Raw genomic sequence first — 72,089 nt, 5'->3', positions numbered from 1 at the left:
CCGGGTTATGGCATTATCCAATTTATTCCCAAAAAGAGAAGAACCCTCGAAGGGGATACGGCACCACACCTGTTTAGATGCTGGATCAGCCAGCCAGGGACGGAGCCAAAGGGCCCGTTTGGCGGTTACAGCTGAAAGCATGACCCGGGACACTAGGCGGATGATGTCAATCGAAGCCTCCCCCAGAAAAGCCGAAGCAAGCCGCAACTCCTGGATAGGAGAGTTTTTAGCGACTTCATCCGAAATGTTTCTGAGAGTATCATCCACACCGTCCGTCCAGACTTCCATGGCTTTGGACATTGCCGCTAAAGCCAGTGCTGGCTTGCATGCCATACCAGCAGTGAGGTAGACTCTCTTTAAATCGGAATCAATCCGCCTATCTAAGGCATCCTTGAATGAAGCTGTATCCTCCAATGGAAGGGTCACATGTTTTACTAATCTCATCACCGCTGCATCCACGAGTGGAGCGGATTCCAGATACTTGACCTCATCCTCCTTACAGGGATATAACCTTAGGACTTTTGAGAGCATACTATTCTTTTTCTCAACTTTACTCCATTCATCCGTGATGACCTCACCAAGTTCAGACAGGAATGGAAAGTTAAGACGCTCCCTTTTAAGTTGCTTGAAATACTTCCTTTGTTTGGAAGGATTAGCCACCTCATCTTCCCAGTTCAAAGCCTCTCTGATGGCCTTCACCAAGGGAGAAAGTAAGGCAAAGTCAAACCCCACACAGGGGCTATCTTCCTCAGATTCACTGTCTGAAGCAGCAGCTGAATGGTGGCTTGTTAAAGAGGACTCCCAGAGCTCTTGAGCATGCGAATCCCTGACTGGTGACTGAGGTGATTCAGACTGAGGCACAGGGGTCTGATTGGCCCCGATCCCCTTGAGGGATTCTTTCACCACTTTTTCCACAAGGGATCTTAGTTGCTGGTCCGTACCCCCTCTCTCACTAGAGGCCTTGGAAAAGCAGAGGTCACACAGGGATTTCCCAATAGGAACTTGCGATCTGCATCCCCAGCAAGTATTAATAACAGAGTGGCTGGAATGAGCCCTGGAGGAGCGAGATCGATCCTCGCTACGGCGCCCAGATCTTGAGGGTGAGCCGTGATGTTTAGACTTAGAATATGAGTGCCGGTGGTAAGACTTAGAAGAATCGCTTCCTCTGTGCGTTGAGCTGCGTTGCTGTGCTGATCTAGATGGGCTAAGACAGAGATAGAAGAGACATACAGATAAGGAAAGATAACACACTGACTAATACTGGACCACTCCCCCCCCCCTTACTTCCTCCCCAGACAGTACCTATTATGATAGGGCTGGCCACATACCGGCGGAGGTGAGTCCATATCTCTAGGGGTTTCCATAAATGCTGCAAAGACATATAAGTAAGGCGGAGGGCATCAAACACACACACGCCCACCCCCTTCTTCCCAGAAGGCCACCTACCTCCACAGCAGAAAACCTGGACAAGGGGAAGTCACGAAATAACCTGCAAGCATTCCCAAAGCTTGCAGGCTATTTTCTAAGTTTAAATAAGGCGCCTTAATGACGTCATCACCGCGTCCTGTGTACCGCTACTGCGCATGCGCGAATAGCGTCATCCCGCCGCCACCGCGCCCGCGCGAACCAAGCCTCGATCCTGTGCCGTACGCGCGCATGCGCAGAACGAACGTACCGACGAAGACCCGGAAGTGAGCGCCGGTCTGGAACGCAGGCTAATCCGACCGTCACGCCTATACCCACATACACAGACACAGAAAACGAACGGAAAATGAAGGAGAAACGGCAAGAAACAAACACAAACTGCTGCCATGGAAAAGAGGAACAATCTTACCGCTCCCACACGATCGTCTCCAGGCCGAAGGTAAACACAATACATACCGGACTTCTCAGGGCAAAATAGGTCACCTGCTATTTAGCTGGGCTATCCGACCAAATGCGCAGCCTGCCTGCCAGTGGCTAGGTTTCCGGCTTCCTCCAGCGCTTATATCCAATGCCCACTCCATACCCCGCTAGTAGCTAGGGCTTAGCGGAGTCATGCGACAATTCCATCCAGTCGCAATTCGGCCAAACCAACAATGGAACCGTGTGGGAGCAATCTTCAGGTAGAAAGACCATACGTCTGGTCCTACGGAGGAGGACAAAAAAAGAACACGGCCATGGGCAGGGAGCAAAGATTTATGGGAGTGGTGTCCTATAGGGTAGTGGAGGCGGGACTTAACCCACACGTTGCTGCCATGGAGTCTGTCAGGAAAAAAGTCTTTTAAAATCACTTGCGGCTAAATTGTCGGGTCTCCGTAATACAGAGAACACTCAATGAGTGTTCTCTGTATTAGTCGACAATTCATTCATTCATTGATAAAAAAAAAAAAAAAAAAAAAAAAAAGCGTGGGGGTTCCCCTAAATTCAATTACCAGGCCCTTCAGGTCTGACATGGATATTAAGGGGAACCCCATGTTAAATTAAAAAAAAAATTGACGCGGGGGTCCCCCTAAATATCCATACCAGACCCTTCAGGTCCGATATGAATATTAAGGGGAACCCCGCATCAAATAAAAAAAAAAATTGACGTGGGGGTCCCCTTAAAAATCCATACCAGACCCTTTATCCGAGCACACAACCTGGCAGGCCGCAGGAAAAGAGGGGGGATGAGAGAGCGGCCCCTCCTCCCTCCTGAACCGTACCAGGCCACATACCCTCAACATTGGGAGGATGCTTTGGGGGTCTGTGACCCCTCAAAGCACCTTGTCCCCATGTTGATGAGGACAAGGGCCTCATCCCCACAACCCTGGCCGGTGGTTGTGGGGGTCTGCGGGCAGGGGGCTTATCAGAATCTGGAAGCCCCCTTTAACAAGGGGACCCCCAGATCCCGGCCCCCCCCTGTGTGAAATGGTAAATGGGTACAAAAGTACCCCTACCATTTCACAAAGAAAGTATAAAAATGGTTAAATAAGACAAACACACTTTTGAAAAATTCCTTTATTAAAAAAAAAAAAAAATAAATAAAAAAAAAAGATTCCAGCGGTGCTAATCCAATCTTGCTATCCAGTGACGAATCTCCGGGGTCCAGCGATGGATGATCATATTCAGCGACGGGGGATCTCTCAGTCCAGCGCTGTCCATACATCCTTCTTCTGTCTCCAGAGCGGAGACACTGCGGAGATCCCAGCGCTGACGTTTCTTATATCAGGAGGGCGGGGCCACCCATCACCTGACCCCGCCCCTCTGACGCTGGAGAGGGAAGCCAGGGGTTCCCCAGTGACGTGTGGGTGACCCCGCCCCCTCTGATGTAACGCAGGTTTCCGTTACATCAGAGGGGGCGGGGTCACCCATACGTCACTGGGGAACCCCTGGCTCCCTTCACCAGCGTCAGAGGGGGCGGGGTCAGGTGGCGGGTGGCCCCGCCCTCCTAATATAAGAAACGTCAGCGCTGGGATCCCCGCAGTGTCTCCGCTCTGGAGACAGAAGATGGATGTATGGACAGCGCTGGACTGAGAGATCCCCCGTCGCTGGATATGATCATCCATCGCTGGACCCCGGAGATTCGTCGCTGGATAGCAAGAGTGGATTAGCACCGCTGGAATCTTTTTTTAATTTTTTTTATTTTTAATAAAGGAATTTTTCAAAAGTGTGCTTGTCTTATTTAGCCATTTTTACACTTTCTTTGTGAAATGGTAGGCCCTTACCATTTCAAACGGGGGGGATCGGGATATCGGGGGGTCCCCTTGTTAAAGGGGGCTTCCAGATTCTGATAAGCCCCCCGCCCGCAGACCCTCACAACCACCGGCCAGGGTTGTGAGGATGAGGCCCTTGTCCTCATCAACATGGGGACAAGGTGCTTTGAGGGGTCACAGACCCCCAAAGCATCCTCCCAATGTTGAGGGTATGTGGCATGGTACGGTTCAGGAGGGAGGGGGGCCGCTCTCTTGTCCCCCCCTCTTTTCCTGCGGCCTGCCAAGTTGCGTGCTCGGATAAAGGGTCTGGTATGGATTTTTAGGGGGAACCCCACGTCAATTTTTTTTTTAATTTGATGTGGGGTTCCCCTTAATATCCATATCAGACCTGAAGGGCCTGGTAATTAAATTTAGGGGAACCCCCACGCTTTTTTTTTTTTTTATCAATGAATGAATGAATTGTCGGCTAATACAGAGAACACTCATTGAGTGTTCTCTGTATTACGGGAGCCGACAATTCATAATAGCCGCAAGTGATTTTAAAAGACTTTTTTTCCTGCACAAATGACACTTTGTGCAGGGACAATTCTAAGCACCAGAAACATGCGCCCCTTCACAGGCATACTATAGATACCCCCCAGCTACGAAATTTAAAGGAATATTACACTTTTATTGTTTCACTTTAATCATTATTAAAATCACTGCTCCTGAAAAAACGGCCGTTTTTAAAACTTTTTTTGCATTGATCCATGTCACCTGGGGCAGGACCCGGGTCCCCAAACACTTTTTAGGACAGTAACCTGCATATTACCCTTTAAAATGAGCACTTTAGATTTCTCCCATAGACTTGTACAGGGCGTTCCCGCTTTTTGAATTTGCTGCGAACAGCCCAAATTGTTCACTGTTCGCTGAACAGGCAAGCAGGCAATGTTCGAGTCAAACATGAGTTCGACTCGAACTCGAAGCTCATCCCTAGCCACAACCTGTATTGTCCCTGGAAAATGTAGGATGTGTTCAGGCTGAGATAACATAAAAGAATAAAGAACTTAAAAAAATTTAAATTGGAATATAGAGGCCAGATAAGGAGATTACACTAAATATAAAAGATCATACTTTTTTTTGCATGACATATTTAAAACAGGCATACAAAATGAATGTCTACTTTAACCACTTGAGACCCGCGCTATAGCCGAATGACGGCTACAGCGCGGATCTCCTTTTCCGGGACTACGTCTATTGACATAGTCCCATGCACGAGTGGCCTGCGCGCCCCCTGAGGGGCGCGCGCGGCACGCTCTGTGATCGGCGAGTCTATGAGACTCACCTGATCACCGATCAGTGCAAGGGGTCGATCCCGACCCCTTATCACGTGATCAGCTATCAGCCAATGACAGCTGATCATGTGATATAACGGAGCCGGTAATCGGCTATTATTCCTCCTCGCGCTGACAGCGCGAGGAGAAAAAAAAAAAGCCGATCACCGGCGGCCGTGATCGGGACATCAGTCCCAATCACGGCCAGCCCTGCCAGTGCCCACCTGCCCCCTGCCAGTGTCCACCTGCCCCCTCATAACTATACATAATAAAAAATTAGTGCCCCCCGTCAGTGCCACCCAGCAGTGCCCATAGTGCCACCCAGCAGTGCCCACACTGCCACCCAGCAGTGCCCACAGTGCCACCCAGCAGTGCCCACAGTGCCACCCAGCAGTGCCCACAATCTGCCTCAACAAAGGTGCTGCACCCCAGTGCCACATATCCGTGCCCATCTATGTCATCTACCAGTGCCCATCAGTGCCCAGCAGTGCCGCCCATCAGTGCCCAGCAGTGCCACCTATCAGAGCCACCTATCAGTGCCACCTATCAGTGCCCATCAGTCCCATCTATCAGTGGTACCTATCAGTGCCCATCCGTGCCACCCATCTGTGCCACCCATCCGTGCCACCCATCCATGCCACCCATCCGTGCCCATCTTTGCCCATCAGTGCCGCCTTATCTGTGCCCATCGGTGCCGCCTTATGTGCGCCTATTAGTGCCGCCTTAACTATGCCTATCAGTGCCCACCAGTGCAGCCTATCAGTGCCCACCAATGCAGCCTATCAGTGCCCACCAATGCAGCCCATCAGTGCCCACCAGTGCAGTCTATCAGTGCCGCCTCATCAGCGCACTTCAATGAAGGAGAAAAATGACCTGTTTGCAAAAGTTTATAACAAACTATTAAACATGATTTTTTTTTTTTTCATCTTTTTTTGTTTGTTTAGCAAAAAATAAAACTCCCAGCTGTGATTAAATACCACCAAAAGAAAGCTCTATTTGTGGGAAAAAAATGATAACAATTTAATTTGGGTACAGTGTTGTATGCCCGCGCAATTGTCATTCAAAGTGCATCAGTGCCCAGTAAGCAAGTGATTAAATAAAAACCAGCAGTGCTTCAGGTAGAATAAATCAGATACATCCATACAACATTGATTATTGATATATTCCATAAATACTGATGGTAATTTCAAATCCTCATGTGTCAATGCGTTTCGTCAGGATCGCTTCATCAGGACACATGAAAACATTGCATGAATATATCAACGAAACAGTAACATTAACCAGTTCCTGACCAGCGTACCCCGATGTACGTTGGCAGAATGGCATGGGCAGGCATATTGGCGTACAGGTACATCCATTTCTATATGCCTCCCTGCCATTGCGCTCTCGCCGCCAGTGGCGCGCTCGCGTGGCGGTCGGGACCCCTGTGAATCCAGTGGCGGGTCCCACGGACTCGATCGCCACTGGGATACCCGCGATCGTCTCACGGGGAGGCTGAACGGGGAGATGCCGATGTAAACAGCATCTCCTCGTTCTGCCTAGTAACAAGTGATGGTGATCTCTGTTGCATGTGATTGGAGCAGAGATCAGTGTTCACTAACACAAAGCCCAGCCCCCCCACAGTTAGTAACATGCCCCTAGCAGCACTTAACCCCTACACTGCCACCCCCTGGTTAACCCCTTCACTGGCAGTGTTATTTACACAGGAACCGGTGCATTTGTATAGCACTGATTGCTGTATTAATGACAATGGTCCCAAAAATGTGTCAAAAATGTCCGATGTGTCCTCCATAATGTCGCAGTCACAAAAAAAAAATTGCTGATCGCCGCCATTACTAGTAAAAAAAAAAATTATTAATAAAAATGCCATAAAACTATCCCCTATTTTGTAAACGCTATAACTTTTGCGCGAACCAATCAATATACGCTTATTGCGATTCTTTTTTACCAAAAATATGTAGAAGAATACGTATCGGCCTAAACTGAGGGGAATAAAAAATTTTTTATATATTTTTCGGGGATATTTATTATAACAAAAAGTAAAAAATAATGTTTTTTTTTCAAAATTGTCGCTCTATTTTTGTTTATAGCGCAAAAAATAAAAACCGCAGATGTGATCAAATACCACCAAAAGAAAGCTTCGTTTGTGGGAAAAAAAGGATGTCAATTTTGTTTGGGAGCCACGTCACACGACCGCGCAATTGTCAGTGCCGAATCGCAAAAAGTTCTCTGGTCTTAAGCCAGCAAAATGGTCCGGTCTGTAAGTGGTTAAGTCACAGTGCTTTTTTTTTTTTTCAAGGCGGGAAAAGAACAAATTGCTTTCACTTTCAGATAGAAATTTTCAAATTTCCAACGGGCCAGCTGCTGGAGACAGAGCTAAGTTTGGCATCTTTTGAGGCACCACATTGGCAGAGATGGCACGGACTGTGCGAGATGAATTGCTCACTGCCTTGGATGATCTGGATGAGGACGGCTTCAAGAGGTTCTGTGCCAAAATAAGAGACTGGAAAATCGAGACGGGCTACAGAAAGATTCCCAAGAGCAAGCTAGAGAAGACAAAAACTGTTGATGTAGTGGATCTGATATTGAGTCGCTACACAAATTCTTATGGACCCGAATTGACGGTGGATGTTCTAGACGCCATCGAGGAGAAGGATGTGGTCTTGAACCTTAAGAAGGCACTGGAGAAAGGTAAAGCTGGCTACGGGCTAAATATTTATTTTATCTGACTGTCACTTATTTGAATTATAAAGCTGATCATAAACTATATAGCCTCATGCACACTGGACGTTTTTGGACGTTTTTATAGACGTTTTTATAAACGTTCAGACGTTTTTTTCATTTTCACAGTCAATAAACTCTCCAGCATTTTATCCTATGTACCCATGCAAAAATGCCCCAGCCAAAAACCGGCTTTTTTTTTGGGCTTCAGACATTTTATTTATTTTCTACAATCAATAAACTCTCCAGCATGTTATTCTAATGCCGCGTACACACGGTCCGGACTTTCCGACGTCAAATGTGCGATCGGAGCTTGTTGTCGGAAATTTCCTGCCGCGTGTAGGCTCCATCGGACATTTTCCATCTGATTTTCCGTCACACAAAATTTGAGATCTGGTTCTCAAATTTTACGACAACAAAATCCGTTCGCGTAAGTCTGATCGCGCGTAGACAATTTCCGACGCACACGCTCCGAATCAAGCAGAAGAGCCGCACTGGCTATTGAACTTCATTTTTCTTGTGTTGTACGTCACTGCGTTCTTGACATTCTTGAAGCTCGCAATTTCCGATCAACTTTGTGTGACCGTGTGTATGCAAGACAAGTTTGAGCCAACATCCGTTGGGGAAAAAAACATGGATTTTGCTGTCGGAATGTGCGATCGTGTGTACGCGGCATATGTGTTCATGCACACACATAGACTGTTATCAACTGTTTTTAGCTGGAGTATTTTTTTTTTTTTTTTTGGCTGTAAAAAAAAAAACTAGTGGATTCTGAGGCATTTTCCAGCTATAAAAACCCTCCAAACACTGATAAACGTTCAAAAATGTGGCTCACCAGCATTTTTTTTTAAGTTTTTGATCCATTGAAAAAAAATTGTTTTTTCTAATTCGAATAGTTTTCAAATTCGAAACTTTTTGATTTTGAATAGCTTTCCAATTTCCAAAGATAATAAAATAGAATAGAAAATAAAGGTATGGAATAGAAAAAAAGATATATATATTTTTCTATCCTTTTTTTATTCTATTTTAATTCTTTTTGGAAATTGGAAAACAATTTGAGTTAGAAACGTTTCGAATTTGAAAACTATTCGATTTCGAAAAGTATTCGAAAAAACGTTTTGCATTCGAAAATTCGTTCCGGATTCGATTCAAATTCAAAATTGATTTGAAATCTTTTTGAATCGATTTGAAAACGAATAAACAAAATGAATCCCGAAAAACGAATTAAACAAATTTAACCCCTTCCTGCCGAGCGTACGCAGATGTGTGTACTCGGCTTCTGGGGGGTATACCGGGGTGACGCCCGCACCTGCAGGCATCATTCCGGTACCGTTTTTTCCAGCGGGCGATTGGCTATCCAGCCATAACAACCAAAGTGGCTAAAAGCCACTCAGCTGTTATGCCGGAGGAGCGGGAGGGGACGTCCTCCCGCCGCTGTTACCGGTGCTCCCGCTCAATCGGGAGCATCGATTTACGATCCGACGCCTCCGGCTGCTGGGGTGGAACTGAACAAAGCCGTAATCGGCTTCATTCCAGTCTTCTAATAGTAAACACGGAAGCGACGTCATGACGTCACTTCCCATTTACTCAGCTGCCAATGGCGCCGGTTTTAAAAAAAATATACAGTATTCAGAATCGCCGTTTTCAGCGATCTGAATACTTTGAAGTGTAAAGGAGGGATGGGGGGTCGTTTAGACCCCCGATACCTCCATAAAGAGTACCTGTCACCACCTATTTCTGTCACAAGGGATGTTTACATTCCTTGTGAAAGCAATAAAAGTGATCAATTTTTATTATTTTTTTAAAACAATTTATTAATTTTAAAATAAATAAAAAAAATTTTTTAAAGCGCCGGCTGTCCCCGCGAGATCGCGAAGCAAAGAAAACGCATACGGAAGTCGAGCTCGCATATGTAAACGGTGTTCAAATCACACGTGGGAGGTATCGCCGCGATCGTCAGAGCGAGAGCAATAATTCTAGCACTAGACCTCCTCTGTAACGCTAACCTGGTAGCCGTAAAAAAAATTGAAAGCGTCGCCTATTGAGATTTTTAGGTACCGTACTTTGTCGTCATTCCACGAGTGCGTGCAATTATAAAGTGTGACATGTTTGGGTATCTATTTACTCGGCGTAACATTATCTTCCACATTATGCAAAACAATTGGGCAAATTTTACTGTTTCATGAAAGTGTCCCTTTTCCCAAAAAGTCGCGTTTAAAACACCGCTGCGCAAATACCGTGTGACATAAAATATTGCAACAATAGCCATTTCTATTCTCTGCTAAAAAAAATATATATAATGTTTGGGGGTTCCAAGTAATTTTCTAGCAAAAAATATGGATTTTAACTTGTAAACACCAAATGCCAAAAATAGGCTTAGTCATGAAAGGGTTAACTAAATTAATTTATGTAAATAACTAAACACATTTTTTTCGTTCTGCGCATGTCTAGCCAGTAGCCACCACTGGCAGCTGTCGGACTACAATAAGCCAGTAGAGAGGGATTCATTGTATGGTGGCATTGTTGGAGGAATCTGTAGGGTTGTTTTTTATTTAGCTGGCAAGCTGAATGAAAAATATCTAATAGTGTATGGCCAGATTTAGGATATTTATCCTGTGTCTGCTGGTTTTGTGAACCTATTATGAACAATTTACATTTAGTGGAATGAACGCGGAGATTTCCTCTTCATCTTATAAGAAAATCATAAAAAAATAAATAATAAAACAAACTGTCTGTGATGGGAAACAGATGCACTATTGTCGCAGATGTCTTTCCTCAGTGGAGGACGAGAGTAACCTGAGCATGGAACAGAGTCTAAGCTTTTTATACCAGACGCGCTTTTAGCACGGTTGCATATAATTAGCGTATAAAAACATTATTATACAGTCGTTTATTTTTTTTATTGCATTTCTCTAAGTGGAACACGTTGAAAATGGAATGACACGGAAGGAGAGAGGATCGGAGGAAATGTCAGGAATGATCAGCAATGGCGGGATATATATTTCCCTAGTGGCAGATTTGTGAAACCAACAAATGATTCTTAATCAGGGAAATGAAATGGACAAAATGCCACAAAATCTGGTTTTGTTTCTGGAAAGCTCTGGGTGGAGCTGATGCAAGAGAACGCAACAGGAAGGTTCAGGTTTAAAGTGGTTATAAAGTATGTATATATATATATATATATATATATATATATATATATATATATATACACACATATATATATATATATATATATATATATATACATACATATACATATATATATATATATATATATATATATATATATATATATATATATATACATATATATATATATACATACATATATATATATATATATATATATATATATCTATATATATATATATATCTATATCTATATATATATATATATATATATATATATATATATATATATATATATATATATGTGTGTATATATATATATATATATATATATATATATATATGTAACAAAAAGCAAGGTAAGAAGAAAAAAAAGATAAGATAATAAGAAAAAAAGCAGGCAAGATACCAATGTACCAAGATACCAAAATATTATTATTATTATTATTATATATTTTATATTAATATAATTAATTATTATTAATATTATTATAAAATAAATATTTTTAATTACTTGCAAGTTGCGTATAAGCCATTGGGAGTATCTTGCCACCAAACACCAAAGTCCCTCAAAGGACCAAAAATCCCTTTACAGGCATACCCCGTTTTTAAGTACACAATGGGGGTTTATTTACTAAAGCTGGAAAGTGCAAAATCAGGCTCACTTCTGCATAGAAACCAATGAGCTTCCAGGTTATATTACCAAAGCTTAAAGTGGTTGTAAACCCTTACAACACACTTTGACCTACAGGTAAGCCTAGATTAAGGATTACCTGTAGGTCCAAGAAATATCTCCTAAACCTACACGGTTTAGGAGATATTTGCCCGAAGACAGCCACTGCTGTCTACGGCACACTGAGCACGGCATCTTCAACGACGGAGGTGCCGCGCGTATAGGCTCCCGTGCGCATGCGCGGGAGTGACGTCATCGCGGCTTCGCCGAATGACAGCGGCAGAGCCGCGAGACCCCACCGAGAAGATGGACGCGCCGGACTACAGGGGACAGCGGTGACTTCGCTGGCTCCTGTGTCAGGTAAGTGACACATAATGGGATGCGATGCGATGCATAGTAGTCCATTATGCTTTGTCTTTGCAGGGAATGAAAGAGGAAGTAAACTCATCAGGGTTTACTTCCTCTTTAATTGAACAAGCTGGGGTTAGAAGCTCATTGGTTTCTATGCAGAAGTGAGCCTGATTTTGCACTTTGCAGCTTTAGTAAATAAACCCCATTGTGTATTTAAAGGTGGGGTATGCCTGTATATGCAGAAATGCAATAGGCCCCCCTGAGCAGGACCGATTTTAGCAGGGGCACAAGGAGGCCACAAAACAGGTGCAGGGCACCATCTTGGGACCCAGAGTGGGTACGGAGGTGCTGCTAAAGGGTTTTTCAGATGAAAGTGTGAAAAATAAATGAGGCTCCGTTACATAAAAATAACTTTTTTCTGGTTAGAGACACACCCCAAAGACATGCAGGTAGGTTAATTGGCTTCTGTCCAAAATTGGCCTTAGTATATGAACCTTGGATTGTGGGCTCCTTGAGGGTAGGGACCAATGTGAGTGTGCAATGTACAGGGATAGGGGTAGACACTCACTCAGGTTGAACTGGATGGACTGGTGTCTTTATTCAACCTTACTAACTATGAAACTGTACATGAGTTCCGACTTTCAGAGACGGGAAAGAGGGACACCTTTTGGCACAAATTATGTAGGTAAAGGACACACAAAAAATATTATTAAATCATTCAAATTACAAATGAAATCATTAAAAACTTTTTTTAGCTAGTAAATATATATATTTTAATAAAGGTCAATATATCAGACACAAAAGAGAAACAAATGAGGAGTAAAGAGGGATAGAGGGATTTGGTTTTAAAGAAAGGCAGTTGGGGGCTATTGACATAATGTCCAGGCAGCACCCACAGAGCCCAGACTGTTTACAGGGGACCAAATGTCTCCACCAATGTGTGTCTTATACAGCATGGCGGTGCACAGGACATACGGTAGGTGACAGGACATGCCCTAAGCAGCCAATCAGGTGTGAGCTTACTGTAGGCAGCCACCTGAGCAGCAATCAGCAATCTTTGCACTGTTATGCTGTATTGATTAAATAATTAAGCATATACTGTACATTTGTGTATTGAAATGAGGACAATTCTGCTGTAGGGGTAAAATAAGATAACATGTCGAGATAGAGAGATTAATGTCTGTGCTTCTTTTATTTTCAGTGAAAGGTTTTTCATGGAGAAAGAAGCCCGAGGAGAAACCACCATCTACTTCAGAAGGTGAGTGATATATAAGAGCAGGTCCTGTCACCAATAATTCTGTAAAGGAGACTTCTTTCCATAAGACTAGGCTACCGGATAGGTCCCTCAGTCATGTCCATTTATAATGATTCCATTGGCTCATTGTAGGTTCAGTGCCAGATTTTTCAGGTCATTAGCTGAAAGTTTTCCCTGGCCGTCTCCCTGATTATAAGAATCAGCCCCTGTCTAATTAGAGTCCCCAACTGCTTCAGTGGTGACAGCCCTGGTCAGATAATTATGTGTCAACGAGTTGGATGGTGGTATTCTGCTAGACTATATTCCACATTGACCCAACATACAATGAACTAGTAATGAAGTTTGTTGGACCGGTCACTAGATCATAGACATGTGCACTGCCCAAAAATTTGTTTGTTTTCATTTTCATTTCATTCGTTTTTGTTTTTCGGGTCATTCGTTATGATGGCAATTCGTAAATTCATACATTCGTACATTCAAAAATCCGTACATTCGTAAATTTGTACATAAATTAGAAAATTTGGAAATTCGAAAATGCAAATACCCAAAAATCTGAAATAGTAACTATTAAATTATATTGTATTGTAATTTCCTTTCAAATTTGGCTGAACGAATACAAATTTATCCAAAGTTACAAATTATCCAAAATAATGAATGCCACATCTAAACAAATGGAACTGAACAAATTATTAATAAATAATAATAAAAAGGTTTTATTATTATTATTATTATTAATTCATTACGTTCCATTCGTTTGGATAAGGCATTCGTTATTTCGGATAATTCGTAACTTCGGATACATTTGTAATGTAACAGCCAAATTTGAAAAGAAATTACAATACCTATAACTTAATAGTTAAGTTGTTATTAGTTAATTATTATTTCAGATTTCCGAATTTACAAATTTCCGAATTTACTAATTTATGAATTTTACGAAATGTGCAAATGTATGAATTTACGAATGTACGAATTTACAAATTTTCGAATATTTGAATTTACGAATATTCCGAAAAATTTGTTAAACGTGTTCTCATTAATTCAGATATTTCCGAATTAACAAATTTGTCGAAATTCATTAAAAAACGAATTCGGAACAAATCTGATTGCACATGTCTACTAAATCACTTTGCTCCCACTTATTACAGAAAGTTCCAGCTGGCTCACCATCCCTTACTGCTCATCATTGGTCACTTTGGTCAAAGCAAATTGGCCAGATTGGCTTCTTTTTAAACAGAGAATTCACTGAAGGGGTATCTGGGACAGTATTTATGGACCTTCCATCCTTGTGGATTCTCCTCAAGGCAATAGGAAGACTTTGCTTGGACCAGTGACACAAGTAGCTCCCCTGAAAAGCCAAGCAGTGCATTGCTGATTAGGGATGAGCCGAACACCCCCCGGTTCGGTTCGCACCAGAACCTTCGAACGGAGCAAAAATTCGTACGAACTTTATAACCCTATTAAAGTCTATGGGACTCAAACGTTCAAAATCAAAAGTGCTAATTTTAAAGGCTAATATGCAAGATATGCAACAGACAACACCAGCAATAGGGGGTATCTTCAGGTATATACTGTGCTGGAGGCACACAACACCCACTTTAACTCCTGCAGATGCCTGTAATAGCCCCTGTACACACGGTCGGAGATTTCCACAACCAAATCCGTCGGATTTTGCCCGTCGGACTTTGTCCGTCGGATCTTGTCCGAAACTGTTGCATACACACGGTCAGACAAAGTTGGCGAAAAATCCGATCTTTCAGAACGTGATGACGTAATTTCGTTACGAAAGGGACTATGTTCAGGCTAGTAGCCAATAGCTTTAATGTAGGAATTTGATCTGAGCATGCGTGGCACTTGGTCCGATCAAAATTCTCTACACATGATCGGATTAGGTCCGACCGGCCCAGTTGGTCGGGAAATATTTCCAACATGTTGGAAAATTGGGATTGGAATCAGTCCGATGCATACCACACACAGTCGGATTATCCGACGACACGGTCCGATAGGACACATTCCGACGGATTCTCCAACCGTGTGTACAAGGGCTAAGAGAACACCAGCAATAAAGGGTAGATACAGGTGTATACTGTGCTGTGCTGGAGGCACACAGCGCCCACTAACTCCTGCAGATGCCTGTATTAGAGAACACCAGCATAAAAGGGTAGATACAGGTGTATACTGTGCTGGAGGCACACAACACCCACTTTAACTCCTGCAGATGACTGAGAAAAGAACACTGTCCCTGCCTATCTTGCTCTTTCCCTGCACGCTGCAACACACTACACAAGGCCGCCGCACTGGTGGTCTTATATAGTGTGGGGCGTGTACTAAACCTGAGCTATAATTGGCCACAAGCATCCTGCCTGTGGCTAATTAAGGCTCTCCTCGCTGCCGGTGCTGTGATTGGCCAAGCATAAGGGGTCACAGTGCATGCTTGGCCAATCACGGGTCAGCAATGCACTGCAATGGCGTAGTGCATTGTGGGCCGTTCATGCCACACGAATTTGGTGCTAACAGTCCACAAAGTTCTGAATTTGCTGAACAGATGAACGGCCGATGTTCGAGTCGAACACCGAGGAGCTCATCCCTATTGCTGATGACAGTCTGAGCAGAACATAGAGCTCCCACAAGAAGAAGGCCCCAGTTTAGGAAAAGTGTGTACAAGTTTTTTTCCTTCACTAGCCCTAAATAAAATCAGTGGATTGTAGGCACTGTGCCTACAAATGCTTGATGGGGAGTGCAATCCTGATAGAACCCCTGTAAATAAGTAGAACCCTCCTGGAGGAGACAATGGGTTTCAGTGCGACTAACATGGCAAATTCCTTCCAGTATAAAATTCAAAAGCTTTAAAAGACCCACAACTGTTATATATTCTCACTGAACAAGACCCTTTTTTGTACATTTTTGTGAATATTTATTTTCTGATTACAGCTTCTTCTTCTTCTGCCCCCAACCCCCAGGAGAAGCACTTTGTGGATAAACATCGCAGGAAACTGATAGCCAATTGTCCTTTGGTGGCTCCCATCCTGGATGGTCTCAAATCTGAAGATCTGCTAACAGATGAACAATACGACACCATACGAGCTGAAAAAACTCCCCAGGACAAAATGAGGAAACTCTATGAATTCATCAAGGGCTGGTCTGCATCTAGCAAGCAGACACTCTATGAAATTTTAAAGGAAGTAAATGGTCCTTTGATTGAAAATCTGGAGCAGCCCTAAACTGTCTCCGAAGATTACAGCACAAATGAAACACCATCTACAGGGATATTTAAAGGATATGTAAACCCAAGAACAGCAATGTCATATGTTTCAGTTTACCAGTCCTTAGATGTGATGGTGCATAGTTTTCTTTTTTCAGGCTAAGATCATTTTCTTCAGATACAGAACAATACCTGCCAGAATTACCAGCGTCCCTGTAAATTCTTCTCAAACAATGTTATTGACTTCCCCAGCTATCTTCTGTAGGCTTGTGCAATTCGTTTCGTAACGAATCGAAATTCAGCCCAATTTTGCATCTTTCGGACATTCGGGTGCATCCGAATGTCCGAATAAAAAAATAACAAATTACAACGAATACGAAAGAAATATAACGAATGAATTCAAATGAATTCGACATGATTCGAAATTATTTCAACCACATTCGAAAAAATTTAGTAACCCGAATTTAGGGCCATGTATCTCGGGGTCACTTGGTGCTAGAAACTTCAAATTTGGATATGTTGTAGTGCTAGTATTATTGTGTTTGCATACCAAATGGGGTTTCTAGCTATAAGTGACCCCGAGATATGTGGCCCCAAAATCGGGTCGCAAAATGTTATTAGTTATTAGAGCGGAGAATGACATTTAGCGACCCGATTTTGGAGTTTCTAGCACCAAGTGACCCCGAGATACATGGCCCTAAAGTCGGGTCACAAAATATTTTCGAATGTGGTTGAAATAATGTCGAATCATTTTGAAATAATTTCGAATCCAGTAGAAATATTTTCGAATTTGGTTGAAATATTTTCGAAAGTGGCCGATTTTTCGAATTCGGTAGAAAACTAAACGAAATCCGAAAACGAATTTAAGGAAGTTAACGAATATAACTAAACGAAATTAATGAATTAACGAATTAAAACGAAACGAAACTAAACAATTTTTTTCGTTTTGCACATGTCTAATCTTCTGCGATTTACAGGAAGTGTGTGACTGGCATGATCATCGAGTGGAAATAAAGTAAAATAGGTAAAAGAGCAGCTATGACACCTAAAGACTGGTAAGCTGCAATATATGACATTTATTGGGGAGTTTAGATACTTTTAAAGATGAATTCTAGAAAAAAAAAAACATTTAAAGTTTCTTTATGACTTTTCTGTCGGAATTTCGGCCAACAAAAGACGGATGAGAGCTTTTCATTGGAAAATGCGACCGTGTGTAGGCTCCATCGGAATTTTGCTGGCCGAGTTCCCGCCAGCAAAAAATTTGAGAGCATGTTCTCAATTTTTTCAGACGGAAAAGGTTTCTATCGGAAATTCTGGTCGTCTGTAGCAATTCCGACGCGCAAAATTCCTACGCATGCTCGGAAACAATTTGATGCATGCTCGGAAGCACAGAACTTAATTTTTTCTTGGCTCGTCGTAGTGTTGTACGTCGCCGCGTTCTTGACGGTCGGAATTTGGTGTGATCGTGTGTAGGTAAGACAGATTGAGCGGAATTCCGTTGGGAAAACCATCAAAGCTTTTTCTGACTAGAATTCTGATCGTGTGTATGCGGCATAAGTGATACAAGTGCCTTGTAGTGATGTGTGGTGCCCCATTCTGTCCATCGGTACCCTGTGCTGTGCATGTATTGGGGGTTGATTTACTAAAGGTAAGTAGACTGTGCACTTTGCAAGTACAGTTGCACCAGAGCTTAGTAAATGAGGTTTAGGGTTTCAAGGCTTCACTTTGTAAAGAATACCCAATCACGTGCAAGGGAAATAAAAAAAACTGAGCTCTGGAGCAACTGCAAAGTGCAACTTGTACAGTCTATTTGCCTTTAGTAAATCAACCCCATTATGTCTTACATAACAATATCTGATATCCCAAAGATTCTGATGTATGCAAACATAAAATCCCTCTTTCCATTCTTTTTTTTTTTTGTAAACTTTTTAATAAATGTAGTCAGAATGCTCTTCATACACAAATCATTTCCATATTTGTCATTCCATAGCTACAATTTGGGATGGTTAATAAGACCAATACATTTCCTCTATTCCTCATTCCACCTTGACTTTGACTTTCCTCCTTGACTTGGGGGGGGGGGGGTGCTGGGGCTGGTGTTGGGGGCAGAGGCAGACTGCCAACTCATGGGGCCTCCGGGCAATAGGAGATTATGGGGCCCCCAGGCAATCAGACATTATGGGGCCACACAGTATACACAAACACACACACAGTATAGAATCACACAGTATACACAGATATGTTTCTATTGGCTGAAAAGGTAGTGGAGAGTTGGGGCAGCTATGATCTCTGGATTTTTAGACCAAAAGGATGTCGGTAGAGACAGATGTAAAAAAAAAACAACACAGATTTTTACATACTTTACCTGGTTTTACTGAGGCTGGCAACCCTGATGGGGCCCCCTAGTGGCCCGGGGCCCTCGGGCAGTGCCCGAGTGGCTCAATGATCAGTCTGCCCCTAGATGGGGGGAAGAAGGGACCCAATGGTCAACTGTGCTATGGTCACTGAAGGATGATGTCTGATTATTCATACCACAGATATCCCATTACATGTACATCTTGTTGTAAGGACCTCTGAACAGCAATCTGGAATTGTCATTGACAAAACATACATCATTTCTGTGAATGGCGTGGCTTCATCACAGCATGTAAAATAAAATTGGGCGAAATCACGTCTCTCTGACTCTTTCATTAATGTATTCATCTGTCAAAAAATTGGAAGGAAATCAAACATTTCATTGGTAAACATTCTTGAGCTAATACAATCCGAATAAAATTTCTACGTAAGGTAAGTGTTGACATATGACTGGCCTCACAGTCAGGCCTTCCAAAAGTGACCTTCCAGCCCACTTGGATTTCCTTCCTTCTTGCTCTGTTACTGATTAAAATTGTCGTGTTCGTTTAATCAATTTTTTAAAATCGATTAATTGACTAATTTCGATTAATTATAACGCACATACAGATCCAACTACTTTTAGCTGATCTCCTTGCATTGCAACTCTGCATTAGTCAGTGGTAAATGTGGTATACACTATATACAATCACCCGACACTAGTTAGTTTCCACAATCCATGACTTAACTTCACAGTTCACACAAATAGGTTTTAAATTCAATCTGTAGCACTGACGTAAGTCTTTTTTTTTTTATTAAACTTTAAGAAAAACATAAAAAGTTAGTTTAACTTTAATTATAAAACGTATCTAGTATATTGACTGTCAGTCACTTTATAGTTGGCATCACTTTAGCCAGTCACGCAGACATACCAGAGTTTTTACATTTTGTTTTTGTTTTTTACAACAATGTTAACCACTTAACCACTTTCAGACCGGACCATTTTGCTGGTAAATGACCAGAGGTCTTTTTACACTTTGGCACTGCGCTGCTTTAACTGGTAATTGCGCGGTCATGCAATGTTGTACCCAAACAAAATTTGCGTCCTTTTCTTCCCACAAATAGAGCTTTCTTTTGATGGTATTTGATTGCCTCTGCGATTTTTATTTTTTGCGATATAAACGTAAAAAGACCGCAAATTTTGAAAAAAAATGATATTTTCTACTTTTTGTTATTAGAAAAATCCAATAAACTCAATTTTAGTCATACATTTAGGACAAAATGTATTCAGCCACATGTCTTTGGTAAAAAAAAAGTCAATAATTGTATATTTATTGGTTTGCGCAAAAGTTGTCACATCTACAAACTAAGGTACGTTTTCTGGAATTTACGCAGCTTTTAGTTTACGACTGCCTATCTCATTTCTTGAGGTGCTAAAATGACAGGGCAGTACAAAACCCCCCCAAATGACCCCATTTTGGAAAGTAGACCCCCTAAGGAAATTGATAAGAGGCATGTTGAGCCCATTGAATATTTTATTTTTTTGCCTCAAGCGATTGAATAATGACAAAAAAAAAATTTTTTTTTTTTTTTTACACAAAGTTGTCACTAAATGATATATTGCTCACACATGCTATGGGCGTATGTGAAATGACACCCCAAAATAAATTCTGCTGCTTCTCCTGAGTACGGGGATACCACATATGTGGGACTTTTTGGGAGCCTAGCCGCGTACAGGGCCCCGAAAACCAAGCACCGCCTTCAGGCTTTCTAAGGGCGTCAATTTTTGATTTCACGCCTCACTACCTATTACAGTTTTGAAGGCCATAAAATGCCAAGATGGCACAAAACCCCCACAAATGACCCCATTTTAGAAAGTAGACACCCCAAGCTATTTGCTGAGAGGCATGTTGAGTCCATGGAATATTTTATATTTTGCCACAAGTTGCGGGAAAATTACAAACTTTTTTTTTTTTTTTTTTTTTTTCACAAAGTTGTCACTAAATGATATATTGCTCATGCATGCCATGGGCATATGTGAAATGACACCCCAAAATAAATTCTGCTGCTTCTCCTGAGTACGGGGATACCACATATGTGGGACTTTTTGGGAGCCTAGCCGCGTACGGGGCCCCGAAAACCAAGCACCGCCTTCAGGCTTTCTAAGGGCGTAATTTTTTGAGTTCACTTCTCACTACCTATTACAGTTTTGAAGGCCATAAAATGCCAAGATGGCACAAAACCCCCACAAATGACCCCATTTTAGAAAGTAGACACCCCAAGCTATTTGCTGAGAGGCATGTTGAGTCCATGGAATATTTTATATTTTGCCACAAGTTGCGGGAAAATTACAAACTTTTTTTTTTTTTCACAAAGTTGTCACTAAATGATATATTGCTCACGCATGCCATGGGCATATGTGAAATGACACCCCAAAATAAATTCTGCTGCTTCTCCTGAGTACGGGGATACCACATATGTGGGACTTTTTGGGAGCCTAGCCGCGTACGGGGCCCCAAAAACCAAGCACCGCCTTCAGGCTTTCTAAGGGCGTTACAGTTTTGAAGGCCATAAAATGCCAAGATGGCACAAACCCCCCCCCCCAAATGACCCCATTTTAGAAAGTAGACACCCCTAAATTTAGGGGTACACTAGTGAGACTAGGTAATAAATGGCGGGTGCCCTGAAACTATAAAAAAATAACTAACCAACCAGCGTCACCTGTAACAGTTATATGGTGATCACTGGTGAAAGGGTTAACTAGGGGGCAATCAGGGGGCTTTATGCGGTAGTATATGGGGGTCCCTGGCGCTATAAAAAGCTGCGGCGAACCTAAATACCTACCTGCCTAACTAGCGTCACCTGTGACACTAATACAGCGATCAGAAAAACGATCGCTTATTAGGCTGGGTTCACACTGGAGCGATGCGGGAACGCCACGAATGCGCGGCGGGTTCCCGCATCGCATGCCTCCCGGCGGCAGTTCACACTGCCCTATGCGAACTGCTGGGAGTGTCAGTGAAATGTTAATGACACCCCCAGATCAGTTCGCATATCGCAGTGCGATCTGCAAACTTGGATCGCATGGTGTGAACACCCATGCGATCCGATTCTGCTGCGGACCAAAAAAAGGGTCCCGTGCGAGTTTGCGGCGGGTGCGACACGAATTCAGCCATACTATCTGTATAGCTGAACTCGAATCGCACAGAGATCGGATGTGATTTGCACTGCAGTGCGGTGCGAATCACATCCGTTCTCATAAACCGCTGCAATGTGAACCCAGCCTTAGTGACACTGGCGACGGGGGGTGATCACGGGGTTAAACCTTTATTGGGGGGGTTAGGGGGGTACCTTAGAACTAAAGGGGGCTAACCCTAACTGCCCTAACAGTTATTAGTCACAAATGACACCTGCCGGGTGATCAGGGGGTTAAACCTTTATTAGGTAATAAATGGCGGGTGCCCTGAAACTATAAAAAAATAACTAACCAACCAGCGTCACCTGTAACAGTTATATGGTGATCACTGGTGAAAGGGTTAACTAGGGGGCAATCAGGGGGCTTTATGCGGTAGTATATGGGGGTCCCTAGCGCTATAAAAAGCTGCGGCGAACCTAAATACCTACCTGCCTAACTAGCGTCACCTGTGACACTAATACGGCGATCAGAAAAATGATCGCTTATTAGGCTGGGTTCACACTGGAGCGATGCGGAAACGCCGCGAATCCGCGGCGGGTTCCCGCATCGCATGCCTCCCGGCGGCAGTTCACACTGCCCTATGCGAACTGCTGGGAGTGTCAGTGAAATGTTACTGACACCCCCAGATCAGTTCGCATATCGCAGTGCGATCTGCAAACTCGGATCGCATGGTGTGAACACCCATGCGATCCGATTCTGCTGCGGGCCAAAAAAAGGGTCCCGTGCGAATTTGCGGCGGGTGCGGCGGGTGTGGCGGGTGCGGCGGGTGCGGCGAATGGCTGAACTCGAATCGCACAGAGATCGGATGTGATTTGCACTGCAGTGCGGTGCGAATCACATTCGTTCTCATAAACCGCTGCAATGTGAACCCAGCCTTAGTGACACTGGCGACGGGGGGTGATCACGGGGTTAAACCTTTATTGGGGGGGTTAGGGGGGTACATTAGAACTAAAGGGGGCTAACCCTAACTGCCCTAACAGTTATTACAGTCACAAATGACACCAATGCAAAAAAAAAAAAAAAAAAAAAAAAAATGACATTGGTGTCACTGTGACTGGGGGGCAGGGGTAATTGGGGGGGTGATCGGGGGGTAAAGGGGGGGTGTGAGTGTGCCTGGCATGTTCTACTGTGTGTGGGATGTGTTGGTGCAACTCACTGATCCGCTCTCCTCCGTGTCGGAACGAAAAATACCGACACGGAGGAGAGAATACATCACTTCCTCTCCTGTGTTTACATTACAGGAGAGGAAGTGATGTCACCGGGGATTTCCATTCGTCGGGAGCGATCGCGAGGGGGTGGCCATGAATGAATGGCCGTCCCCTCGTCCGGGATCGCTCCCGAACGAAAACCGACCGCCGCAGGCACCGGGCGGGGGCCCGATCGGGCCCCCGACCCGCGGGAGGCAAAGGACGTACATATATGTGCTTATGCCTGCCCGTGCCATTCTGATGACGTACATCGGCGTGAGGCGGTCGGCAAGTGGTTAAGGACCGGGCCTCTTTTTCGGACTTGGTGTTTCCATGTTTAAAACAGTTTTTTTTGCTAGAAAATTACTTAGAACCCCCAAACATTTTATATTGTTTTTTTTCTAACACCCTATAGAATAAAATGGCGGTCATTGAAATACTTTTTTTCACACCGCATTTGCGCAGCGGTCTTACAAGCGCACTTTTTTTGGAAAAAATTCACTTTTTTGAATAAAAAAATAAGACAACAGTAAAATTAGCCCAATTTTTTTTATATTGTGAAAGATAATGGTACGCCGAGTAAATTGATACCCAACATGTCACGCTTCAAAATTGCGCCCGCTCGTGGAATGGAGTCAAACTTTTAGCCTCAAAAATCTCCATAAGCGACATTTAAAAAGTTCTACAGGTTGCATTTTTTGCGTTACAGAGGAGGTCTAGGGCTAGAATTATTGCTCTCGCTTTACCGATCACGGCGATACCTCACATGTGTGGTTTGACCACCGGTTTCATATGTGGGCGCTACTCACGTATGCGCTCGCTTCTGTGCGCAAGCTCGTCGTGACGGGGTGTTTTTAAAACTTTTTATTTTTTTTTCTTATTTATTTTAATTGATTTTATTTATTTTTACACTGTTTTAAAAAAAAATGGATCACTTTTATTCCTATTACAAGGAATGTAAACATCCCTTGTAATAGAAAAAAGCATGACAGGTCCTCTTAAATATGAGATCTGGGGGGTCAAAAAGTCCTCAGATCTCATATTTGGGCTAAAATGCAAAAAAAATAAAAAAAGAAAATCTGACATTTAAAAAAAATATACCTTTAAGAGGTATGGGCGGAAGTGACATTTTGACGTCGCTTCCGCCCTCCTATGGTATGGAGACGAGTGGGGGCCATCTTGGCCTCACTTGTCTCTATGCCCAGCTAGGAAGAGGACCCGATCGCCTCCGCCGCTACCGACGGCTCCAGTAAGCGGCGGAAGGTTCGGGAGGGCGGCGGGAGAGGGGGTGGCACCTCTCCCGCCGCCGATAGCGGTGATCTTGCGGCGAATCCGCTGCGGAGACCACCGTTATCGTACAGCCGACCGCCGCCTGAAGAGATGGATATCTCGGTTGTGGCAGCAGCTGCCGTTACCGAGATATCCCTCTTCAAAAATAGGACGTACATCGGTGTGCGGCGGTCGGCAAGTGGTTAAAAACGGAGGTTATCAAATTTGCCTAGACTTAGCTCACTGAATGATCCCAGTTAACCACATCCATATTTACCATCGCTATCTGGTGACGTCACGGAAATTGACGTCACCGGATTCCCCCCCCCTTCCCTTCATTAGCAAACGGAGGCACTTGGGGAAGAGGGGAGGAGTCCAGTAACATTGATGTCCGTGAAGTCACCGGATCTCCGACGGAACTCCCTGAAGACCCAGAAGCCGGCAGAGAGGTGAGTACTGATCAAAAGAATTTTGATCGATCAACAAAAATTAACGATTAATCGAGGAATTAATCTTTAATTTTCCCAACCCTAGTGTTAAAGAGGAAGTAAACCCTGATGGGTGTTACTTCCTCTTTCGTTCCCTGCAAAGGTAAAGCATAATGGACTACTGTGCATCGCATCGCATAGTAGTCCATTATGTGTCACTTACCTGACACAAGAGCCAGCGAAGTCACTGCTGTCCCCTGTAGTCCGCCGCATCCATCTTCTCGGTGGGTCTCGCAGCTCCGCCTCTGTCATTCGGCGAAGCCGCGATGACGTCACTCCCGCGCATGCGCACGGGAGCCGCCACTCGCGTCATATCGCCGTTGACCTCCTATTCTTGGAGTTTCCACCTCCTCACACATTTTTTTAAATCTCCCAGTCACATGCTGCTTAGAGTTTGATGGAAATGGTGTCAACGGGCTGATGGGAGCTCATAGGCTTACCAAGAAGGCCACATAGCCCGGGGCTCCAGATGAATATGTTTCAGGTAACTAGATGAACATAAATTAAGTTTATTTTATTTTTGTATTGCTGTTATTGAAATGTATAACGTGAAGATTCTGAGGCTTATCATTATAATGTGAACCATGATAACGTTTTTTACTGTGCTTTGTAATGCAAGGTGTAGTGAGTAACTGGGTTGCCCAGAGCTAGGAAAGGGTTAAGATAGAAAATAAAATCTGCAGAAGTGATCAAATACCACCAAAAGAAATCTCTATTTGTGGGGGAAAAAAGGACGTCAATTTTGTTTGGGTACAACGTCACACGGCCGCGCAATTGTCAGTTAAAGCGATGCAGTGCTGTATCGCAAAAAATGGCCTGGTCAGGAAGGGGGTAAAACCTCCGTCCGAGGGGCTGAAGTGGTTGTAAATGCTTACATCCACCCAGTGAAGTGACTGGCCTCAACTGATACACAGAGATAAAACAAAGCCTTCTACATAAGTTGTACTTGTTCATCTACAGCGGTCTTTCCCCTACAGACATTCATACTGCAGAATTTAAACAGGGTCTCTCAGCTCTGAAAAGTAGGGGGTGGGGAGCTGATGTTCCATCAGTGAGGAGAGCTCTGAGAGCTGATTGGAGGGAAGAGACACACCCCCCTTGTTGAGGCTGTCAATCACAGGCTGTGCCCTCCCCTGTCATTATTTTACTCTTGGCGTCAGAAAAACTTATCAAAAGTGATTCAGCAGGTTAGTGAGGCAGCAGACAGAAAAGACACTTAGTGCTCTGGATTGAGGCAAGGACACACTATAGAGGGATATGCTTTGTTCATATTTCATGTCTGATGTTTACAACCACTTTAACCACTTCATCGTTTTACCCCCTTCATGACCAGTTTTTTTGCGATACGGCACTGAAGGGGTTTATTTGACAGTTGCGCGGTCCTGCGACGCTGTTCCCAAATAAAATTGATGCCCTTTTTTCTCCACAAATAGAGCTTTCTTTTGGTGGTATTCGGTCACCTCTGTGGTTTTTATTTTTTGCACAAACAAAAAAGAGCATCAATTTTGAAAAAAAAAACAATATTTTCTTACTTTCTACTATAATAAATATCCAATAACAAAATTCAAAAAAAATGTCTTCATCAATTTAGGCCAATATATATTCTGCTACATATTTTTGTTAAAAAAAAAATCAGAATAAGCCCTTGTACACACGGTCGGACATTCTGACAACCAAATCCATTGGATTTTGTCCGACGGATTTTGTCCGAAACTGTTTTATACACACGGTCGGACAAAGTTGTCGGAAAATCCGATTGTACATAACGTGATGGCGTTATTTCGTTACCACGGGACTACGTTCACGCTAGTAGCCAATAGCTTTGGTCTAGGAATTTGATCTGAGCTTGCGTGGCACTTTGTCCGATCGGAATCCTCTACACATGATCGGAGTATGTCCGATCGGAGCATTTTGTCGGAAAATTTTACAGACAAGTTGGAAAACTTGGTCCGTCAGATAGTCAGACGGAAACAGTCCGATGCAGACCACACACAGTCGGATTATCCGTCAAAACGGTCCGATAGGACACATTCCGTCGGAATCTCCGACCGTGTGTACAAGGGCTAAGAGTATATTGATTGGTTTGCGCAAAAGTTATAGGGTCTACAAACTATGGGATATTTTTATTTAATAATTTTTTTACTAGTAATGATCAGCGATCAACGATTTTTAGTGGGACTACGACATTGCGGCGGACAAATCGGACACCTGACAGTTTTTGGGGAAACAGTGACATTATTAAAGTGATCAGTGCTAAACATATGCATTGTCACTGTACTAATAACACTGGCAGGGAAGGTGTTAACACCAGGGGGTGATCAAAGTGTTAAGTGTTTCCCTAGGGCAGTGATGGCGAACCTTGGCACCCCAGATGTTTTGGAACTACATTTCCCATGATGCTCCACTACACTGCAGAGTGCATGAGCATCATGGGAAATGTAGTTCCAAAACATCTGGGGTGCCAAGGTTCGCCATCACTGCCCTAGGGGGTACTTTCTAACTGTGTGGGGGATAGTCTGACTGGGGGAACACAGAGATCCTTAGCAGGAACAGAAGATCTCTCTGTTCTCCCCTGTCAGAACGGTGATCTGCCTTGTTTACAGATTGCCGCTCTCCTCAAATTTTTCTTTGGCCGCATGTGTTGGCTAAGTGTAAACTTATTTTTACAAAAACACCCTCCCCCCCTCCAAAAAAATCTACATTTTTAAGTAGTTTACAATTTTGTGTGTTGGGCCGCAGTCATAGCCGTGGGCAAGCGGGTTGGACAAACCTGCTCTACAAAAGACCAGTTTGAAAATAAGCAAAGGTATTTGCACGCTCACAGCAATGTTCTTACCTTCTAACATTTCAGACAAGGGTCAAGTTCACTTTAATAAAGCATTTCCCTTGTCACTCGACATCTACATTGTGTACACGCTGTTAATAATAACACTTTGTTTGCATAAGGCATTTCATCTTGAAACGTTCTGACGTATGTCAGGGGATGAGGAACTCAAATAAACCACAAATGAACTCCTAAAAACGCCAGCCGCTGTTTGTAGAACCAACATATGGCAGTCTACGTAATTAGCGTTGGCTCTCTGCCGCGAGAGGGGAACCGAAACACCGGGGTTGATGTTGTGCAAAATAACAAACAAGAAAAGATTCCTCCTAAATCCATGGCTTGGTTGGGGTGATGGCTACAAACCACTTGGGTCAAACTTTGGAAAAGTAATTAAAATGTCTATGCCACACTTTGTGATTAACCACTTAAGGACCGAGCCTCTTTCTGAGATTTGTTGTTTGCAAGTTAAAAACTGTTTTGTTTGCTAGAGAATTACTTAGAACCCCCCAAACATTATGCATTTTTTTCTAACACCCTAGAGAATAAAATGGCGGTCGGTGCAATACTTTCTGTCATACCGTATTTGTGCAGCGTTCTTACAATCGCATTTTTTTTGGAAAAATAAAACACTTTTTTGAATTACAAAAATAAGACAACAGTAAAGTTAGCCCAATTTTTTTTTTTAATATTGTGAAAGATAATGTTCTGCCGAGTAAATTGATACTCAACATGTCACGCTTCAAAATTGCGCCCGCTCGTGGAATGGCGACAAACTTTTACCCTTAAAAATCTCCATAGGCGACGTTTAAAAAATCCTACAGGGGGGGGGCGTACCCGGAAGTGACCCAGGACGGACGTGTTCACAGAGAGCTCCTGAGTGCCCAGTGCAATCCGCAGCAATCCGGGTGCATACACGGCCGTTTTTCCCCAATCCTTCGGCCTATGCACCCTACCACTTGCCCTGCCTCAGCCTGGAGGAAAATTGGGACGAGATTGGCCTGGGATCCGCGGAGAGAGACGCCGGCCTTGTCCATCCGCGGCCGCCGCCGCCATCTTCCCCTTCATCCTCCTCCACCACTTCAACGGGGGACCTGGCAGTGGATCTCCCCATCATCCGGACTGCCCTACTCCATGCCCGGTAAGGTCCAGAGGCCCGCGGGGCCGCCGGGATTGTCTGCCGCGGATGCGGCCTAGTGCGGCCTAGTACAGCCAGCCAGTCCCCGCACTTTCCTACACCAGCGCCCGGCGGGAAGACGCCGCGGCCGTCCTCCCGGCCTCCACCCTCCTCAACCACGCTAACGGAGGCCCTCCTGGTGGGCTGCTCGGCTTCCCTTGCCACCTGGTCTGCCCTAGTCATTAACTGGGGACCTCTGGAGGTCCGTGGGGCCCCCGGGACTGTCTGCCGCGGATGCGGCCTAGTGAGGCCTAGCGAGGCCCAGTGAAGCCTGCCAGTTCCCACACATTCCTGCCCCAGCGTCTGGCAGGGGGCCTACGCACTGGAACCTGGACACTACGGCTGCCATCTCATCCCCCCACACTCCAGGATCCCAAGACAGCTGAAGGAGAGGAGGTGACGGTGAGCTCCACGGAATGCAGGTGAGGCACTGTCTTAGCCCAAGGGGCCCTTGCTCTCCCCAGACCTCTCCCTGCTGTGTACTGGACACTCTCCCCTTCCCCAAAGCCCCACGACCCTCTCTCCGGCCCGGCCTCCTCCTAGGTTCAGGCTCTTAACAGCCTGACTACTGCCCTAGTGGGTTAGAGCTCCAGCTAAGGCCTCTTCTCCAGGCTACACCTGGCTTGGCCTCCGCCATCTCCGTTCGGAGTCTCCGTGGACCAATCCAGGAGGCGGCGCCCCCCCCCCCTGGTCTGGGTGAAATTGTTTATCCATCGAGGCAGACGGCTACGGTGAGTCCACGGGAGTCATCTACTCACCAGTCAGCTCTCCCTATACAGCCTCTTCAACGAGCCCTTAAAGAGACATACCCCCTTCTCCTGAGACTTTCATAATTTCAGTTGTTGGAATCAGCGCAAACCGGCAGAACTCATGGGCGGCTAACAACGCTGAAACCATGTCTTAGTGTGGCTTAATATACCGCTCCTTTCCTAAGGGACCCTGCACCGCTTCATAAGCTCTCACATACACAGGGTCATTATCAGCTGCCCCCCGGACTCCTCCGGATACTACATGGGCAAAGTTGGTTTTCAAAAGAATATATATCAAGGCTTTATCCCGCCATCGACATCCCGTCCTGCACACGACATGGAGCGATACCTACACAGATCGCAATCTCCAGCCTTACACACGCTGGCAGAACCGCTAGAGGCCACCGACCCCCTGCCCCCCACACCAAGTTCTCTTCACAAAGGTGGCTCTACCCAGCAAACAAATCCTGCCGAAGCAATTACGGTAACGGTCCTGGACCTGAAACTACAGACACTCCTACAGGGTTTGACACGCAATATAGCTAAAGAGGTTGGGAAGCTTGCTCAGGAGTAGGGATGAGCTTCGTGTTCGAGTCGAACGTACGTTCGACTCGAACATTGGCTGTTCGTCCGTTCGGCGAAATCCGTTCGTGTCAAATTCGCGTGGCGCTCACGGCCCACAATACACTGCGATGGCGCAGTGCATTGCTGGCTCATGATTGGCCAAGCATGCACTGTGACCCCGCATGCTTGGCCAATCGCAGTGCCAGCAGCGAGGAGAGCCATGATTGGCCACAGGCAGGATGCCTGTGGCCAATCATAGCTCAGGCTGTGTAGTGCACGCCCCACACTATATAAGGCCGCCATTGAGGCGGCCTCATGTAGTGTGTTGGAGTCTGAAGCAGTGGGTGTTCTGTGTACCTTTAACACAGTACACACAGATTGTTTTCGGCTGATTTCCTATCTTGCTGTTGTGTAGTGGCTATTGTCTGCGTGCCCTGACCGCAGTATACACCACTATATTCACCTCACCTATATAGCTAGTGATCTATCTTTAATAATAGAGCTTGCAGTCAGTAGTGTTAGGAGATAGTGCGTGCTGTCTGCGTGCTCTGTACCCAGTACATACCGCTATATCCACCTACATAGCTGTTCTCTATTTGAGCCCACTTGCCATCTGCAGGAGTTATTGGAAGTAGTGTGTGCCTCCAGCACAGCACAGTATACATCTGTATATACCCCTTTATCTCCGCTGTTTTCTGGTTGTTGTCTGCGTGCCCTGACCGCAGTATACACCGCGATATTCACCTCACCTATATAGCTAGTGATCTATCTTTAATAATAGAGCTTGCAGTCAGTAGTGTTAGGAGATAGTGCGTGCTGTCTGCGTGCTCTGTACCCAGTACATACCGCTATATCCACCTACATAGCTGTTCTCTATTTGAGCCCACTTGCCATCTGCAGGAGTTATTGGAAGTTGTGTGTGCCTCCAGCACAGCACAGTATACATCTGTATATACCCCTTTATCTCTGGTGTTCTATAATAAAGGCATCTGCAGGAGTTAGTGGGTGTTGTGTGCCTCCAGCACAATATACACTACCCAACTGCTGTTTTACCCAACTCCCTTCAGGCCATTACCATGTCTGGAAGGCCAGCAAGGAGAGGCAGACAGGCGCGAGCCGATAAAAGAGGGCAAGCAGGCTCTGTGTCTAGAGACAACAGTGCTGGTCGTGGACGCGGTGCATTGTCATCAGCACGTGGCCATGGGACATGCTTGTCCTTCTTTTCGGCAGCTGGACATGTTGAACCGCAACATGCCAACGACTTGGTAGAGTGGATGACCAAGCCCTCTTCATCCTCCTCATCCTCTCTCACCCAGTCTCAGGGTACTAGCAAAGCAGCTGCCAACGCATCGTCTTCCCTCCTCTCAATGTCATCATCAGTGACTCCTTCCCTAGACCCACCACGTCCTCCTGAGGAGTCTCCTGAACTCTTTGAGCACAGTGTTGGGTACATGCTCCAGGAGGATGCCCAGTGTTTTGTGGGCTCTGATGATGACACTCAGCTAGAGGAAGGCAGTAGCGTGAGCGCAGACAGAGGGGATGCTCAAGAAGGACAGCAATCTGGCAGTCATGTTCCACAAGCTGCAGCATACTGCCAGGTTTGCTACAGCGATGAAGAGGGAGGGGATGATGAGGGCACTGACTCCACGTGGGTGCCTGGAAGGAGGGAGGAGGAGGAGGAGGAGGCACATGTCCAACGAGGCAGGATGCCCTCCGGGGGCCAGCTTAGGGGCAGCACACCGACTGAATCACACCGCAGAGCTCCGCCTGTGCAGAGCGCTGCCTCTGCGCGTTATTCTAAAAGTTCTTTGGTGTGGGCCTTTTTTGAGACGGGTGCATCAGATCGCACCGCTGCTATTTGCAATATATGTCTCAAGCGTATCTCACGTGGCCAAAACATCAGCCTCTTGGGCACCACATGCTTGACCAGACATATGTTGACCTGCCATGCAGCTCGTTGGCAAGCGTACCTCAAAGACCCACACCAAAGAACAAAGCGGACCTCTCCTTGCTCTTCATCAGCTGGCATCTCCAACCCCACTAGACCTTCAATCCTCTCTGAAACCTGCTCTGAGAGGAATGAAGGTGTAGAATTAGGTGTGTCACAGCCAAGGAACTCTGCTAGCGCTACACCCACGTCCGATTATAGCAGGCAAATATCCCTGCCCCAGCTGCTGGACCGGCGGAAGAAGTTCACTCCCAGCCATCCACATGCCCAGCGGTTGAATGCTAGCTTGGCTAAATTGCTAGCACTTCAACTGCTGCCTTTTCAGTTGGTAGACTCGGCCCCCTTCCGTGAGTTTGTACAATGTGCGGTTCCTCAGTGGCAGGTCCCCAAACGCCACTTTTTCTCACGGAAGGCGATTCCGGCTCTCTACCGGCATGTGGAAGGCAATGTCCTTGCCTCGCTGGACAGGGCGGTCAGCGGTAAGGTGCATATTACCGCTGACTCATGGTCCAGCAGGCATGGACAGGGACGTTACCTGTCTTTCACGGCCCATTGGGTCACTCTTCTGGCAGCTGGGAAGGATGCAGGACAAGGTGCAGTAGTGTTGGAGGTTGTTCCGCCACCACGCCTCCAAAATGCTACTATTGGTTGTGACACACCTCTCTCCTCCACCCCCTCCTCTTCTTCTTCCTCCATGGCCTCTTCCAGTGCTCTGTCCTCATAACCAGCGGTGCTCCGTAGGCGTTCCAGGGGCTACGCAAGTACGCAGGCAAAACGATGCCATGCCGTGCTTGCGCTGGTTTGTTTGGGGGACAGGAGCCACACTGGGGCGGATGTTTTGTCAGCTCTGCAGGGGCAGGCCGAGAGGTGGTTGACTCCACGCCAGCTTAAGCCAGGAATGGTGGTTTGCGACAATGGCACCAACCTCCTCTCCGCCCTCCGACAGGGACAACTGACCCATGTGCCCTGTGTAGCTCACGTCCTTAACCTGGTGGTGCAGCGGTTCTTGGGCAGGTACCCCGGCTTACAGGATGTCCTGAAGCAGGCCAGGAAAGTCTGTGTGCATTTCTGCCGATCATTTAATGCCTGTGCTCGGCTGGCTGAGCTCCAAAAGGAGTTGAACCTGCCCAAGAACCGCCTTATATGTGACATGCCCACCAGATGGAACTCAACATTGGCCATGCTGCAGCGGCTGCACACGCAGCAGAGGGCCATCAATGAGTACCTGTGCGACTACGGCACCAGGACAGGGTCAGGGGAGCTTGGTTTTTTCTCACCACGCCAGTGGGGCATGATCAGGGATGCATGCACTGTCCTGTCACCGTTTGAGGAGGCCACAAGGATGGTGAGCAGTGACAGTGCATGCATCAGTGACACTGTACCTCTTGTCCACCTCTTGGAGCATACGCTGCGTGGAATAATGGACAGGGCACTTGAGGCAGAACAGAGGCAGGAAGAGGAGGACTTCCTTGCCTCTCAAGGCCCCCTTTATCCAGACAGTGTTCCTGCTGTGCCACCCATCACACAGGAAGAGGATGAGGAGGAGGAGGATGATTGTGTCAGCATGGAGGTGGAGGCTGGCACTCAGCATCAGCATCAGCAGCAGCAGCAGTCCTGTAGGGATGATTTACAGTCCCAAGAAACACGTGGACTTGTACGTGGCTGGGAGGAGGTAGCTGCGGATCATGTTGTCCCTAGTGACCCAGAGGACTCCAGACCGAATGCCTCAGCTAACCTACGCTGCATGGCCTCCCTGATCCTGCAAAGCCTGCGGAAGGATCCTCGTATTCTTCGGATCAAGGAGAGGGACCATTACTGGCTGGCCACTCTCCTTGATCCACGGTACAAGGGTAAGGTTGCCAACCTTATCTTGCCATCGCAGAGGGAGCAGAGGATGAGACATCTCCGGGAGGCCTTGCAGAAAGGTCTGTGCAACGTGTTCCCAGAGACTGGGAGGTTACAAACTCCTGGTCCTGGACAACGTGTTGCTGAGGCATCGGTTAGAAGGAGCGGTGGAGAAGGTGGCCGTCTGACTGATGCTTTCAGACAATTTTTTAGTCCGCAGCCCCAAGGTATGATCGGTTACAGCACCCATCGCCAGCGTCTGATTTACATGGTGCAGGAATACCTAGGGGCAAGGTCAGACTTGGACACCTTTCCCACCGAAAATCCTCTGGCTTACTGGGTCTTGAGGATGGATCACTGGCCAGAGCTTGCACAGTATGCAATTGAGCTACTGGCCTGTCCTGCATCCAGCGTTCTTTCGGAACGCACCTTCAGTGCTGCTGGTGGCTTTGTTACCGATCACAGGGTGCGCCTGTCCACCGAATCAGTTGATCGACTGACCTTCATCAAGATGAATCAGTCTTGGATCACCCACAGCTACCAAGCACCTGAAGCTGATGTAACCGAATAATTTTTTTTTTAAATACCACATCCCTTCAAGACTGCCTATGCTGATGCTGAGTGACTGTCCTGTTATGTTGATTGTCTATCCTCTTCCTCCTCCGCTGATATGTTGGAAGAACATTTCTGGTTCTGGTTGATGCCATCAGCCCAATTTTTCTGCCCCTGTTTAACAGGGGCGTTTAAGTACAATTTTTGATGCAATGCTTTGCAGCAGGGCTAATTCCTGCAATCAAACAAGAGTATATGGCAGAGGTTGCAGAGTGGTGGCACCAGCACCAGTGCCTAAGGCCCAATTTTTCTGCCCCTGTTTAACAGGGGCGTTTAATTACAATTTTTGATGCAATGCTTTGCAGCAGGGCTAATTCCTGCAATAAAACTAGAGTATATGGCAGAGGTTGCAGTGTGGTGGCACCAGCACCAGTGTCTAAGGCCCAATTTTTCTGCCCCTGTTTAACAGGTGCGTTTAAGTACAATTTTTGATGCAATGCTTTGCAGCAGGGCTAATTCCTGCAATCAAACAAGAGTATATGGCAGAGGTTGCAGTGTGGTGGCACCAGCACCAGTGCCTAAGGCCCAATTTTTCTGCCCCTGTTTAACAGGGGCGTTTAAGTACAATTTTTGATGCAATGCTTTGCAGCAGGGCTAATTCCTGCAATCAAACAAGAGTATATGGCAGAGGTTGCAGTGTGGTGGCACCAGCACCAGTGCCTAAGGCCCAATTTCTCTGCCCCTGTTTAACAGGGGCGTTTAATTACAATTTTTGATGCAATGCTTTGCAGCAGGGCTAATTCCTGCAATAAAACTAGAGTATATGGCAGAGGTTGCAGTGTGGTGGCACCAGCACCAGTGCCTAAGGCCCAATTTTTCTGCCCCTGTTTAACAGGGGCGTTTAAGTACAATTTTTGATGCAATGCTTTGCAGCAGGGCTAATTCCTGCAATCAAACAAGAGTATATGGCAGAGGTTGCAGTGTGGTGGCACCAGCACCAGTGCCTAAGGCCCAATTTTTCTGCCCCTGTTTAACCACTTGAGGACCGCCGTATTGCCATTGTACGTCAGCACAATGGCACAGGCAGGCATAATCACGTACATCTACGTGATTGCCTTCCAGCGGGTGGGGGGTCCGATCGGACCCCCTCCCGCTGGTTACGGCGGTCCGATTCGGTCCAGGAGCGCTCCGTGATGAGGGGATGGCCGTTGGTTTTCGGCCACTCCCTCTGGATCGCTCCTGGCCAATGAGAAGCTTCCTCCCCTGTGTATTGTTTACACAGGAAGGAGGAAGTGATGTCATTCTCCTCGGGGCAGTCTTTTTGACCGGACTACGAGGAGAAGAGTAAAAGTAAGTCTGCACGAACACTACACTGACATGTAGGTACACACAGGCACACAAACCCCCCCCGATCCCCCCCCCCGATCGCCCCCCGATCCCCCCCCGCCCCCCCTCCCCCCCCAGTCACAGTGTCACTGATTGCATTGATCATTTCTTTACTGATCAATGCATTCAGTGTCAGTTGTGACAGTAAAAACTGTCAGGACAGTTAGTGTTAGGTCCAGGGTAGCCCCCTATCACCCCCCAATAAAGATTTAACCCCCTGATTGCCCCTAGAGTTAACCCTTTCACCCCCTTTTGCCAGTGTCACTAAGCGATCATTTTTCTGATCGCTGCATGTGTCGCTAGTGTCGCTAGGTAGCTAGTTATTTTTTTAGGTTCACCGCCAGGTTTTTATATCGCTAGGTACCCCGATATACTACCCAATAATGTTTTTAACCCCCTGATTGCCGCTAGTTAACCCTTTCACCCCCTTTTGCCAGTGTCACTAAGCAATCGTTTTTCTGATCGCTGCATTAGTGTCGCTACAGTCGCTAGGTAGCTAGTTATTTTTTTAGGTTCACCGCCAGGTTTTTATAGCGCTAGGTACCCCGATATACTACCCAATAATGTTTTTAACCCCCTGATTGCCGCTAGTTAACCCTTTCACCCCCTTTTGCCAGTGTCACTAAGCGATCATTTTTCTGATCGCTGCATGTGTCGCTAGGTAGCTAGTTATTTTTTTAGGTTCACCGCCAGGTTTTTATATCGCTAGGTACCCCAATATACTACCCAATAATGTTTTTAACCCCCTGATTGCCGCTAGTTAACCCTTTCACCCCCTTTTGCCAGTGTCACTAAGCGATCGTTTTTCTGATCGCTGCATTAGTGTCGCTACAGTCGCTAGGTAGCTAGTTATTTTTTTAGGTTCACCGCCAGGTTTTTATAGCGCTAGGTACCCCGATATACTACCCAATAATGGTTTTAACCCCCTGATTTCCGCTAGTTAACCCTTTCACCCCCTTTTGCCAGTGTCACTAAGCAATAATTTTTCTGAACGCTGCATCAGTGTCGCTAGTGTCGCTAGGTAGCTAGTTAACTAGGCTCCCAAAAAGTCCCCCACATGTGGTATCCCCGTACTCGGGAGAAGCAGCAGAATTTATTTTGGGGTGTAATTTGACTTCTACCCATAGCATGTGTGAGCAATATATCATTTAGTGACAACTTTGTGCAAAAAAAAAAAAGTTTGTAATATTCCCGCAACTTTTGGCAAAATATAAAATATTCCATGGACTCAACATGCCTCTCAGTAAATAGCTTGGGGTGTCTACTTTCCAAAATGGGGTCATTTGGGGGGGTTTTGTGCTATTTTGGCATTTTATGGCCTTCGAAACTGTGATAGGTAGTGAGGAGTTAAATCAAAAATTTGCACCCTTAGAAATCCTGAAGGTGGTGATTGGTTTTCGGGGTGCCGTGTGCGACTAGACTCCCAAAAAGTCCCACACATGTGGTATCCCCGTACTCGGGAGAAGCAGCAGAATGTATTTTGGGGTGTCATTTCACATATAACCATGGCATGTGTGAGCAATATATCATTTAGTGACAACTTTTTGTAAAAAAAATTTTTTTTTTTTTTTTTGTCATTATTCAATCCCTTAGGACAAAAAAAATAAATATTCAATGGGCTCAACATACCCATCAGCAATTTCCTTGGGGTGTCTACTTTCCAAAATGGGGTCATTTGGGGGGGATTTGTACTGCCCTGCCATTTTAGCACCTCAAGAAATGAGATCGGCAGTCATAAATTAAAAGCTGTGTAAATTCCAGAAAATGTACTCTAGTTTGTAGACGCTATAACTTTTGCGCAAACCAAAAAATATACGCTTATTGACATTTTTTTTACTAAAGACATGTGGCTGAATAAATTTTGCCCTCAATGTATGACTAAAATTTAGTTTATTCGATTTTTCTTATAACAAAAAGAAGAAAATATCTTTTTTTTTCAAAATTTTCGCTCTTTTTCCATTTATATCGCAAAAAAAAAAAATCGCAGAGGCAATCAAATACCATCAAAAGAAAGCTCTATTTGTGGGAAGAAAAGGACGCAAATTTCGTTTGGGTGCAATATTGCATGACCGCGCAATTACCAGTTAAAGCAGCGCAGTGCGAAATTGCAAAAAGACCTCTGGTCCTTAAGGTGTTTATTGGTCCGGAGCTGAAGTGGTTAACAGGGACATGTAATTACAATTCTTGATATAATATTTCACAGGAGGGCCCCTTCCTGTGCCCACCCAGAGTAACGGTGAGGACTTATAGTGTTGTGGCACCAGCACCACAACCACCAAAGGTCAATTTTTCTACCACTGTTCAACAATGGCATGTAATTACAATTCTTGATATAATCGTTCACAGCAGGGCGCTCCAGCGCCCACCAAGAGTCACTTTGAGGGCTTACAATGTTGTGGCAAAACCAACACCTTGTTCCGCCATTTCTGCAGAGCATATAGGGTAGGCCAATACTTTCAAACATCCAACTTACAAACATCTCCTACTTGCAAACGGAAGGAGACAACAGCAAGTGAGATGAAAAAAGATGGACGACAAAACAAATTATACAGAGGTGATAACCCTTCCCTATGTTTTCCAAAAAGCTTAAAAATAGTTTTTTTGACTGGAGCTACACTTTAAAAATGTACCAGTTGAAAATTACAAACAGATTCAACTTAACACAACAAACCTACACAGTCCCTGTCTTCTTTGCACCGCCTGTATACTGCTGTTCTGAGTATATAGGGCCTGGGGGCCACACGCATTTCCTTTTTTTAATATGGGTACAGGGTTCCCCTTAATATGCGTACAAGACCCAAATAGGCTGGTAATGGGCAGGGAGGGCTACCCATGCCATTTTTCTCAATGATTTTCAACCATATTGCAGGAACCAGATATAACATTAAAACCGCAAGCAGTTTTAAATGGTGTTATTTCCGTTTAATGTCATTTTGTGCAGGGACTGTTCTAAACACGGGAAACACGTGGCACTTCACAGGCATACTACAGACACCCCCCAGGCACCATATTTACAGGAATATTTCACTTTTTTTTCCACTTTAATCGTCATTAAAATCAGTGCTCCCGCCAAAACGGCCGTTTTTAAAAAAAATTTTTGCATTGACCCATGTCCCCTGAGGCAGGAGCCAGGTCCCCAAACCCTTTTTAGGACAGTATCTTGCATATTAGCCGTTCGTTCGAATTTGGGGTCCGTTCGAAAGTTCTGGTGCGAACCGAACCGGGGGGTGTTCGGCTCATCCCTAATCAGCGCTGCATTTTTGTCTCCGGCTGTGCTGGGTGTGTCCTATACCTACATCATTTTGCTAATATATGTCCCTCATTCCCATTTAAAAAAGTTGGGAGGTGTGGATATAAGAGCCACACAATAATCACTACAGTAGTATTTTTTTTTTTTTTTTCCAGAAAATTTTTATTGAGTTTTACAGAATGCAAATATAAAATACAAACGGTTCCAAAAGGGCACAGAAATACAAACAAAAGGTTTAAAGGTTTAAACACAGTTGCATGGAATCCATATGCACACACAAAGCCATACAGTTGTCAGTTATTGCCAAACAGTGAACATCACCTGTACATAGCACATACAAGCAGGATACCATAGTTAACATTAATATATCGAACGAACACGAAAGATCATATCAATAATATGCTAAAATCTGCCATATCTGAAGCAGAACAAAAAAGGGCGTGTTTGCTCTCCGTATGTCCACCCCTACAGGGAACTTGCTGTGGACGGGAGAAGGAGGGGAAAGGGGAAAAAAAAAAAAAAATAAAGGGGGGGGGGGGGGGGGGGGGGTTTGGACACCCAATCAGCAAAAAGATGGAAGGGATATTAAAGTTTCGTCAGGAAAATCTATTCCTATCAGGATAAGTCATTCTTAGAGTTATTGAACTGGTACCGAGTAGTCAGAGCTATTTGACCGAAAGTGTAACCAGCAAGACCATATAGTACTGAATTTGTCATATCTATCCTGAGCTTGGTGGATAAGTTTTTCCATTTCCGCAATGCGGTCCACTTGCTTCAGCCATTCGTTAACTGTAGGGGGCTGGGTCGACCTCCAATGTCTGGGGAGGCATTGAGTGGCTGCATTGATTAGATGCATTACAAGAGATTTATGATATGATCGCTTCGGGATAGACGTGTGGTGCAACAAAAATTGCGCTGGTGAGAAGTCAGGGGTATAAGTGGTAATTTTAACGATTAGATTGTGTACTTCACGCCAGAAAGATGCAATTAGGGGGCATTCCCACCAAATGTGTAAAAAAGTGCCTTCAGCTGAATCACATCGCCAGCATACAGAAGGGATTTGTGGAAATATTTTATGAATTCTGTCTGGCGTGCGGTACCATCTAGAGAATATTTTATATCTGTTTTCCTGAGTGGAAACATTTATTGAGCCCTTGTGCATACAGTTAGATATATCGTCCCATTCTGCGGTAGAGAAGGTGTGGGAGAGATCTGTCTCCCACATTTGCTGAATCTTGTGTAAGGGGGTGGTATCCACGTGAAATAGTGCTTTAATCTTCGAGATCAAGTGTGACTGTGGCTCAGAGCCACTACATAGGGACTCAAAGGGGTGAAGGTCTCGACACCAGTGTGTAGTTGGTCTATTATGAGTCAGGAAATGTCGAATTTGAAGGAATTTGTAAAATGGAATGTGGAGTTCAGGGAATCTAGAGGACATTTCAGCGAGTGAAAGGAGGTTACCATCGTTAAAGAAGTCGCGTGCTCTGTATGTGCGGGGATGTATAGGGTCGTCCAAATTACAATCACTCATGCCAGCTAAGAAATCCGGGTTTCCGGATATTGGTGTCATAGGACCATTAATTGTGTCTAGCTGGAGAGCTTGACATGATGTTCGGAAGGCTCGCAGAGTGGGTCCTATCAGTGGGTGTGTGGAGCATGCATTGGGAAGTGAGGATGGTTTAATCCAGGGAAGGTTCAAAAGAGGAAGGTGTGAAAAGGCCTGTTCAATACGGACCCAATCCTTATTGGCACTATGTACATGCCAATCCACAATTCTTGTGAGATGGACAGCCCGATGATAAGTCCTCAAGTCCGGCAAGCCTAGTCCCCCCAGCCCTTTTGGGAGGATTAGCTTGTTCCAGCTTAGTCTAGGGGCACGATGAGACCACACGAATGACCTGCACATTCGACTATAAGAGACGAAAAAGGAGGGAGGGAGCTGAATGGGAATAGTATGTAATAGGTATATCAATCTAGGCAGGACATTTAGTTTCAGTATGGCTATTCTTCCAAACCATGAGAATGACCCCTTGTGCCACTGTAAGAGATCATCTTGTAGTTTAAGGAGAATGGTTCTAAAATTACAGTCATATAACCTGGCCAGGTCAGTCGGGATGTGAATTCCTAAGTATGTCAATGCTGAGGCTTCCCACCTAAATGGGTAGTTATTTTGGCAAAGTGTGACCGTGGCCAAAGGTAGTGTGACGTTTAGGGCTCTGGATTTGTCAAAATTAATTTTCAAATTTGATAGGGTTTGGAAGGTGTTTAGATCATGAAGGAGGTTAGGGATAGTAGTGATCGGGTCAGTCAGAAAAAGTAGTATATCGTCCGCATACGCGGCTATTTTGCAGGATTGGGAATTAATGTCAACTCCTTTAATAGTGGGGTTATCCCTTATCTTTCGAAGAAGGGGTTCCATAGTAAGAATAAATATAAGGGGGGACAGAGGGCACCCCTGTCTCGTGCCGTTGGAGATGGAGAAGGCGTCCGACAGGCGGCCATTGACCCTCAATCTAGCAGTGGGGACCGAGTATAGTGCCATAATCATTTGTATAAAGTTGGTTGGAAAGCCAAGGGTCCGAAGCACTGCTTGCATATAGTCCCATGCCACCCTGTCGAACGCCTTCTCCGCGTCCAACGACAAAAAGAAACCCTTTGTGGAAGAAGATGTTAGCCAATTATGTATATTGAGGGCCTTAGTGGTATTGTCCCTAGCCTCCCTCCCAGGGACAAAGCCCACCTGGTCTGTGGAAATCAAATTCGGAAGAAGAGGCAAGATCCGATTCGCCAGGACCTTAGCATACAGCTTAATGTCCGCATTTAATAAGGATATGGGACGGTAGTTAGGAATTAGTGTCGTATCTTTACCTGGTTTAGGGAGTAAGGTAATATGTGCCTCCAGGATGTCCGCGTGTCTTACATCGGTAGAGGAGAAGTTGTTAAATGTTTTAACAAAGTTCGGTAGTAGTTGGTCTACAAAGGCCTTATAGTAGCCTGCAGTAAGACCATCCGGCCCTGGGCTTTTGCCCGCCTTTAGTTGTTTCAAGGCTGAGGCTACTTCCTCTACAGATATAGGAGAGTCTAAACTCGCCACCTCTTCCGAATCAGGTAAAACGGGGCAGTAGCTAGAAAGGTATTCCTGAATTAAAGCCTGTCTGCGTGAAATGTGATCCGCTGAGGTTTGCGTAGGTAGGTTGTATAGTTTATGGAAATATGCAACAAATTGTTGCGTTATGATGTCCGTATCTTCCAACGTGTCACCGGTGGGGGTCTTTATCTCGTGTATGGTATGAAAAGCTTTCTTCTTTTGTAAGGCTCTTGCTAGCAGCTTCCCAGCTTTATTACCAAACTCATAAAAAAGTTTATGTGTTAAAGCAAACTTGCGTTTTACTGTTTTCTGTAATTCTTCTAAAAGGTTTTCCCTAGCCTCAGTAAGAGCCTCCAAACAACTGCTCGCTAAGGAACGTTTATGAGCTTTTTCTAGGGATTGAATACATTCAGTTAGTTCTCTGATACGAGCCGTTTTAAGCTTTTGTCTCTTTGCCGCCAACGAGATAAAGACACCCCTCATGACACATTTATGTGCCGCCCAAGTTGTGATAGGGTGTACCTCTGTATTCGAGTTTTCTAGAAAATATTGTTTCAAGCTATCAGAGATGGTCTGTTTATCAACCTCTTCCAATAGCAGGGACTCATCTAGGCGCCAGATTGGGGATCTGGAGTAAGCTTGCCGGAAAGAAAGGGTAATAGAAATGGGGTGGTGATCTGATAGGACCATAGGGGCGATTGTAGCACTTTCTAAAGAGGGTAGATCAGCTTGTGTAATAAAGAAGTAGTCTAGCCTTGAGTATTTGGAGTGTGGGGGGGAAAAAAAAGTGTAATCCTTTGTGCGTGGGTTGAGTGTTCTCCAGGAATCGTGAAGTGTCAGCATTTGCAATTGAGATTTGATCGATCGAAGGGCTTGATATGGCAAAGAGGAGACACCATTGGAAGTATCCATAATAGGTGACAATGGAACATTGAAATCACCCCCTAATACTAACATACCAGATTGAAAAGCTGTTAGTTGGTGCAAAGTGTTACGAAAAAATGTTACCTGCTGTTTGTTAGGAGCATATATATTCGCGATGGTGATGGGTTTATTAAAGAGCTGTCCTTTGATGAAAATAAATCTACCCTGTGTATCTCTCTGAATATCAGATATTTTGATGGGGCAGTGTTTGGATATTACAATTGCGACTCCCTTGGATTTCGCCGCATCATTCGACGAGTGATATACCGTTGGGTAGTGGTGATTGCAGAGTTTAGGAATGGAGTCGGATCTAAAGTGAGTCTCTTGTATTAGGGCAATATGTGCTTTAGCCTTATGTAAAGAGAGCAGTAGTTGCGATCTCTTTTCGGGCGTGTTGAGCCCCCTAATATTAACCGAATACAATTTGAGCTGAGTGTGACTGGGTGGAGTTTGGGGTACACTACGGTGCGACATGACTAACCAGAGGTCAGTTAGGGAAAAAAAAAAAAAAGGGGGGGGGGGGGGGGATAGAATAGGAATTTATAAGAACTGGTGGGAAAAACCGATAGATGGGCGGAAGGTATCCGCCACCACTAAAGGATATGAGGTCGGTTGGATACTAAAGAGCAAGAGGCGCCCACGTCTCTGTTCAGAAACGTGTACACCAGTATACCCTCTAGTGTGGGGGTTGGCCGGGATTGAGCCGAGGTATTATAGTATAGGAATACGCGTGTGATGATAAGGGAGGAGACGACACCCCGGGACACCGGAGTATAGTGTATAAGAAGTGAGGGTGTATAAGTTGCGAAAAAGACCACTAGAGCCAATGTCTAGGGACAGTGGGAACATTAGCCATCCTATGGGGTAGGTGATGTGAGGGGAATAAAACAATAAGGTATATGCTACCAGAGTGTTAGTCAATATAGAGCGTAATCTCAGGAAGTCATATATTTCTAACGCTAATGGCGAAATCCAGTTTGAGCTAAACAGTTGTATAAAACCTATGAACTTACAAATTTTGTCTGTGAGCATCGTATGGGTATTTGCCTGAAATCATGAACCATGGCCAAACATATGCCTAAAACAGTATAACCAAATCTGATAACTCTAACAGAGCATTGCCCACAGGAATTTAAGAAGATTCCTACTTATGCTTCACTCAGAGATGCATATATGCATGTCATACGTCTCTGTTCGCATTCCATGACACTGTCCTTTAGGAGTGAAGCACCCCCTGTCCGGACAGCCGCAGAGCCCGCGAAGGAGAGGTCAGTCTTGGTCTTACCCAGAAAAGGATACATGCCCAGAGATATGTGTAATAGAGAAAAAACATATTAGAACCTGAATGAATTCTGTCATATGCAGTAAAACCAAAGAAAAGAAGAAAAAATACATAGCTTCCACAGAACAAAACGAGCAGGACGAGTAACTACACAGCCAACCTTCCGGGAAAGCACGTTTAAATCCAGACTGCAATTCAGTCTGTAAAGATGGCCACGAGCATCTTCCCAGTTGTTCAAGAACGTCTAGCAATCCGTAACAGGCCAAAAACTTGCAGTCCATGTAGTTCGTGGAACGTGTTATATAATAATCATCTCGTCTCGCTCAATAAGATCACATTTACGAGCACTGCCATTGAAAACAAACAGGTTGCAATAATTAGCAGGGGTTGAGATGAAGTGGGTGGCGAATCACCAGTGTAGAGCTGAGACGAATGTTCCCAAGTTCAATAGGGCCCAAAGACTGGGAAAGTGCATTCTGGGAAAGGTAGTTCGCAGTCTGTAGGCCAGTAGGTTTGAAGTAACGTGCAATGTTATGAATGGAAGGAGGCAGATATTGCCTACGGTAAGAATCAGTACTTACATAGCCAAACAAGCACCATTAGGGAATAGTACACTGTGTGGCAGGCTTAGAGCTCAGATTATAAAGCCGAGCCATCGAGAACTGAAAGAGGCAATAATAGCTACTATAAACAAGGAAAAAGAGGAAAAACAGAAAACAGTTTCATTGCATCCTGTGCATTACACAATCAACACTCAGAGGCGCCCACACATCTTCAGTCAGACCGTACTTAGCGATCCCGCCGGGCACTCCTGGATCTCGGGGAGACAGAAGGGCTACGATCCCTTTGGGCAGCATCTGATGCGGGATGGTTCCTAGATCCGGATGCAGAGCGTCTCCTACGATATCTCGACTCCTGATACTCCATCCTTTCCGCCGGAGAATCCACAGATTTGTATAGCGGCTGACGAAAATTGGCGTACCAATTAGGTACTTCAACCAAGGGGATCCCCAGGGTGGCGCAAAAAATGGGTAAATCTTCCGGCACCTTCAGGTGCGCCGTGCGCCCCAGGTGAGTGGCGGATAGACAGAAGGGAAACCTCCATTTGTACAAGATGTTTCTTGACCGTAGGACATCCAGAAGAGGCCGCAACTCTCGACGATGCTGCAGAGTGATGCCCGATAAATCTTGGAAAATCTGAACCGGGGCAGACTCAAAGGACAGGGACTGCCTGCTCCGGGCACCTTTGAGGATGTCTTCCTTCAGATTATAGTCCACCAGACAGCATACAATATCCCGCGGTGGATCATTATCTCTCCCTCTGGGCCGGAGAGCCCGATGAATCCGCTCCATCTCAATAACTGTGTGAGCAGGTCTGTCGAGAATGTCATTGAAGAGAGTAGTGATCGCTCGAGTAAGGTTGTCGTTGTCTATGGTTTCGGGAAGGCCGCGCACTCTCAAATTATGGCGCCGACCTCTGTTGTCGAGGTCTTCCGTGTGCCTCTGGAGATCTCTGAGCTGTAAGGTATGAAAGTCCACCTTCCTTGCCGTCTTACGGATCTGCATCTCGTGGCGATCAGTGACTTTCTCCACAACTTGTACTCTGTCCGTCAGTGCTCTGATGTCTAGGCGTAGTTCAGCTATGGCCGCCGACAAGGTGTCCTTTATATCCGTGGCCACATTTCGGAGGTCTTGTATATTGATCGGGGTGGCCATAGCAGTCCCACTCGACACATCGCTGGGATTTGTAAGAGCCGGTCATGAGTCAGTCAGGAGAAGTTCCATTGGCGGGAGAGTGCGCGTCTGTGAAGCTGGAGACTGTCTCCGGCGGGAAGGCGCCATGTTCCCTCTCTGAGACCGAAACATCTCCGGAATATTTTGGCTCATATTGTCGCTTTGTGCGCGGGGGGACCGGGACCTAGACGTTGAAGATTGTCTAGAAGCTGTCCCCATCGTGTATCTTAAGCAGAAATGATAAGTTTCACCTCAGTATTCGATGAAAACAGTCCCGGGGTGTCGAGAGCTCTTCACCTAAGCGTCCGCCATCTCTCGCAGCCAGGCCACGCCCCCCACTACAGTAGTATTAGCCCTTGTACAAACACGCTCGGCCATTCCGATGGAAAATGTCTGATCGGACCGCATAATCCGACCGTGTGTGGGCTCCATCGGACTGTTTCCGTCGGAATATCCGACCGACAAAGTTTTAGAGCTGGGCTATAAAATTTTCCGACAACATGATCCGATTGGACTTTGTCCGATTATGTGTAGAGAATTCCGATCAGACAAAGTGCCACGCATGCTCAGATCAAATTCCTAGACCAAAGCTATTGGCTACTAGCCTGAACGTAGTCCCGTTGTAACGAAATAACGTCATCACGTTCTGAACAATCGGATTTTCCGACAACTTTGTCCGACCGTGTGTATGCAACACCAGCTTCGGACAAAATCTGACGGATTTTGTTGTCGGAATGTCCAACCGTGTGTACAAGGGCTCACAGTTAATGTAAACCTTCACTTTGTAAAACAACCCATTTCATTTCAAATAGAAATGAAAGGCAAAACATTTGTGTATAGATATAAAAACATTATAAATGCCCCCCCCCCTTTTTTTTTTATATAAGTGATTGCATCATTTCTATTCTCACATGCATAAGAAACTCAGAGAGCTGGGGGAGGAGAAAAAGCAGCACACTGATCTTCCCAGTGAATGGCTGTGCGGGGGGGGGGGGACTGGGCAGGACTAAACTGATTATTGGAGGGGAGCAGGTTGTGCTCTTCTGCATAGTGTGGTCAGATTTTCATAGGAAAGCAGGGGTATTGGCAGAATCAGCAGGGATTTCACACAAAGGAAGCAAACCAGTGGGGTTGATTTACTAAAGGCAAATAGACTGTGAAAGTGCAGTTGCTCCAGAGCTTATTAAATGAGCAGAAGCTCTGATGACTTCCCTTAGCCAATCATGTGCAAGGAAAAATGCTTTTTTTCTTTTTTTTTTCCTTGCACGTGATTGGGTATTCTTTGCAAAGTGAAGCTTAACCTCATTTGCTAAGCTCTGGAGCAACCGTACTTGCAAAGTGCACAGTCTATTTGCCTTTAGTAAATCATCCCCAAAGAGAGAAGGATACTTTTTTTTTTTGTCAATATTATTTTGAATATTATTTTCCTGCTTTTAAAAGGACACATTCAATAATGTATTAAAGACTTGCCGACCGTCTCGTGCCGATACACGTGGGCAAAGTGCCACGTTCCCGCAAAAACAACCTTATGGGTACGTCTTCCCCTTTAAGAGCCACAGCAGGTGCGCCCGCAGCATGGCGGGGGGGAGGGGACCCAATGCACATGGCCGGCGAGCGCGATCTCCCGCCAGCCACCCGCGGTTGTGGGAACGAGAGCCAGAACGGGGATTTATGTGTAAACACACAAATCCTTGTTCTGACAGAGGAGAGGAGACACATCTGCTGTTTGTAGCAATGTGCGCTTATTGTGATATATTTTTTTGTAGAAGAATATATATCAGCCTAAACCGATGAAGAAATTTGTTTTTTTAAAAACATTTTTGGGAATGTTTATTATAGCAAAAAGTTTTTTGTTTTTCAAAATTGTCACTCTTTATGTTTTTGGTTGTAACATGACAAAGTGTGGAAAATTGCAAGGGGTATGAATACTTTTTCAAGCACTGTATATATTTCCATAGGCGTTCTATTTTTTTCATCGTGTTAAATAAATCCCTTTGCCGGACTTTACACAATTGCGATGCTCTCAGCCTTGTAACACTCTTTATACTGTATACTCCTCCTAGAAAGCCGGGGTGAAGTGTTAGCCCTTGTACACACGGTCGGACATTCCGACAACAAAATCTAGCGCATTTTGTCCGACTGATTTTGTCCGAAACTGGTGTTGCACACACACGGTCGTACAAAGTTGTCGGAAAATCCGATCGTTCGGAACGTGATGACGTTATTTCGTTATGACGGGGTTACGTTCAGGCTAGTAGCCAATAGCTTTGGTCTAGGAATTTGATCTGAGCATGTGTGGCACTTTGTCCGATCGGAATTCTCTACACACAATCGGACAAAGTCCGATCGGATCATGTTGTCGGAAAGTTTTATAGCCAAGCTCTAAAACTTTGTCGGTCGGATATTCCGACAGAAACAGTCCGATGGAGCCCACACACGGTCGGATTATCCGACAACACAGTCTGATCGGACATTTTCCGTCGGAATGTCTGACTGTGTGTACAAGGGCTTAGATGTTCTTTGACTCCTCGGGGACGGGAACCACGAAAATAAAGGTGAGATTCTCCTTTAACGTCTTCTATAGATGGTCTCATTCTTCAGCCTGGAATACTCCTCCTGGATGACACAAAGACCAACAATCTAAACTAAGTTAAAAATAAATCCCCAGATGTGCGTGCGAAGGAAGCTGTACACCCCTGACTGGGGTTTATGAGGTTTCTGCTTGAAATCAGGAGACTTTGACATTGGAGATGAGGGCTGGGAGAGGAGATCGGGGTATTAAAAGTCAGGGCATTGTAGTCATGTGAAGCAGCATGCTGGGAATCGCCAACATATATCCATGTCTTTACTTTGTTATGTATATTACTATTTATGTATTGATGTGATGTGCGGTGACACCGAAGTGCATCCTGTTCTGAAGGCCACTCAGATCATTTCCCTCTGGACGGATTCCAGGAGAGGACGAAACATAGAAAGCTGGCAGCAGAAAAAGACCAACCGGCCATCATGACCTACTTGTTTCTTGTGTGTGTTTGCATTTTCATTTCCCATATTTTTGTCTGAGGATAGACATGTGTTTATCTCAAGTATGTAAGTGTGGTCCTCCTCTCCCTTCTTAAGTGTGGTCCTCCTCTCCCTTCTTAAGTGTGGTCCCCCTCTCTCTTCTTAAGTGTGGTCCTCCTCTCCCTTCTTAAGTGTGGTCCTCCTCTCCCTTCTTAAGTGTGGTCCCCCTCTCCCTTCTTAAGTGTGGTCCTCCTCTCCCTTCTTAAGTGTGGTCCTCCTCTCCCTTCTTAAGTGTGGTCCCCCTCTCCCTTCTTAAGTGTGGTCCCCCTCTCCCTTCTTAAGTGTGGTCCTCCTCTCCCTTCTTAAGTGTGGTCCCCCTCTCCCTTCTTAAGTGTGGTCCTCCTCTCCCTTCTTAAGTGTGGTCCCCCTCTCCCTTCTTAAGTGTGGTCCCCCTCTTCCTTCTTAAGTGTGGTCCTCCTCTCCCTTCTTAAGTGTGGTCCTCCTCTCCCTTCTTAAGTGTGGTCCCCCTCTCTTTTCTTAAGTGTGGTCCTCCTCTCCCTTCTTAAGTGTGGTCTTCCTCTCCCTTCTTAAGTGTGGTCCCCCTCTCTCTTCTTAAGTGTGGTCCTCCTCTCCCTTCTGAAGTGTGGTCTTCCTCTCCCTTCTTAAGTGTGGTCCCCATCTACCTTCTTTAGTGTGGTCCCCCTCTCCATTCTTAAGTGTGGTCCTCCTCTCCCTTTTTAAGTGTGCCACCCTCTCCCTTCTTAAGTGTGGTCCCCATCTCCTTTCTTAAGTGTGCTCCCTCTTTGTTAGTGTGGTCCTCCTCTCCCTTCTTAAGTGTGCTCCCTCTTTGTTAGTGTGGTCCCCCTCTCCCTTCTTAAGTGTGGCCCCCCTCTCCCTTCTTAAGTGTGGTCCCCCTCTCCCTTCTTAAGTGTGGCCCCCCTCTCCCTTCTTAAGTGTGGCCCCCCTCTCCCTTCTTAAGTGTGGTCCCCCGCTCTCTTCTTAAGTGTGCTCCCTCTTCTTTAGTGTGGTCCTCCTCTCCCTTCTTAAGTGTGCCACCCTCTCCCTTCTTTAGTGTGGTCCCCCTCTCTCTTCTTAAGTGTGCCACCCTCTCCCTTCTTAAGTGTGGTCCTCCTCTCCTATCTTAAGTGCGCTTCCCCTCCTCCTTTTTAATTGTCTCCCCCTTTCCATTTTTAAGTGTGGTCCCCCTTGTCCAGTACCAGTCCAGGGATTTGAAATCCCTGCGGCTTTCTCTCCTCCTGCGGTGACAGGACGGGCTACGTGGGTTCTGATTAGAACCAATTAGAATGCTCCTTACGAGGTATAATTAGGAGATTAAGCGGAGGGGATTTCTAAGCCCCGGACCGGTGAGGCGGCTATACGAGGTCTCCTAGTGGGTGATCGCTGGGCTCCAGGTCAGCGGGACCGGGGGGGGGGGGGGGGGGGGAGGGGTGATGAGGAGGGGGTCCAGTGAAAGTTCTCCTTACAGATTTTTCTGTAAAGGTGAACTTACCCTTTAAAGAAAGATTGACAACAAGAATGCAAACTAAATGTAAAGCAGAGAAAGTCCGATGCCAGGCAAAGGGGAATCAAAAACCGTCTAGCGGTATCATAAACAGTACATGGCAGAGTCTGGAGAGCCTCATAATGGCTCTGCCATCCACCTTTTGTAAAACAATCTAGAAACAATCGGGTTTTACTTGCCCCAAAACGTACCTTTCATACATCTCCAGCTCTCATTTCTATTCAGAATCCATAATTCAGACTATCATTGAGATACATTCATGAAAGTGATTACACTATAGAAAGAGAATAACAATTAAACAGCCAACATTATTCAACCTGGAAGCAGGGCTGTTATTAGATATTGTGGGGCCCCATACAGCCTGCATGGCAGGGCCCCCTTTCCCCGGCTGAAACTGACTGAGGACATAGACTTATCAGTCCCTTTCTCTACTAACCTCAGCTGCAGAGTTAAATGAATAGGAATGAATAGAAAGCGCTCTGAGGCGCCCCATCATTGGTGTCAGTGGGAGAAATAGCGCCCCATCATTGATGTCAGTGGGAGGAATAGTGCCCGCTCATCGATATTAATGGAAGGAGTAGTGCCCTATAATTGGTGTCAATGGGAGAAATAGTGCCCCATCACTGATGTCAATGGGAGGAATAGTGCCCCATCATTGATGTCAATGGGAAAAATAGTGCCCCATCATTAGTGACAATGGAAAGAATAGTGCCCCATGATTGATGTCAATGGGGGCGATAGTGCCCCATCATTGGTATCAGTGGGAGGAATAGTGCCCCATCTATGAATAAGCGTCATGATGGGGCGTGAAACGTGTTAGCTATTTGTCCTGTTTTCCCTATTTTTATGAGGTGACCGTACTTGGATTTTAATTGTTTGCCAATAAAGATGCCTTTTTTGATGTGCAGCCATCCAGGAATTCTTTTTCTCCTCAATAGTGCCCCATCGTTGGTGTCAGTGGGACATGTGGCACTCATGGGAAACACTGATTGGCACTGACAGGGGGCACTGATTGGAAACACTGATTGGCACTGACAGGTGGCACTGATTGGCACTGACAGGTGGCACTGATTTGTACTGACAGGTGGCACTGGCAGATGGCACAGATTAGCAATGGCAGGTGGCACTGATTGGCACTGGCAGGTGGCACTGATTGGCACTGGTAGATGGCACTGATTGGCACTGACAAAAGAGAGGGAGTTTCACACTGAGCCAATATTGATGCTTAGTGAAACTGTGTGTGGCACTTTCATGCAATGTAACAGAGAGAGACCAGCTGTCAGAATTCAGCCGTGATGTCGGGGGTGGGTGGGACCCAGCAGCTATCAAACACCAGACAATGATTGGGCTGCTTAAGGAAGGGAGTGGGGCCACATACACGTATCGGCCCGCCCAAACACATCCCATTGGCTGGTGTTTGATAGGGGCTGGGTCCTGCCCACCCCGACATCACCGCTGAATTCTGACAGCTGGTCTCTCATTGCATTCAGTTACATTACATGACAGTCGGTGCCACACACTCAGCGGCTCTTACAAGCAGAACAATCTGTTCAGCGTGAAACTGTCTCACAGACAACAGGGGCTGCACACTCATTGGATGCAACATGTCACAGCAGTCCCACAGACAGATCTCAGGAGACAGCGGGCAAGGGTGACCGTACGGGTACAACTTGTGCCGCCCCTCCTAAAATGGCGCCTGACACCATGGGCCCACTGGGTCCCATGGTAGGACCGGCCTTGATGGGAGGAATAGTGCCCCATCATTGAGGTCAATGGGAGGAATAGTGCCCCATCATTGGGGTCAATGGGAGGAATAGTTCCCTCATTGTTGGTGTCAGTGGCAGGAACTATGCCATCCTGTTGCTGAGAGTGGGGAGAATAATGTCCCAAGGGCCGGATAAAAGCAAACAAAGGGCCCCAGGGACACAGTTTGGAGACCACTGCTGTATACAGAGAAAAATAGATTTATAATTCCCCAATCAATGCTCTTCTTTATTAAACTTCTTTCCATATTCATTTTTTTTGGAAGAGTTATTAGTATTTAACAAATCATCTTCCCATTCACTCAGCACGTTCTTTTTACCTTTCATTTCTCAATCTTTCCTTCCTTTGCTGGGCTCCTCGCCCGTATCACCTCAATGCAATTACTGTATCAGTGAGACTCTCCTCTCCTATAAATAGTTCTCATTCATTATCTGCAGCCTTCTATCTCCCGGGGAAGTCCCCACACTGCTTCCTGTATAAACCACGGTGTCTAGTATCACTAGGACAGGAAATTAAGGAAATCTCTCCAATAGAACAGAGGCAGCAAAAAAAAAAAACCTGATGGGCATTTTCTCTTCTCTAGTCCATCCACCCCTGAGGATAGACTTACCCTATATTGTCAAAAGTATTGGGACACCTGCCTGAACTTTAATAGCATCCAAGTCTGAAGGCCAATCGAGTTTCTCCACCCCTCGCTCATCCATGTCTTTATGGACCTTGCTTTGTGCACTGGTGGGCAGTCATGTTGGAACAGGAAGGGGCCATCCCCAAACTGTTCCCACAAAGTTGGGAACATGAAATTGTCCAAAATGTCTTGGTATGCTGACGCCTTAAGAGTTTCCTTCACTGGTACTAAGGGGCCAAACCCAACCCCTGAAAAACAACCCCCACACCATAATTCCCCCCTCCACCAAATGATTTGGAGCAGTGCACAAAGCAAGAACCATAAAGACATTGATGGGTGAGTTTGTGTTGGAGGAACTTGACTGGCCTGCACATAGTGTATACTATACTGTCAATACTGTTTTCTGCATCATTGAAGCTCCACCACCACAGGAAAAAGTTCTGAAGAAGAACAGGAGCCTGTGCATCACGTGACCCACCTGAAGACTTCTGGTAATGATATGTACTGCATAAAACTAAAGAATACCATGGTGAGATCATGGATGTCCTCCAGAAGATGGAGAGGAATACTGGAATGGGGCTTTAATCTTTGGTAACCATTTTGTTAGTAGTAAATTGCAAAGACAATACCAAGAAAAAGGCGGCCTGCTTCCGTGTGAATTACACTGATTACGTCATACATGGAGCAAACCAAGATTTATTTTTTTTTTTTTCAGTTTTATTTAATACACAAACTGTAATAGCCATCTGCACAGAGAAAGGAAATTGTATGCAAATTCCATTTTCAGATTGTTAAAGGTTTCATTAAATATTAATACAAAAGGCAAAATCACTGATATGTAACCTCATCTGTCATTGACCAGATAGTAAGAAGAAACCATGTCACAGCTCCCCCTCCCCCACACATACATTGCAAAAGTTTTCAAGGTGGAATGCCATATGCAAAGAATGTGTTATTGTTAACAGCTTGTACAAAATGTAGATGTGGAATGACAAATGAGAAAATGGGAAATGTTTTGTGTGAGTTTGCTTTCAAATTGGTCCCTGTAGAGCCCCATTGGACCAGAGATCAGAGTATATGAAGACTTGACTTCTGCCCAAGTCAATATTATGCCCCACCCTTTACTGTCACTAAACCCCACCCCTTGACAAACTCCGCACAGCTCTTTGGGTACAAGCAGGCCCGGACTTACTATTTGGCTTGACTGGGCTCAAGCCCATGGGCCCCGCCCAATAGGGGGCCCCCGCCGAGATACATAGCCCAGTGTACTCAGCTCAGCTCCGCTCACAGTCACGGCCAGTCCTGCCCTATGATTGACATCACAGGGACTGGGCATGACTGTGAGCCGAGCCGAGCCGAGTACTCGGGTACTCTCGGCCGTCGAGAGGACCCCAGAGCCGCCAAGGTACAGAGGACACTCTATCTTGGCGGCACCATTTTTAAACTTCAAGACTGCAATGACAAGGCTGCAATGACACCGGACAAGGCTGCAGATGGATGGGCAAGGCTGCAGTTGGACACTGATAAGGCTGCATTGATGGGCATTTAAATGTAAGTTTTTTACTTAAACTTCCCTCCTAAAAGTTTTTTTTTCTTAAAATTCCCTCCTAAACTTGGGGTGCGTGTTATACGCCGATAAATATGGTAATGTATAAAAGGTAGGACCCAAAAGTGACTCTAGCCCAGGGGCCCCCACCACCCTAAGTCTTGCCCTGTGTACAAGGTACTGGTCTCAGGAGCTAACCATCAAAAAGGTTATTTTGGAAAGAGATGCACTTCTTTTAATTAGGCTGCATATTAGTTATAGCCCTCAGCTCAATAAATACCATTGGAGATCTAAAGGCTGAATATAGTCAACAGTCCTATCAAAAATCATCTGTGCTGAGACAGGCTGGTTGGTGAAGAAGGTATTGCCATAAGCACTCAGTTAGCTGGATACACATATTGTGCCGTACACCTCCCTCCCTTGACAATCAATTTTTCTCAGCACAGCTTTGAGTTTGGACCCTGTACAGTCCTCATTAATGCAATAAGTTAATTAGCTGAGATCTCCCACATCACTGAAAGTTCTTCCTCTGAAAAAATCGGGTCTTGAAGTAGTTGTAAACCCATACAACCAACTTTGACCTACAGGAAAGCCTAGATTAAGGCTTACCTGTAGGTCCAAGAAATATCTCCTAAACCTATACGGTTTAGGAGATATTTACCCGAAGACAGCCACCGCTGTCTACGGCGCATGCGCCTTAGACAGCGACGCGCAGGCGCACTGGGCAAGCTGCAGATCGTGGCGATATGCCGCGAGTGTCAGCTCCCGTGCGCATGCCGGAGCCGCGAGACCCGGAAGTTGCTCCGGGATACATGGCAGCGGTGAAGTGGAAGACGGAGGACCGCTTCGGGGGCTTCGTTCTCAGGTAAGTTATTCATAATGAGCTAGTATGCTATGCATACTAGCTCATTATGCCTTTGCCTTACAGGGTGTGTTTTTTATTTTATTTTATTTTTTTGCCTTTACTTCCTCTTTAATAGAAAGGTCTTTTAGGCCTCTACCTAATAAACGAGTCAGGATCTGAAACTGAAGGCAGAGTTCGTAGTGGATTAGAACAGAAGAGTCGCCTGCTCAGGTAACTGGTAAAGTGGCTCAAATGACCAAAATACCAGAGCATGGTAAAGCTGTTGCCAAAATCGCCTCTGTTCACCTGGTCATTCAGTGTGGACCCTGCTTTCAGTTGCTTTCAGTTGTTCTGTTGGTACTGGGTAAAGATATCTGTTAGGGCCGGTTCACACAGCGAGGCGCGGCGAGGCGTCTCCGACTTACCTCGCCGCGACCTGCGGGGAGCTCAGCGGCGACTTGCAGAGGACTTCTGTATAGAAGTCAATGCAAGTCGCCCCCGAAGTCGCCCCGAAGTAGTACAGGAACCTTTTTTCTGAGTCGGAGCGACTCGAGTCGCTCCTCTCAGAACGGTTCCATTGTACAGAACGGGGGCGACTTGCGGGAGCGAGGCGAGGCGAGCCGTGTCGCCTCGCCTCGCCTCGCTGTGTAAACCGGCCCTTATACTTATAAAGGCCGTGATGTCAGACTAGTTGACTAGTTGACAGCTAGAAATATGATAACCAGGGGCAGCCTGACCATTGGACCACTCAGGCACTGCCCGAGGGCCCTGAGCCACTAGGGGGCCCCATTAGGGTTGTCAGCCTCAGTAAAACCAGGGACAGTATGCAAAAATCTGTGTTTTTTTTTTAAATCTGTCTCTGAAATGTCCCTTACCGACATCCCTTTGGTCTAAAAATTTTGAGATTATAGCTGCCCCACCTCTCCAGTACCTTCTCAGCCAATAGAAACATGTCTGTGTATACTGTGTGTACATGTATGTGTATACTGTGTGATTGTATACTGTGTGTGTGTGTGTGTATACTGTGTGGCCCCATAATCTCGGATTGTCTGGGGGCCCCATAATCTCTTATTGCCAGGGGGCCCCATGAGTTGTCAGTCCACCCCTGATGATAACCTATGAACACTGGTTCAGGGGCTGTGCAAGAGGTCAACCGAGCTGGTCAGCAACATCATCAAGGTGGGCAGGAGATTTTGGTCATATGGCAGCTCGCCAAATGTAGCCGGTGGAGTGACCTGCCAGAGCTCGGTTATTGTAGGGGGTAAGAATATTAAAATAATAAATTGTGCTATTATCATTAGACAGCCATTTTTTTTTTTGGCGATCTAGGACTTCTCCAGATTTTCCACCAAAATGTGATTAGCTTTTCTCAAGGCGTTTTTGAATATGTCCTTCTGAGGATCCTTCCAGGACTTGACGTATTTGATGTAGAGCTTCCTCATCTGTGCATAGGATGTTCCTTCTCTAGTTATTGTCTCGTAATCTTCATATTCCAGCAGTTTTGCAGTCATAAGACTATCCAGGATGGGCTCTACCAGAGACACCCCACTTATCAGAGCCTCCCGATGTTCATCCACAAAGTGCTGCTTGGGGCCAGAGCAAGGAGAAGAAGAATCTGTGACAAAAAAAAAAAAAAAAAGATTATTGAAAAAAAAAGAATTTGCTAAAAAAACAAAAAACAAAAAAAAAAGCACAGTAATCACAGCGGCAATATTTTTTTTTTTTTTGTTGGAAAGTTTCTATTCAAATATAAAAATAGCCAAAATGTTTTGGTTTTAAATAAAGTAAAGATTAGAACTGCTATCAACTCTTTTTTTTTATTTTTTTATTTCTGTCCATGTCCCGACTAGGTGGATTCCCCCTTTCTATTTGCCTTGGTGATCACAGAAAGTGAGGAGACATTTTTCGGTTGTCTTCATAACAAGAGGAGATGGTAAATCTTTTAACCACTTCAGCCCCGGAAAGGATTTACCCCCTTCCTGACCAGAGTGTTTTTTTACAATTCGGCACTGCGACGCTTTAACTGACAATTGCGCGGTCGTGCGACGTTGCTTCCAAACAAAATTGGCGTCCTTTTTTCCCCATAAATAGAGCTTTCTTTTGGTGGTATTTGATCGCCTCTGCGGTTTTTATTTTTTGCGCTATAAACAAAAAAAGAGCGACAATTTTGAAAAAAAAAACGCATTATTTTTTACTTTTTGCTATAATAAATATCCCCCAAAAATATATAAAAAACGTTTTTTTCCCTCAGTTTAGGCCGATGCGTATTCTTCTACATATTTTTGGTAAAAAAAAAAATCCCAATAAGCGTTTATTGATTGGTTTGTGCAAAAGTTATAGCGTCTACAAAATAGGGGATAGTTTTATGGCATTTTTATTCATTATTATCTTTTTACTAGTAATGGCGGCGATCAGCGATTTTTATCATGACTGCGACATTTTGGCGGACACATCGGACAATTTTGACACATTTTTGGGACCATTGGCGTTTATACAGCGATCGATGCTATAAAATTGCATTGTTTACTGTAAAAATGTCACTGGCAGTGAAGGGGTTAACCACTAGGTGGCAGTGTAGGGGTTAAGTATTCCTAGGGGCGAGTTTCTAACTGTATGGGGATGTGGCTGTGTGTGACACCACAGTGATCGCTGCTCCAATCACAGGGAGCAGACGATCGGTGTCCTGTCACTAGGCAGAACAGGGAGATGCTGTTTACATTGGCATCTCCCCGTTCTTGAGCTCCATGACACGATCGCGGGTATCCCCGCGGTGATCGAGTCCACAGGACCCGCGACCACGGTCACGGAGCTTTTGGCAGGCGCGTGTGCACGCACGGTGGGGAATTCAAAGTAACGTTACTTTGCCCAGCCGTGCCATTCTACCGTCATATATGTGCAGGAGCCGTTTTGGAACCGGTTAATGGAAAACACCTGTTCCACTGACCGCTCTCCTAGAAGAGAACTCCGCCCACTTTTAGGAGCTTTCCTCTTGCCTTTTGTGTTGCCTCTCTGGGACAGGAAGTTAAAAGAAATCTCCTTATTGAGATACTCATACAGCAAAAAAGTGACCTTACTTTATCCAAAACCTAAAGTGATTGTAATCCCTCATATACAGGTGCATCTCAGAAAATTAAAATATCAACAAAAAGTTCATTTATTTCAGTAATTCAATTCAAGAAGTGAAATTCCTATATTATATAGATTCATTACACAGAGTGATCCATTTCAAGCATTTGTTTCTTTTAATTTTCATGATTATGGCTTACACCTAGTGAAAACCTTACATTCAGTATCTCAGAAAATGTGAATATTGTTAAAAAAGTTGAATATTGTAAACTAATGGTGTCACACTTTAATCAGCTAATTAACTCAAAACACCTGTAGAGGTTTTCTGAGCCCTTAAATAGTGTCTCGGTCTGGTTCAGTAGGTTACACTTTCATGGTCAAGATTGTTGACTTGACAGTTGTCCAGAAGACAGTCATTGACACCCTCCACAAGAAGGATAAGTCAAAAAGGGTCATTGCTAAAGAAGTTGGCTGTTCACAGAGTGCTGTATCCATGCATATTAGTGGAAAGTTGAGTGGAAGGAAAAAGAGTGGGATAAAAAGGTGCACAAGCAACAGGGATAACGGCAGCCTTGAAAAGATTGTAAAGCAAAGGCCATTCGAAAATTTGAGGGAGATTTACAAGGAGTGAACTACGTCAGTGCTTCAAGAGCCACCACACACAGACTTATTCAGGACATGGGCTATAACTGTCATATTACTTGTGTCGAGCCCCTCCTGAGACAGAGACAACACCAGAAGCATCTTAAATGGGCGAAGGAGAAAAAGGAATGGACTGTTGCTCTGTGGTCAAAAGTCCTCTTTGCATATCATTTGGATATCAAGGTCCCGGAGTCTGGAGGAAGAGTGGAGACGCACAGAATCCAAGTTGCATGAGGTCCAGAGTGAAGTTTTCACAGTCAGTAATGATTAGCGGAGCCGTGTCCTCTGCTGGTGTTGGTCCACTGTGTTTTATCAAGTCCAAAGTCAGCACAGCCCTCTACCAGGAGATTCTAGAGCACTTCATGCTTGTCTCTGCTGACCAGCTTTATGGAGATGCTGATTTCATTTTCCAGCAGGACTGGAATATAATATATGAGTTTCACTTTTTGAATTTAATTACTGAAATAAATTAACTTTTTGATGATATTCAAATTTTTTGAGATTCACCTGTATACCCAGTGAAGTGACCGGCCTCAGATGATACACAGAGTTGACACAAATCCTCCTACGTAGGTTTTAATTGTTTATCTGCAGTCCTCTCCTCTCTACCCCCCTTCAAAAGGGCAGATCCTGTTAAAATTCTTTTTTTCATCAGGAGCACAGAGAAAGGGGTGGGGAGAGTGCAGTAACAGTGTGTAGGAGCTGATTGGAGGAAAGGCACCCCCCCCCCCTTCACACAACAAAAGAACTGTGTTCTGAATACACAAGCTGTCTGCAGAGCTCTCCTCCCCTCCCTCCAGACACAAATTTATCTCATGTGTTGGGAGAACTTCTCAGAAGTGACTCATGCTGATAACAGAGGAATGAAGCACCAGAGAGAAGACACTTAAAGCTTTGGAGAGAGATAAGTAAACACTGCAGATATATGTGCTTTGCACAGATTCCATGACTTAGGTTTACAACCACTTTAAGGAGGAATTAAACCCAAAATGTAATATATTGCAGCTTACCAATCTTTAGATGTGGTGGCTGCATTAGTTTTCTTTCCCCTCTGTTTTCACCTGGTGATCTGGCCAGTAACACACCTCCTATATTAGAGCACTGTGATTCGCCGGAGCCGCAATGACGTCACTCCCGCGCATGCGCACGGGAGCCGACACGAGCAGCATATCACTGCGATCTGTGGCCTGCTCAGTGTGCCTGCATGCCGATGTCTACGACGCATGCGCCGTAGACAGCGGTGCCTGTCTTTTTGGAGATATTTCTTGGACCTACAGGTAATCCTTAATCTAGGCTTACCTGTAGGTCAAAGTGGTTTGTAAGGGTTTACAACCACTTTAAAAGCTGGTCAAAGTTACACTCACAAAATAGATTTGGCGGCGATATCACTCGTCCAACCAGTTGGGTGGCATTGCAAGGGTTCTCCAAACTGACGCGTTTCCACCCAAATGTCGTCTACTGGGAATGGAGGATCATTCCCAGTAGTCGACATTTGTGTAGAAATGTGTCAGATCAGAGAACCCTTGCACTGCCACCCAACTGGTTGGACAAGTCATATCTATATTTTATGCTTGAAGTTTTTCAGCCTTGTTGTGGGTGTAACTTTTATCAGCTTTTAATACATTTTTGTTTGGTCTTACATTATGAGGCTTTTTTCTTTCCTGTCTATATGATTTCCCAACATTGGAGTCCCATTTCAAAGATACAGCGGTTGTAGTTTTTTTTTTTCATTCATACACCTGAGACATCCAAACCGGCAATTATGGTGATACGCATGAGCTGCATGGCATGCTCATGGGAGTATTATTACCCTTTGGTTCTTGCAACACTTGAGTTCTGAATTATTTGGATCTTGGCTAATCAGGAGAATCATCTCACATGTCAGTGGTCATATCCACAAAGCGAGTTTGATCTGTAATAGTGATCCATTCTATCCGGTAAGAAGCTAATCTTTCTATATGGGACATTGTGATATGTATTAGACATCTTTCACCATTCAACCATTTATTTCTGCATATGAGAGCAGTATATGGGACTTTTGCTAAGATTTTGTTTTAATTTATTTTGCTGCAATTATTTGAGCACGGATTTTGTGTATGTTGAGTGATATCACACAGGCACCTATTTAGATGATTATTCACATGTGTAGCAATCTTTGTGGTTGATACATTTATTTATTCTTGTTCATTTCACCTAGCACCCAAGTTATGTATGCCCAAAACAAGCATTTTCAAGCTGACAATAAAACCGCAAATTGGTTTTATAGCCTACAGCAGGATGTCCTGCTACTAGCATGTAAGAAACTCTGCCGCTTTCATAGGAAACTATTTGCTTCAGAAAACTATCTAAAGGAAAAATAGGTTTAAGTTTTTTATATATACTTTGTAATTTTCCCAGGCAATGCTTTTCTATGAAACTCCTTTCCATACTCATTTCTGTCTGCAAGATGTATTGATTATTAATATTTAACAAATCATCTTTCTAAACTTTTCAGTTTCTATTTCTCTTGCTTTCTCTCTCTGTATGTCCCTTCCTTTACTAGACTCCCCGCCCATATCTCATCACTTTGCACCATCAATACTATTAAATGCTGCACATCTTCTGTCTCCTATTAACAAAGTTTTTCTCAATCATTAGCTCCAACCTTATACCTACCTGGGGAAATTCTGATACTGTTCCCTGTATGTACTGTTTTAATGTAGCCTAGTGATATATATCACTGTGGTCAGCTAACTCTTATCTCCAGAACTTGGGTTCTACCTATTCATGCCTTACTGGCCTTTTATGAGTACAAGGGTAACTCTACTCAAAACAGATTTTTAAGTTCTGCATGGCAATTGAGAAGTAAGGGGGTGTTAAAATGTATAATAACCATTACTATATTTTTTTATTCTAGATGAAGTAGGGAAATTTTCGAACCCTAGTTTTATATTAGTGTCTATGTTTCTGCTGATGAGATTTCCCCTCTTTGCCCTGGTATCCATTATCACCGAAGCAGAAAGTGATTGGAAAATCAAGAAGTTGGAGTTGTCACCAGAACCAGGGACTGTTCTATTGGGGTCACCTTGCCAGTAACAACTCCCATTTTGTAAATATTTCCTCTGTCTTGTTGTATCTCTAGGACAGAATGCGAAGGGAATTTCTCCAACAGGACACAAACAGCAAAAAATAAACAAATGGGTATTTTCTCTTCTCTAGTCCATCCAAAACAAAAAAAAAATGCATATACATGCACCTTAAATCCAGATTGGGAAGACTTGAATGGAGATACCCTTTTGTACAAACTTTCTGTGTAATGTGATTCCACCACGTAAACACGCACACATGAGGGATCCAGGAATGCATGTTTGTGCCATGATCAATATATAAAAAGGATCAATGGTTGGTGATCACTGTTTAAAGTCTGCTACCAGTCTTAGCCCTTGTACACACGGTCGGAGATTCCGACAACCAAATCCATTGGAGTAATCTCGACGGATTAATTCCGGAAGAGGTCCGGAAGTGATGTTGCATACACACGGTCGGACTAAATTGTCGGAAAATCCGATTGTACATAACGTGATGACGTTATTTCGTTACGACGGGACTACGTTCAGGCTAGTAGCCAATAGCTTTGGTCTAGGAATTTAATTTGAGCATGCGTGGCACCTTGTCCGTTGGAGTAGGCTACACATGATCGGAGTATGTCCGATCGGAGCATTTTGTCGGAAAATTTTACCGGCAAGTTGGAAAACTTGGTCCGTCGGATATTCCGACGGAAACAGTCCGATGCAGACCACACACAGTCGGAATATCCGACAAAACGGTCTGATAGGACACATTCAGTCGGAATCTCCGACCGTGTGTACAAGGGCTTACCGTTAGCCAGGCACTGCACTAGTTCTGCTGCCACTCGATTCTCATCTATGGCCCTTAGAACGCTTACAGTAAGTTCAACCCCATACGTATCCCCGTAGTATTGCAGAATCAGGTTTGTGATGTCTTCAGGGTCTTTATTTTCCAACTGGCCTTTGGGGATCCTTCTGCAGCCTTCCTTAACTGTGCAATCGTTTAATTTGTTACGGAAGCTCTTCAGACTCCTGCTTTCCAATTCATTCAGAGCCCTGAGCACATGGTCCCGAACCGTCTTCTCCATTCTCCTGTATGACTGCACTTCTACACCCTACTGACTCAGGAACCTGCTTGGTGTTCTTCAGTCTCTGCAAAATGTCTCTACGAGGAAGTTTGAATGTAAATGACAACACAGACTTGGCAAGCTGAAAACTAAAGCAATTTTTCTCTTTTCTTATTCCCGCCAGAGATGCCTTGAATCAATTTAAAGCAATATACTGCTTTCTGCAGGTACCTTTTACAGGCAGCAAATGTTTTATAGCGTGCTTTGATAAAATGTTGCTTATGTATGCTGGTTAACTGCTGTGTTGCTTCTTTACTTTATTGCTTTATTTAGTTACATTGCCCCGCTGAGGTGGTGCTCCCTGAGAGGTAAGGGTTAACTCTGCTGGCCTGGTTTTCCAGGGCTTTTTGAAAAGATACTGCCCTATGCTGGGGCAAACATATAAAAAGGGAGGAAACAACCTCTGGGGTTTGCCAAAGTTAGTAAGACGGCCAGAGGTCTCAAGCTCTACTTATACAAGGAGCAAGAATGCTGCTAGAGATGTGATTCACTTTTTCCATGTAACCACCCCTTGGAGGGAACCCAGTTCCATGGGGTATGGACTCATGCTTTTGACTAATGGACTCTAAAGGACTGTAGCACTCACTCCTGCAGGAGTCCACAGTTTAGGGTCCCTATGGTCTATTCCCTTTGTTGCCCTTGCAACCAGCCACACAGTCACATCTTTGGCTAAATGTGCAGTGAAGCGGCATGCTCTTCTGATGCTTTATTGCAGCATGTGAACTTGGATAGGTTCAAGGTAATTGTGAGATACTCCAGTAACTTTAAATCTGAGCCTTGCACAAGCAAATACAGGACTGAGCTACACCAGGACACCATGAACAATGTCAAATTTGAGCAATGTTCAGTCTAGCGCAAGAGGGGTGGCATCAGCACACAGTCTCAGAGATCTCTCACTCCAGTCTGTATTCACTAATGTGCTTGGATAATCAGATGCCTCCTTACAATATCTTCCAGACACCTTTCCAGTGATACCAGACACTGTATATATATTTATTTTAAGAATTTTATTTTTTAAAGGTAGTTGCAATTTTTTTAGATCGTTTTTTGGTCACCTAGCTGTCCTCCATTTTGTATGGGTTGCGCCCATTTTAAAGTCTAATCTTATTATGTCTCAGAATATTCTCTACATGTATAGAATTCTGCATAGTTATTATAATTCAGCGCTATGTGACAAACTACAAGTACCCATGGGGCCCACGCGATGTACTCCATGCCCTTGGGACTTATCCCAAGAACAACAGGACTGACTTGTAACACTGTCAACTCGCCAATGACATAGTACTTGATCTTAATCGTGCTCTAAAAGGTATAAATGCAAGAGCTAAAGGGCGGAGTCCCCCGGAGGTCTTCAGACTGATAAGGGAACCTTCCCACATGTATGTATGGCATGTGTCAGATAAAACCATATTTGATTTGGAACTACCCACAGAACTTTTTTTGCTATTTTTTGGTCTTTCTGATCCCTAAACGAGGCAAGGCTTACATTTGTATGTTGCAAGGACGCATGCAAAGTCACTTGTTTTCCACCAATGCACATTGACACTAACGTGCGCTAAAGTTGCCACCTCATCCCTTTAAACCCAAAACAAATATCTGCGTTAAATTAGCCTCAGAACCCGTTTAATTATACTGTATTTGTTCGGGTTTAGAGCCGGTTCACACTGGTCCAACATGCGCTCCGAATTCCAGAGCACAATTTACATGACATGTCAAAATCAATGGTTCCCTATGAGAGCGGTCTCAACTGTTCCGCCTTGTGTCGGTCTGACTTTGAAAATGCCTCCTGCTCTGCTTTGGTCCGACTTGGGCATGATTTCAGCCCATTGAGTTGAATGGAAGTCAGGATCATCATCTTAACTGATCCGACTTGTGGCATGCGACTTGAGGAACTTAAGGGGGAACCACGCACCAAAATTAAAAAAAAGAAACGGTGCAGAGTTCCCCCTCAAGATCGTACCATACCCTGCGTTGACGTAACCAGATGCCCACTCCCCATAGCTATATAAGAACTGGCATACACCGTCACTGACATAACAGTGGAAGCCAGCATCGGAGCAGCATTGTTTTTTTATTATTTTGAGAGGGTTGGTGGTGGAGGAAGAAGTCAACGAATTCGGCGAAGGGAGAAGACGTCACCAGAGGGAGAAGACAGCGGGGGAGAAGACCCGAGGGAGAATATAGCGGGGGAGAAGACCTGAGGGAGAATATAGCAGGGGAGAAGACCTGAGGGAGAAGACAGCGGAGGGAGAAGACCCGAGGGAGAATATAGCGGGGGGAGAAGACCAGAGGAGGAAGACAGTGGAGGGAGAAGACCCGAGGGAGAATATAGCGGGGGAGAAGACCTGAGGGAGAATATAGCGGGGGAGAAGACCAGAGGAAGAAGACCTGAGGGAGACTATAGTGGGGGAAAAGACCTGAGAGAGAAGACAGCAGGGGAAAAGACAGTGGGGGAGAAGACCTGAGGGAGAATATAGCGGGGGAGAAGACCAGAGGAAGGGACCTGAGAGAGAAGACAGCGGGTGAGAAGACCTGAGGGAGAATATAGCGGGGGAGAAGACCAGAGGAAGAAGACCTGAGGGAGACTATAGTGGGGGAAAAGACCTGAGAGAGAAGACAGCAGGGGAAAAGACAGTGGGGGAGAAGACCTGAGGGAGAATATAGCGGGGGAGAAGACCAGAGGAAGGGACCTGAGAGAGAAGACAGCGGGGGAGAAGACCTGAGGGAGAATATAGCGGGGGAGAAGACCAGAGGAAGGGACCTGAGAGAGAAGACAGCGGGGGAGAAGACCTGAGGGAGAATATAGCGGGGGAGAAGACCAGAGGAAGAAGACCTGAAGGAGAAGACCTGAGGGAGAATATAGTGGGGAAGAAGACCTGAGAGAGAAGACAGCAGGGGAGAAGACCTGAGGGAGAATATAGCAGAGGGAGAAGACCAGAGGAAGAAGACCTGAGGGAGACTATAGCGGGGGAAAATATCTGAGAGAGAAGACAGCGGGGGAGAAGACCTGAGGGAGAATATAGTGGGGGAGAAGACCAGAGGAATAACAAGACACCTTGGAGCTATTTCAGGGGACATTCATTTAACTAATAAAGAACTTATCTAAAACCAGCTCTCTTGTTTTTTTTTATAGCACTACACGTCTTCTTTTTGGTAAATGGGTAGGGGTATGTACCCCATACTCATTCATATAGGGGGGGCTTCCAGATTCCGATAAGCCCCTGCCTGCAGACCCCCACAACCACTGCCCATGGTTGTCAGGAAGAGGCCCTTGTCCCCATCAACATGCAAACCCCCCCCCCCCCATGTTGAGGGCATGTGCCTGGTATTGTCAAGGGGGGGTGCTCACTCGTCTTCCCCTTTTTCCTGACCTGCCGGGTGGCATGCTTGGATAAGGGTCTGCTATGGATTTTGGGGGGACCCCACACCATTGTTTTCAGTTTTGGCATGAGGTCCCCCCTCATGATTTATACCAGACTCAAAGGGCCTGGTATGGTCAGATCCTGTTAACCGAAGCCGCATGAAAGTTGGACATGAAGTCACAGGGCAAAGTCAGATCAGAAGTCGTACTAGTTATGTGTCGGATTAGTGTAACCATAGCCTTAAAGGGATGAGGTGGCAACCTATTACGGGAATACATGATTATTGCATAGGGGTGTTGTAAAACAGTAACAAATTCAGTGTGCAAATGTCTCAAGCATCTTCACAGTCATCAAACAAAAAAAAAGCATCATTTGTGTTATATTTACTTCCTGTGATCATCAGCTCCATCTATATAATGCAGTATTTTCCTAATTGGAGTATTTCAGGAAAATACCACATTATGTCCAGTAGGTGGAGCTGATGATCGTAGGAAGTAAACATATGACACAAATTTTGTAGATTTTTTTTTTATTTTTGACAACTGTGAAGATGCTTGAGACATTTTCACAGCAATTGTATAAATAGACCCCTTGGGGAAACGTTCTGTATTCCTTCCAGATCTGTCCAGTGTGAGACTTCCTGTAATAAAGACCGCTCACTGCTGCTCTCTCTTCTTGTGCAGGGTGACCGGTCTTGTCTCCGCCCCTTCTTTAGTTTTACGCAGGCAGCCTGTAGTGGGTGGGGCCGCTGGGCCCCTCCCACAGCTCTGCCCTTCAATGTACAGCACAGCTATGATGTCACCGCAACATTTACAATGTAATATCTGGGTTTATATGGAGTACACAAAGTGATTTTATATCCTTTGTGGCTATGGCGAGATATAGTTAAGTAGAAATCTTTGCGCTTAAAGTTCAACTTTAGAAGTCCCACGTCAAAGCATATATCGCCAGCACACCCTGGATCTACAAAATAATGTTCAAACATTTAACCAAAGCGATCAAAGGGGTTAAAATGTGATTGGACGAGGTGAAGATTGTGATAGAGATGTTACTGCTCCAGGCAGATCAATGTGGAATAGTTCTCTCCTTTGGTTGGGAAGCCACAGGTGCTGGCAATGCAAATAGCGATGAAAATTTGAGAAAATTCTGGACAGCCGCACTCCAAAAAAAGTTGCCTTTATTTGTCAAATGAAGTCAAAAGATACAAGACACAGCAGAATGGATAGAGGAACTGACGCGTTTCACACTATAAAACAATGCTTAATCATAGCTATAATTAAACACTATTTTATAGTGTGAAATGCGTCAGTTCCTCTGTCCATTCTGCTGTGGCTTGTATCTTTTGACTTCATTTGACAGACAAAGGCAAAGTTTTCTTGGCGTGCGGCTGTCCAGAATTTTCTCTAATTTTCAGTGTGAAGATTGTGATATCATTGTCCCGTTAGCTCACAATGGGAGAGCCTAAAAAACACATTTTTTGCATGTTTTATTGCCTAGTAACTAGATTTCCATTGTCTAAAAAAAATATTCTTGCAACTGAAATGTGCAAAAAAAATAAATGCCTGAAAAAAGACCAAGTGTAAATGGGACCTAACCAAAATGGTGGAAGCTCCGCTTGTCTGCCTCCTTTCCCCCTCCGCTGCCACATTTAGCACCTTTTGGGGAAAGGCTGGAGCGGGTACCTGTTTTTGACAGGTACCCACTCCCACCTCCGGCTCAGATTGCCGCAGCCAGGTGAGCCAGAAGTTCGGCCCCCACAGCCGGCCCATTGACAGAGCGCAGCGCGATTCGTGCAGTGCGCATTAGGAAACTGGCTGCCAAGCCACAAGGCTTCAGTGCTGGTTCCCGTAGCCAGGATGGCGGCGCCAGCACCTGAGAGCCGATTCAAGAATCGGCTCAGGTGAGAACACCGCTGGATGTCTGGACAGTGCCCTAATAATAAAAGTCAGCAGCCACATTATTTGTAGGAGGGGAACCCACTTTAAGATAAAAAAAAATGTTTAGACATCAGCATCCCCCCTCCCCGTTTTACTTACCTGAGCCCTCATTCGATCCAGCACTGTACACGTCTGCAGCTCTTCTCTTCCCTCAATTCTGGGTCTCGCTGGCTTTGCTAGGGCCCATTGGCTTCCAGTGCTGTCAATCAAAGCCAGTGATGAGGGGGCGGGGCCTAGCCCCACTGTCTGTGTCAATGGACGCAGCAGCAGGGCTCAGGAGCGAGCCCCGCACAGGTACCCCAATGGGAAGAGGGGAGAGGGGTCAGGAGCGCCAGCGGGGGACCCAAGAAGTGGATGTACATGGCTGCTCTGTGCAATTCCATAACATGTTTGTTATTTTTTATTTTTTAACCTTTTTTTAATCTTTACAATCACTTTAAGAACTGACGGCAGGCGATCACTAATACATTTCACTTTCGTCATACGGTTCTGTACATACACCCTGCTGGGAAGTGTACTTAGTGGGTGGGGACGGGGACAAAACCATGTTTACCTAACTAAAGGATTGAATCCTCTAGTTGAAATCTAGTAATTAAAGGGGAATTCCTTGAAGCAAGCGTCCTTTGTACTTACCAGCCATGACCGGGGAGTTCTCCTTCTGTGACCAGGATCTCTCCGTGTGAGGAAGAATATGTCAGTGCGAGGAAATGAAAATATTATATAGGAATAGGAAACTGAAAGGAACATTGCAGTGATGGGAAGGTCTAGTGCCCCTCACTGTTAACCTTTACACTGCTGGTGTTGCAACTTCCTTGTCAGCAAACAGCCTGCAGCTATATGAGCTACCTGATGAGACTTGCAGGACTGCTAGACTGACAACCGATCGATCAGATCTCACAGAAAGAGACTGTTTTTTTGGCCCCTGGTTCTATTCCAGGCACAGCTGTGGTGCACCGCGTCCCCCTCGCCGATAAGGATAATACAACATACAGTACAAGACGGGTTAAACAGGCACATCTGCACATACAATGGAACTGGATTGGGGGGGGGGGGGACATTGCAACATATTTAAAGCTGAACTCCAGGCAGATATACCATAGCTCCCAACTGTCCCGGATTTGGAGGGACTGTCCCTGATTTGGAGCAATATCCCTCTGTCCCTCTTTCCTCCTCATTTTGGTCTGATCTATATAGTTGTGTATAAAATGCACTTTTTATCTTTCAAAAAGTGTTTCCCAGTTCTAATTCTAAATTGGTTAATTTTTACATTTCGAAGGCCAATATAAAGCAATAGTAGTGGTTAAAAAAAAAGCACTTTTGGGTTTAACCAATCATTTTTTTGTATAGTTCTCCTTTAACCACTTGCCGACCGGGCCATAGCCGAAAGACACGTACAGCGCGGTCAGGTTTTTCTAGGAGGGCGTCCATGGACGTCATCCCAGAATGTTGCTCTCGCACGCCCCCCTGTGGTGCGCTCCCGCAAACATGCATGACCGCCAGGTCCGGAAGACCCGGCGTATGATGGAACGCGGTAAACGGCCGCTGCTAGCGCCCGTTAACCACGTGATCGCTCCGTCAAATGACGGAACGATCACTTGTAAACAAACATGACGCTAGTTCCTCCCTCCCCTCTCTGTAACGATCGGTAAAGTGTGAGGGGAGAAGGGGAGAGATGGCAGCAGCGGTGTGGGCTGGATGTATAGTGCCCACAGCGCTGCTCTGTGACAATACTCAGCAGTACTCTGCCCATACTGTGCAATACTATGCAACACTGTGCAATACTCTGCCAATACTCTGTAACATTGTGCAATACTCTGCAACACTGCAATACTCTGCAACACTGTGTAATACTCTGCAACACTGTGTAATACTCTGCAACACTGCAATACTGTGCAATACTCTGCAACACTGTGCAATACTCTGCCAATACTCTGTAACATTGTGCAATACTCTGCAACACTGCAATACTCTGCCAATACTCTGCAACACTGTGTAATACTCTGCAACACTGCAATACTGTGCAATACTCTGCAACACTGTGCAATACTCTGCCAATACTCTGTAACATTGTGCAATACTCTGCAACACTGCAATATTCTGCAATACTCTGCAACACCGCAATACTCTGCCAATACTCTGCAACACTGTGCAATACTCTACAACACTGCAATACTGTGCAATACTCTGCCAATACTCTGCAACACTGTGCAATACTCTGCAACACTGCAATATTCTGCAACACCCTGCAATACTCTGCCAATACTCTACAACACTGTGCAATACTCTGCAACACTGCAATACTGTGCAATACTCTGCCAATAATCTGTAACACTGTGCAATACTCTGCCAATACTCTGCAACACTGTGCAATACTCTGCAACACTGCAATACTCTGCAACACTCTGCCAATACTCTGCAACACTGTGCAATACTCTGCCAATACTCTATAACACTATGCAATACTCTGCCAATACTCTGCAATACTGCAATACTGTGCAATACTCTGCCAATAATCTGTAACACTGTGCAATACTCTGCCAATACTCTGCAACACTGTGCAATACTCTGCAACACTGCAATACTCTGCAACACTCTGCCAATACTCTGCAACACTGTGCAATACTCTGCCAATACTCTATAACACTATGCAATACTCTGCCAATACTCTGCAATACTCTGCCAATACTCTGTAACACTGTGCAATACTCTGCAACACTGCAATACTCTGCAACACTCTGCCAATACTCTGCCAATACTCTGCAACACTGCAATACTCTGCCAATACTCTGCAACACTGTGCAATACTCTGCAACACCGTGCAATACTTTGCAACACTCTGCCAATACTCTGTAAAGGCCCGTACACACGATCTGACTTTTTGACAACAAACATGCAAATTAGCTGTTTTGGAGCAACATCCGACCGTGTGTACGCTCCATCGGACAAACTTTTTCTGTTTTTATCGGACTTTTGTTGGCTGTGCGAACGGACAAACTTTCTGGCAACAAAAGTCCGATGGAGCAAAGTCCGATCGTGTGTACAGAAAACCATAGGACTTTTGTACAAGGTACAAACACGCATGCTCAGAACCAATGCAAAAGATCAGACTACAATACAGAAGTTGACCAAAGGTGGCGCTGGAGTAATTGAACGTCCTCTTTTGAAGTGTCATCAGTACATTGTGACATCACTACGTTTGTGTTTGTTGTCAAAAAGTCCGATCGTGTGTATGCAATACAAACTTGTGGACTACGCCCTTTGTACAAAAGTCCACTGGAAAGTTTGTACAAAGTCCGATCATGTGTAAAGCCTCATACACACGACAGGACTTTGTACAAACTTTCCCTTGGATTTTTGTACAAAGGGCGTCGGCCCTGAACTTGTATTGCATACACACAGCAGGACTTTTTCAGCCAACTTTCACCAAACCACGTGGTTTTTCTGCTCTTTACCGCCACCTTTGGTGAACTTCTGTATTGTAGTCTGATCTTTTGC

At 45.2% G+C, this 72,089-nt stretch overlaps 2 protein-coding genes across 3 annotated transcripts; one reads left to right on the top strand and one right to left on the bottom strand.

Annotated features, from left to right (window-relative positions):
- Positions 1 to 7,305: 7,305 nt before the first annotated feature.
- On the top strand, positions 7,306 to 16,972 carry LOC143923560 (apoptosis-associated speck-like protein containing a CARD). The gene is made up of 3 exons (XM_077447326.1): positions 7,306 to 7,678; positions 13,066 to 13,122; positions 16,048 to 16,972. The coding sequence occupies exons 1-3, from the start codon at positions 7,402 to 7,404 to the stop codon at positions 16,335 to 16,337; spliced, it is 624 nt and encodes a 207-aa protein (XP_077303452.1). The 5' UTR covers positions 7,306 to 7,401; the 3' UTR covers positions 16,338 to 16,972.
- Positions 16,973 to 55,478: 38,506 nt separating this feature from the next.
- LOC143923561 (apoptosis-associated speck-like protein containing a CARD) lies at positions 55,479 to 69,370 on the bottom strand. 2 transcript variants are annotated; one of them, XM_077447328.1, is made up of 2 exons: positions 69,228 to 69,370; positions 55,479 to 57,028 (listed from the first exon to the last, which is right to left on the bottom strand). In XM_077447328.1, exons 1-2 carry the CDS (start codon positions 69,232 to 69,234, stop codon positions 56,739 to 56,741), a joined length of 297 nt encoding a protein of 98 aa, XP_077303454.1. In that variant the 5' UTR covers positions 69,235 to 69,370; the 3' UTR covers positions 55,479 to 56,738. The 2 variants fall into 2 exon arrangements, with proteins under 2 accessions (XP_077303454.1, XP_077303453.1); XM_077447327.1 differs by lacking the exon at positions 69,228 to 69,370 and adding an exon at positions 62,980 to 63,397.
- Between the last annotated feature and the right edge of the window lie 2,719 nt (positions 69,371 to 72,089).

The sequence above is a fragment of the Lithobates pipiens genome, unplaced genomic scaffold (genome assembly GCF_037356315.1).
Source record: "Lithobates pipiens isolate NorthernLeopardFrog02 unplaced genomic scaffold, aLitPip1_a1.2 Scaffold_22, whole genome shotgun sequence".
In the NCBI taxonomy this organism is placed as follows: Eukaryota; Metazoa; Chordata; class Amphibia; order Anura; family Ranidae; genus Lithobates; species Lithobates pipiens.
This window is presented reverse-complemented; position numbering and strand designations above follow the sequence as displayed.

Excerpts from the sequence above, each read along its gene's own strand:
- LOC143923561 (XM_077447327.1), bottom strand. The coding sequence starts at position 63,256 with ATGGAGAAGACGGTTCGGGACCATGTGCTCAGGGCTCTGAATGAATTG. Across the intron at positions 57,029-62,979 it reads AGTGCAGTGCCTGGCTAACG|ATTCTTCTTCTCCTTGCTCT; the intron begins GTAAGCCCTTGT and ends TTTTTGTCACAG.
- LOC143923560 (XM_077447326.1), top strand. The coding sequence starts at position 7,402 with ATGGCACGGACTGTGCGAGATGAATTGCTCACTGCCTTGGATGATCTG. Across the intron at positions 7,679-13,065 it reads TAAGAAGGCACTGGAGAAAG|TGAAAGGTTTTTCATGGAGA; the intron begins GTAAAGCTGGCT and ends TTTTATTTTCAG. Across the intron at positions 13,123-16,047 it reads ACCACCATCTACTTCAGAAG|CTTCTTCTTCTTCTGCCCCC; the intron begins GTGAGTGATATA and ends TTCTGATTACAG.